General features: G+C 35.4%; 7 protein-coding genes and 2 non-coding genes across 10 annotated transcripts; all 9 read right to left on the reverse strand.

Annotated features, from left to right (window-relative positions):
• Positions 1-8,704: 8,704 nt before the first annotated feature.
• SCD1 (stomatal cytokinesis defective / SCD1 protein (SCD1)) lies at positions 8,705-23,490 on the reverse strand. Of its 2 annotated transcripts, none has more exons than XM_016333417.3 (31): positions 23,000-23,490; positions 22,767-22,860; positions 21,979-22,180; positions 21,634-21,775; positions 21,443-21,543; positions 20,941-21,004; positions 20,590-20,703; positions 19,211-19,431; positions 18,562-18,616; positions 18,366-18,449; positions 17,923-18,118; positions 17,684-17,813; positions 17,147-17,189; positions 17,003-17,047; positions 16,344-16,419; positions 16,133-16,206; positions 15,996-16,046; positions 14,983-15,140; positions 14,835-14,882; positions 13,443-13,500; positions 13,242-13,325; positions 11,958-12,210; positions 11,667-11,866; positions 11,490-11,554; positions 11,256-11,379; positions 10,962-11,143; positions 10,775-10,846; positions 10,265-10,425; positions 10,110-10,151; positions 9,603-9,811; positions 8,705-9,161 (listed from the first exon to the last, which is right to left on the reverse strand). In XM_016333417.3, exons 1-31 carry the CDS (start codon positions 23,171-23,173, stop codon positions 9,066-9,068), a joined length of 3,618 nt encoding a protein of 1,205 aa, XP_016188903.1. In that variant the 5' UTR covers positions 23,174-23,490; the 3' UTR covers positions 8,705-9,065. The 2 variants fall into 2 exon arrangements, with proteins under 2 accessions (XP_016188903.1, XP_016188904.1); XM_016333418.3 differs by having other exon boundaries at positions 21,979-22,190; positions 23,000-23,449.
• Positions 23,491-24,917: 1,427 nt separating this feature from the next.
• On the reverse strand, positions 24,918-26,229 carry LOC148570337 (uncharacterized). The gene is made up of 3 exons (XM_088506982.1): positions 25,872-26,229; positions 25,684-25,770; positions 24,918-25,471 (listed from the first exon to the last, which is right to left on the reverse strand). The coding sequence occupies exons 1-3, from the start codon at positions 26,227-26,229 to the stop codon at positions 24,918-24,920; spliced, it is 999 nt and encodes a 332-aa protein (XP_088363108.1).
• A 146-nt stretch (positions 26,230-26,375) lies between these two features.
• LOC107632957 (uncharacterized) lies at positions 26,376-27,824 on the reverse strand. Its single transcript, XM_016336599.1, has 3 exons — positions 27,493-27,824; positions 26,675-27,321; positions 26,376-26,566 (listed from the first exon to the last, which is right to left on the reverse strand). Exons 1-3 carry the CDS (start codon positions 27,822-27,824, stop codon positions 26,376-26,378), a joined length of 1,170 nt encoding a protein of 389 aa, XP_016192085.1.
• A 608-nt stretch (positions 27,825-28,432) lies between these two features.
• On the reverse strand, positions 28,433-29,189 carry LOC148570338 (uncharacterized). Its single transcript, XM_088506983.1, has 2 exons — positions 29,026-29,189; positions 28,433-28,895 (listed from the first exon to the last, which is right to left on the reverse strand). The coding sequence occupies exons 1-2, from the start codon at positions 29,187-29,189 to the stop codon at positions 28,433-28,435; spliced, it is 627 nt and encodes a 208-aa protein (XP_088363109.1).
• Positions 29,190-33,564: 4,375 nt separating this feature from the next.
• Positions 33,565-33,672, reverse strand: LOC148570339 (small nucleolar RNA R71). Its single transcript, XR_015908792.1, has one exon. It is a non-coding gene; the product is annotated as a small nucleolar RNA R71 (small nucleolar RNA).
• An 8,930-nt stretch (positions 33,673-42,602) lies between these two features.
• LOC107630322 (uncharacterized) lies at positions 42,603-43,544 on the reverse strand. Its single transcript, XM_088506984.1, has 4 exons — positions 43,389-43,544; positions 43,011-43,164; positions 42,804-42,900; positions 42,603-42,675 (listed from the first exon to the last, which is right to left on the reverse strand). The coding sequence occupies exons 1-4, from the start codon at positions 43,542-43,544 to the stop codon at positions 42,603-42,605; spliced, it is 480 nt and encodes a 159-aa protein (XP_088363110.1).
• Positions 43,545-47,159: 3,615 nt separating this feature from the next.
• Positions 47,160-47,968, reverse strand: LOC107632959 (uncharacterized). The gene is made up of 2 exons (XM_016336600.3): positions 47,519-47,968; positions 47,160-47,408 (listed from the first exon to the last, which is right to left on the reverse strand). The coding sequence occupies exons 1-2, from the start codon at positions 47,966-47,968 to the stop codon at positions 47,160-47,162; spliced, it is 699 nt and encodes a 232-aa protein (XP_016192086.1).
• Positions 47,969-47,983: 15 nt separating this feature from the next.
• On the reverse strand, positions 47,984-52,887 carry LOC148570340 (uncharacterized). Its single transcript, XM_088506985.1, has 2 exons — positions 52,561-52,887; positions 47,984-48,391 (listed from the first exon to the last, which is right to left on the reverse strand). The coding sequence occupies exons 1-2, from the start codon at positions 52,885-52,887 to the stop codon at positions 47,984-47,986; spliced, it is 735 nt and encodes a 244-aa protein (XP_088363111.1).
• Positions 52,888-57,356: 4,469 nt separating this feature from the next.
• Positions 57,357-57,464, reverse strand: LOC148570341 (small nucleolar RNA R71). The gene has a single exon (XR_015880248.1). It is a non-coding gene; the product is annotated as a small nucleolar RNA R71 (small nucleolar RNA).
• Between the last annotated feature and the right edge of the window lie 13,686 nt (positions 57,465-71,150).

A 71,150-nucleotide genomic window follows, 5' to 3' on the forward strand; every position in this document is an offset into this window, starting at 1 on the left:
TAAAACTGATTAAGTAAACCTAATTAAAACCTATAAAAATATTTTTCTTTTTTCCCACATTAATCTATTTACCTTCAATAACCACACACACATACCCCTCTTTCTCACCGTCAGACCCTCTCCGTCTCTGTCTTCACCTAAGACTCTGCAACTTCTCAAGCTGGAAGTGACGCAATAACGCCACGTGAAGGGACTGCCACTACAGCGTTGGTGCGGTCAATTCCCATCGTCGAAACCACGTGAATGCGCGGCCTTTCATGACAAACATCGCCACCGCGACCCACTCCTCTTCTGGAACCGCTCTGAGCAAGAACTGATCCAGACACTCAATCCAAGTCATCGCATCCTCAACGCGAAAAAATCAAGGTTCCAGTTTTCTCCACTGCGCCGGTGCGGTTCTACTCCCCTGTGAGCCACTGGCGGTCTGGTGCGACGCCGGAGAACTCCGTTTGTGACGGATCGGAGTGCCCTGCTCCATGAAATCCACTCGTGCATTGATCCTCTGCAGCATCTCCTGCAGCAAGCGACACAGGTCTTCGAATCGGTCAAATCGCGATTCCATCCTATCCAATCGGTCTCTACCTTGTACTTGGTTCAGCTTCAGGAATTGTTTAAGGAAGGAGTGGTGGAGCACGAATTGTTCTTGAACAATTAGAGAAATATAAAAAAAACATTTATTTAATATGAAAAAAAATCCTAATACTTAACAAAAGAAATATCCCGTTATATTTTGGCAAAAGTAATTAGATATCTATAAAATTTTAAAAAAATTATGAAATTTTTAAAGAAATAGAGACATTCACATTTGTAATATAAAAAAATTTAAAAAATATATAAAAGAATATTCATTTAGTATGAAAAAAAAAACATTTTGATACTTAGAAGAAGAAACATTCATGTATATTAACTTATTTTTATTAAGATGAATTTCGACTAGTCCATTAAAAAGTTGGCAGAAATTGGTTGAACCCCTTCTTGATTCCTAGCGGAATTGTAAATAAATATATATATATATATATATATATATATATATATATATATATATATATATATATATATATATATATATAAATATAAACTTTGTAAAGGTGCTCATATGCTCATAAATCAATAGTGTTCATGGTCAAAACCGTGGTTTATTTTTTTTTATAGGATTTTATTAGTAAGAACATTTTCTTGTTACTTGCATTAGTATAAACTTTACAATGTAATCTACATATATATAATGTACCTAGATCTCTTTAAAAATAATAAATAAATAAAAGAAATTACATCTAAGAAATCAATACAAGCTCAACGTGATGCTACCTGTTCAATCTAATAATTTAGTTTGGTACAAAATAAAACGAAATGAACGAAATAAATCAAACAATACAAGTGATGAAGGCATTTAGTATAGAAGGCAAAGTTAGTTGTCTGATCATTCTGCATATTGCAATTCTAGCGAGACATTCCCGGGGCAACCTGTGGAGGCACTACGTAGGTTGTCATCATGACTGGGTCTTGGCCTTCCCAACCTATGTTTGGATATAATCACATATATACAAGTTAAATTATTATTTATTTTGATATATGATGAATAATTAATAATAACCATAATTATAATTACCATTTCTGGGTTTCCATCCACGATGTTTAAGTTCTCTGTATTCTTGGCAAAGAGCACAATAACCACACCAGCAATGCACACAACAGTCCTTGCATGGTGTTTCTTTTAAACCGTACATGCCTCTTAGTTTGTTTCTGTATATGTGAGAATATAAGCACACACATCCAAGTTGTCCAATCACATAGAACAATATGCCTGAGACAAGGCAAGCTACAAAAAGGAAGCCATTGATAGTTACGATTTATATAATTAAGTAATATTAAAATGATAATGGATTATTAATTAATTAATTAAGGTTTCCTTACATGGTCTCCCTCTGTCTATGATTTCAGCATTCCAACCAAACGTGAAACATGGACAGCACAAGGTGAAACAGCCTTCATGACAAAATGGAAGGAAAAGAAATAATTAATGTCTAATGATGTGTGAGTATTAAGAGATGATGTGAAAAATTAAATGTGTGGATCTCTAGCTAATTAGTTCATTTAAGAAAAAAGAAGCAAAACGATAAATACAATATCATGGTGATGAGTAGATGATAGAAAGAGCTTACAAATTCCAGGTTCTTTACAACAATCGCATAAACCGGTAGACCATGCTCCAGGTGGTGGGGGTGGGGGTGCAAACATTCCAGGTTGATGCATTGTACTGACGGCTATGCACTGATGTCTTAATAATTTAATTAATTTTTGTATAGCTTATATCAAACAAAATTAAAGATAGAGAGTGTAGAAGTTACGAACAAATAACATATGATGTATCAATGTATCATACACTACTGCTAGATCGTGCGATTACTTTGTTCTTCTACAAAATATAGCAAATTCGTTGGAAAAGTAGAATAGTGATCCTTTTAATATGTTGAGAGTTTTTAAGATCAATATGCTAGCTAGATGTTGTTGTCCATTGGAAGTCCCTCTATCAAGCCAGAAAACAAGCAGTCATTCCCACGTTGGAGCCACTCATTGATTATTATTTTTGTGCCGTTCATAATTTGATTTTATTTGTGTCTCCGTAAAATAATTATGGATATTAGGGGAAAAAATATTTGACTAAATTAGTATTTCGACGTAGGGTGTGTGATGCACTCGTTAGTGCACCATGTTCCAGTTCAATCTTAGCCATTTGTTGATGTATATTGGATGATTGAGATTGTTTGATTTCATGACCACTGCGGGGGCGGCAACAAACAACAGCGTCACTACCGAAAATCACATAAGTTGGTGGATCAAGCCACCACCAAGCAGAAGGACTGTCAAAAGCCACGGTGGAGACATCATCTCTACCGGAGATGTTGGTGGAGAATGTATATAGACTCCCAATTGAGAAAATTTAGAGAATCAATATTTTTATTAAAATTTGGTCCGCACTTAATCAGTAAAAGATAAGTGAGTAATTCCATACTTTAGATGAAATCTTACACTATTAAAAATATTAATGATAACTAATTAATAGTTACAAATTACAAAATTTGCTGATTCCTAATACTCCTTCTCTCAATTTTTTAAATTATTTTGTGTGTAATCTTTTAAGGTATTCATGGTCTTCTTTCCCAAATTTTATTTTAGTATTGTTTAAAGAGTCTACGATGAAAAATCACATTTAAATAATTGAAAGAAAAAACAGAAAAAATCCAGTAATAAGTCAGACTTCGAGCTTCGAACATGGAGTTGGCATGGTGTGGACGCTCCCGATTTCGGCTTATGAAGAATGACCACAACCACCAATAGAAACACCAACATCGACAAGAATTGATGATCCATAAAAGGTATATATGATTTGATTTGACTTTCTCATTATCAACTCACAACTCATCACTGGATTATTAGAGTTGTCCTTTACTTCTGGAGCCCAACTACCAACAACCTACACCTCCAATGTGGAATAATGGTTGGTCTTACACTATTCAATGTTGCAGCTATCACTGGACTCTCACCTTCTGGGATCGATATCACTTCAGATATGAAACCATCGAAAAAGTACCAATTAAATTAGGATAGCTCAGCCTATGGAGAATTCATAAAGAACAATATGGGGTAAGGTGATGACCCCATCGCTGAAGAAGAACAAATAACGTTTCTTTGCTTTTGGTTGAATACAATAATTTTCTACTCACGTTGCTTAACTATGCAAAAGCTTTACCAACCCTTGGTCACTCTTATTCATGAAAGTGAATCCGGTTACTACCTATCGAAGCTTCTTCTAGAAAACTTATACGATGAATTAGGCCAGATAGTCAAGAGTCTTTGCAATCGAATGCCTTTAAGTGCAAGAGGCCCATTATGGCTTTTTCAATTATGGTTGATTGCTGTTTTTGAGAAATTCATGAGCATCGATGGAGCCCCACTTGCAACTAAGCAACGTATCGAAGGAATTAGGCTTGCAGCATTAAAACCTGCATTTTCAGGCCCAAAGATAGGTGATTCATGAAACCCTAACCCTTCTCTCTCTCTTTCTTTGTGTGTGCGCACGCGCGCGTGCATGCATGTGTGTCTTCCTCTTTCTTCGATGAACCAGCAATGGCAATTTCTGTCCCTTTCGTGGCACCCTGTGTTTCGTCACATCGCAAGCACTTCGTGACAGTCTCAGAGCTTCCCCTTCTCGGCGTCTGCAGAAGGACTTTGTGAAGTTAGTGGTGGAGGTGTTTTATGGCAACGAATCTCCCATCGCCGATCTTACGCTAGGGGTCGAATCCATTCGTGGAGGACTCAAACTCCTCGTAGGTGAATACCAGAGGGAAAAGGTTGCAATTATTGCGCATATGTTCCTTGTGCTCGTCGCGCCGCTTCTATTTCCTGTGCTCACCGCACTGCCTTCCGCGTCGCCATGCCGCCTTTATGCCCCACTATTCTTCTCTTTTCTATTCTGATTTTGACATATGTTTATGAGATTGTTTTTGGTATTACTGTTGTTGTTGGTAGAATTTCGTATGATGTTATGAGATTGTTATTGTTGTTGAATTTGATTTATGCAATACTGTTGTTGACTTGTTGTTGGTGGCAAAGTTGCGGTAGTGGGATGAGAGGTGGGGGTGGGGTTGGGTTAGGATTCAAGAAAAGGCTTGGAATACTAAATTTTGAATAAGGGGATTTCAAGAACAAAATGTTATTAAAATTTTAATTTTAGAGCAGTGCTAGGGAGCCAATGACCTAAGCGTACAATGTGTAACTCTAATAATCATATCTCTAATACTTTTTAAACTTTCATTGTACACATTGTACGCTTAGGTCATTGGCTCCCTATACTTTCTCTTAATTTTAATCTCCCAAAATTTTAGTACTATCTGTTCCTATTTTTTAAAAATATTGAAGGAATTAAAAGTTTGTGTCCCAGATTAAAATTTTAGTTTTAGTCTTGACCACCAAACATAATATTAAGTCCTAATCTTCCAGTCTCAGTTATCAAACGCTACTTTAACGGCAATGGTTAAAAGGGTTGATGGAAGGACAAACACAATTAATTCTAAATCTTTTAAGCATTATTTGATTAAAAAAAATTATTTGGAGACAAAATTGATGAACGACTAATTTTTTAGACACTAATTTGACTATTAACTCTAATTTTTAAATTGGTTCTTGAAAGATTAAATTTGAAACACAAAATATAAGTCAAGTTGGTCCTTTCGTTAGTTAGATGATGACGTGTCAGGTAAGTGATACATGGCGTGCCATATATTATTTGATATGTTGTAAATTATTTAGAATCAAATTAATCCTTGAAAATACACAATTAAGTCATTTTCATCCCTAAAATTTTAAAAATTAATCAAATTAGTCCTTATATTAATTTTTCTTATTTTTTTCATAATATTAAATTTTTAATATTTTTAATACTAATAATTTTAATATTACTTTTTTAGACCTTAATAAAAAAATTCTATTTACATAAAATAATAGAAATAATTAAATTATTATAAAATTATTTTATCATTTGTATTTTAAAATTTTACATTTTCAAATTTTAGCTTTTTTAGTGAAATTTTTTTATTTGGATAATTTTATCAAACTATTATTAATTATATATTTAAAAATTTAATTTTTGGACCTCACTAAATAAATATAGTAGTTATTTTAAAATTTAAATCGTTTAGTTTTTTTAATTATTAATTTTGTTATTGTTTAATTTATGTGGTAGAACTCAATAATTAAAAAATTGATTTATGAAATCACTCTTTGAATCTTAATATCTTAATGTAATTTTTTAATATTATTACTACTTAGTTATTGTCATTTCTCTGTGTCTTTTCAATTGTCCATTTTTTTTTAAAGTTAATTTGTTAAAAAGAATTTTGAACTAAAACAAATATAAAAAGATGAAATAAAAAACTACTAATAGATTGAACTAAATTTTGGTTGAGATCCAAAAAATTAAAATTTTAAAATAATTACTATATTTATTTAGTGAGATCCAAAAGATTAAAATTTTAGTATATAATTAATAATAATTTGATAAAATTATTTATATTAAAAATTTCACTACAAAAAAAATTATAATTTTAAAATATAAAATCTAAAAATATAAATGAGAAAATCACTTTGTAATAATTTGATTATTTTTTATTTTTCTAAAAAAAATTTATTTATTAAGGTGTAAAAAATAAGAGTAAAACTAATAGAATTAAAAAATATTAAAATTTAATAAAAAATATTTATATAAGGACTAGTTTGATCATTTTTTAAAATTTTAGGGATTAAAATGATCTACACATATTTTCAGAGGCTAATTTGACTCTAAAATAAATTTATGATATGCCAAATAATACATGGTATGCCATGACACGACAACCAATTATCTTATAATACGTGACATTAATTTATCACGTCATCATACCACGTAACATAATACGTCATCATCTAACTAATAAAAGAATTAATTTGACTAATATTTTATCTTTTAAAAATTAATATAATTAATTTAATTCTTTAAAAATTAATTTATAGAATGAGTGATCTTTTAGCAACGAATTTAATTGTTAATTCAGTAAAATAATAAAAAGATAACCTTAGGAAAGCCTTTACCCTTAACAAAACAATTGAGTCACGCCAAATTAATCTAATTCTTAATATATAGGGTAAACCATCAAAATGCATTCGAATAATTTGTTGTTAATAAAATATATTTGAATTTTGTTATCAATAAAAATAGTCTCAAATAACGCTCAAATAAAAAATATATCCAAATAATTTTATCAATAAAAAATGTACCCAAATTTTATTATCAACAAAAATACCCTCAAATAATTTAAAAACGCGACAAGAATATTCAAAAGAATATTATTTTTTTGTAGGTGTCAAATAACTTTTGTATTTGAAAAATCGTTTATGCATTTAATCTAAAATTTTATAAGAATGTTTAGATAAATATTTAAAGAAAATATGCATAAAGAATGGGATAAAAATTTGATCCTTATATTTTATTTTATTTTTTAAAAGTATTATTGGTTGTTGACAAAAAATTACAAAAAAATATATACTTAACGAAAAATCACTAAATTTTAAGGTTAAAAATATCTCATTTTTTTAATTATGATTGCAAAAAATAGCATCAAAATTCAATCTCGGGTAAACCACCAAAAATGCACCCGAATAATTTTTTTGCTGACAAAAATGCATTTGAATTTATCGACAAAAATACCCTCAAATAATTTAAAAATGCGACAAAAATACCCAACATTAAATATGTATTCTCAAAAAATGCTTTAGAGAATGAATTTTAATGCAATTTTTTACAAGCATGATTAGAAAAATGAGATATTTTTATCCTTAAAATTTGATGATTTTTCACTAAATATATATTTTTTTTGTAATTTTTAGTCAACAACAAATAATACTTTTAAAAAGTAAAATAAAAATATAGAGATCAAAATTTTATCCCATTTTTTGTGTGTACTTTTTAAACAATTATCTAAATATTCCTATAAAATTTTGGATCAAATACATAAGCGGTTTATCAAATACAAAAGTCGTTTGTCACTTACAAAAAAAATATTTTTGAAATATTTTTATCGCGTTTTTAAATTATTTGAAAGTATTTTTGCCAATAATAAAATTCGGGTATATTTTTATCAACGTTAAAATTATTTAAATATATTTTTTGTAATTTATCCTTTTTAATAACAAAAAAAATAAATAATTGAACGTTCGGGTTTGATATATCACCTTGATAATCCCAAATTGAAATATTGGTTGGGCTAATAAATTAAACAACTCTTTTGACCCATATTAACCCAATAGTTGGATTCAAAATGGGCTAATTTTCTATAAAATTTTGGATCAAATACATATAAGGAGTTTATCAAATACAAAAGTCGTTTGTTATTTATAAAAAAGTAATATTTTTTGAATATTTTTATCGCGTTTTTATATTGTTTAAGAATTTTTTTGTCAATAATAAAATTTAAATACATTTTCATCAACAAAATTATTTAAGTACATTTTTAGTAGTTTATCCTTCTTGATAACGAGAAAAATAAATAATTAAATGTTCGAATTTAATATATTACCTTGATAATCCCAAATAGAAATATTGGTTGGGCTAATAAATTAAACCATTCTTTTGACCTATATTAACCTAATAGATTTAAAATGGGCTAAGTTGATAGCTTAAATACAATTTTTTTTTTAATTAATAATGACTAAAAAATTGAATTACCGAAAAAAAATGACTAAAAAAATAGCTAACTTAAGTTAATCGAGTAGTTAACTCATTTATTCGCTTAAACAAGTGTCTAGAATTTAAATTTTACCTTGTGCATATAACAGTCCATTGATCAGTAGCAGACCCTTAAAACTCAGATCCGCGACGAATTAGTTCTTAATCTGCATAACTAGAAGATACCGTGGGCAATAATAGCGACTAAAAAATTACCAAAAAAATGACTTAAAAGTAAAAAATGGCCAGATAAAAAACGAGAATAAAAAGGGGCCACGCTTTGCCAGTTTCTTACTCATCTACGTATGAAAATTGAAAAATATTCAGTATTTCATTATTTACGACCACTAGCATGATAGACCAACCAGAATCCGGCAACAACGGTAAAGTCAGACTCTAGCAATGGAAACCCAGGTAGCGGCCAATTTCCAAAGCTTGGATGTGTTTAATAGGTAATTTTCTTTAAATATTTTCCAAATTTATGAATCTTGCTATGTGGGTAAACAATGTTCCTATGCAAAATCAATTGCAGCTAGATTCTATACAACTTAACTAAATTTATCCACACTAATATTTTTTTTTTTGTACAATCATGATACAGGCAATCAGGCATAAAGCAACCTACCTCTAAACACAGATAACAGACAACCAAACTTGGTTCCTCTTTTGGACTCATCGGGTATTACCTTGTACATTATATACTCGTTAAGCAAGCAAAAATATTGGGGGTCCCCGTGTTTACGAAGTACCATGTTTCTCACCTATTTAATTTTCATAAACGTGAATATGCTTTTATCAACCAAGCTCAAATATTAATGGTTGCATCCCACAGCCTTAGAAGCCCATTACGGCCACCACTGCATATCCTTTTCCTCTCCAGATCTGAAGCAATACATCTTACCTGGATGTCACAGTAAGGCCAAAATCAACCCATGTAAACAACGACGAATAAAGAGTGTTGAACATGAATAACATAATACTCTTTAACCACATATATTGCCCTGCTAAATGGCAAAAATATGCACCCTAAAGTATAGCTGAGGCAAATCAAAATAACAGCAATCAATGAGCCATAGTTCTAAAGTAAACATCACCACAAAACAATTTCACAAAGAAAAGAACATCAATATATTTTTTCCTACTTCAGTGCTAGTAACTATCTAAGGAATGCACTTCCTTAGGTAGTTTCCCCCAAAGCAATTATTTGTCTCAAAAGATCAATAAAATTGGCACTGGATTGTAGTTACATGTTAAAAAAGTTTGCGAGCACATCATAATGTTCACTGATCACATTATACCAGAGCCGGACCATATCAAGTGAAAAATCCAAAAGAGAACATACCATAGCAACTGTTTTTTGAGGTGTTCTGTAAACCTGCCAGCCAGCCATTTTGGACCCAGTACCAGAAAAACCACCAAGTCTCTCTTGAGGCCGATGGAAAAGTGACATCGAATTGTCCGCTGCTCCAATGCCTAACCAGTGCTCCCCAGCATTGATAGATAATATGGCAGCATTGTGAATTGTAACATTTTTTGCACACCTTATACCCCCTGTACAGTCAATGAGTAAAAAATTATCAGATGATCTCTATTCTCTACCTTCTAATTTTGTACAGAATAAATACACAGGCACAACACTAGTTCATTCTGTTGTATTATTGCTTCTTAAAATTGCATGTTACAATTTGTTGCAAGATTAAGACACCATTTTGGTGGAGTATAAATAGCATGATAGTATTTTACAGTGAGACACTTTGAAGTTTTAAACTTTAAACAGTCTGCATATTTCACAAATCAAACAAGCTAAACATCAACGAGGAAAATTTCATGGATAAAGAGATTGCCATACCCTCATCATTTTCCCAAAACCGTAGCAGGCCGTCAGTTGACCCTGGAATTGAATTTAACATTTAGCAAGCAATGGAAATAAAAGCACACAGCCAGTGTCTTAATGAAACCCACACACACACACACAGAGCATTGCCAAATTCGGAGATGATGCACCTGTTATAATTCCTCTGTCTAAAGCAGAATATTCGACACATAATATTGGCCCGGCATGGCATGCTAAGACAGCATCGCATATTCCTCGGGAAACAGACCACAATCTTGCTGTCCAATCATCACTACCAGTAATTACAGTATCACCAACCATTCTTATGGACCTGCATTTACCATACTCAATTATATATTTTATTTACTATCGATACAATAGACATAGATAAAGGGTCCCCTCTTGGTGTCCAATTTCTACAATAAATTTTACCCCAAGAAGGGGAAAAAAATATCATCCACTTCTTAAAAATAACCGACAGTAACCACTAATCCAACTATTTCTTCTTACTTCATATCTTTATCATCATGAAAAACTCATCAAACTCACTCCTCACAATAAAGTTTTCTTGTTTCATGCTTCCCATTGTATAAATACCAAAAAATTTAAAAAGATAACTCATGCTTGTTAAACCGCAAGTACGAATAACATAGTAGAGTAGAAATACATGTTCTCTTAACCTTATCCATTGTGTATGTCCTGAAAGTTTATGCATCTGTCTACTAGCACGAATGTCCCATATGCTCGCAACCCTGTAATGCCAGAAACAATCAATGCATGACAAATAGCTGAATTGCACACAGAAAAATCAACATAGAATTTGCATGTGCCCGCGCACACACACACATCTACATTCTTTTAACTTACACATCTCTTCCAGCAGCAGCCAAGAGTCCCACATTGTCATCATATTCCATGCATAAAACAGCACTAGAGCAACGACCAACAGTTGCAACACATCTATCAGTTCTAACATCCCACATCTTCACAGTACCATCATACGATGAAGTTAGGACACGTTCACCGGAGAGCATGCGCACACAGCTGACCTACAAGGTTTGCATTATATTAAGTTTCAACTTTCCAACCTTTATATTTTTCATCACTTATTTACCTACATCTGTTTACTGTAGATCAGCCAGAAATATTTTAGAGTAATACCGGTCCATCATGGCCTTTAAGCTCTTCCAGAAGTTGAGTTGTTTGCTTATCCCACACCAAAACAGACTGATCATCAGATCCTGACACCACTTTCCCCCTATCTGAATTTATGGCACGGATAGTTCTACATTTGAATCCAGAAGCAAGGTTGCCCATAAATGTATATCCAGAGATGTTAAGAACAAAAGATATATATATATATATATATATATAGGGGAGAGAGAGACAGAGAACCTCGTATGCCCTTTTAGAGTTGCCCTGAGTTCAGAACCACGCAGACTAGGATCCCAGATCTTAACCTGCATGTTTGGAGAAAAGTTATATTCATAACACATTAATTAATTCCTAACATCTTAAGGCAAAAAATGCAACCTGAGCTGCATAATGCCATCCATAGACATTGAAACTTACTGAGCAGTCTGTGCTTCCGCTAATAAAGAAACCAGCATCTTCACGGTCACCCACCAAATCCCACACCTCTCTCTTTGTAACACAATGGAGAGCAGTAATGGCACCATTATGACCCCTAAGTATGCGGACATTTGTTTGAAGCTTTTTCTGCCCACCAGTTGATAGATCATGTTTCCGAGGAGTGCCATTCTCTTGTGCAGCTAAATTTGTAACAATAGAACAAAGTGATACCCTTAGTTTACTCAAGAATCAATACATAGTTGCACTAGCAGATAATGTATTAATTAATACCTGAATTGCCCCCATCAGACGTCCATTTACGACTAAAGCTGGATCTAGATGAAGTATTTCGGGTGAACATACTTTGCACCCAGCTTCTACCAACACCAGTTCCCTCGGCAGGTTGCTGGCCATCATCTTTGGAATCTTTTGAATGTGGGGATGGTAATGCAAGGGATGACATAGACTGTGCCTTAAATGATGTGACTCCCCAATATCCATTGCGTAGTTGCTGGATATGAGACAAGAACCCTCTGATTTTTATCTGCATCAATAACATGGAAAACAATTCAGCAATAATCCATCACATGACATGAGCCAAAATTTTCAGTAGTATTATTTCAAGAGAAATAGATAAAGTAAAGTCAACATTCAAAAGAAAGAGAAACACTGACGTATACCATGAAAGCATAACACAATGGACAACATTACTAGTATGCAAAAAACGATAAGATACAAAACCAATGGTACTAAGAGAAACATTGATGCAGAATCTGTACTTCTTTAGGGTATGGCATTTCAAGTTTACATGGTCAACATTTTGTGATCTTGATTATTAGTTGCATTTATTGTTATTTCAGGTGCCTTAGTTATATAGTTTATTAAGTTTTATGAATGGTGAATTCTATGATGCCTATGGTATGGTGCCTAACTTTTGCCTAATTTACTTGATATGGTAAGTTTTGAATATTTAATAATTTTTTATTTTATACTTTTAAAATTAAATATTGATTTTTAACCTTTTTAAGAAGTTAGGCAAACATTTGTAGGCACCATAGCAATCACCTTTATGAATACTATTGTATTACGTATGCACTTTTGGTTATTAATCCCACATTAGATCATTATGTTTTGAGACCAAGTCTCTAATTGAAGATCAAGGATTCAAATACGCTGAGCATCTAGGTACTGAAAGCTATAGTGCCATAGTTTAATAATTTTGTTCTGTTCTACTTGTGTTGGTTCTTCATCAATTTCTGCAGGACATAAACTACAGTTTATTGTCTTTCCTCATTTTTCTTTCCTTCCAATACTTCTTTGACTCTATATTATATAAGCTGGTAGGCTTCTTTTATTGGTTAGAAAAAGTCCTTTTTCTTTTCTCTCTCTCTCTCCCTTGGGATTAGAAAAAGAATTTTTATTAGAGCAGTAAAGAAGAGTACAAAAGAGGACAACACATCCTCACAAAGATACAAAATAACAACCATATCGTATAAGGATAAACCATGCAACAAAGCAACATATAATACTCACTTGAAAAGCAATTTATGCATTGCTAAAAAGAAATTAACTTACAAATTGCTTGGATCCAATGCTGTTCCTCTCTGCAATTGTTTCAATCATGTACCAAGCATCATTATCAGGAAGTCCCAGCCCAGCCTTCATTACGGCAAAGAAGGCTCAGTATACAAAAGTATAACATGATACAATTTGACTTCAACAGAACTACAGAAGTTAACAGAAGAATTTAAGCACATGAAATAGCCTAGACAATACCATGTGTGATGCCAACACCACAAGCTGTGCTGTCACAAGAGATGCATAGTTTGCTGATCTGGCAAAGAAAAAATTGAAGCTTTATAAACATCTATGGAAAAAAATAGAAGTATCGGTGCATTTAAGTCCAAATTCAATTAAATCTACAATGCTTGGATGGTTGGTTAAGAGGTCAGAAAGAATACACATACATTCACAAATAGTTAGGTTGAAGGTCATAGAACAATAGGATTTATTTTAGTAGTGTTTGTTTGTGCTTGTGAAAACAAGCTGAAGTAGAAAATAATCAGTGTTTTTTTATTATAAAAAAAAACTATAAGCATACAAGGAGCTGCTTCTCCCAAAATAGAGAGAGAGAGAGAGAGAGAGAGTAATCCCTGTACAAAACCACATTCTACATTCTTCTAAAAGAACTAGGAATAGCAGTAACTTCCATCTACTAGCTAGGATGAGAGAGAGAGAGTAATCCCCGTACAAAACAACATTCTACATTCTTTTAAAAGAACTAGGAATAGCAGTAACTACCATCTACTAGCTAGGATGACGGCTGTACTAGCTATAACTAACTTATCAGTGAAAGATCCTAACTCCTAACTACCCTTAGGGTAGCTTCCCCCACAAGCTACCATTCTCTTGTATATAAACAGAGAAGTCACCCAATTGAGGATCTCAGATTCATGATACACAATTCAGACATTTCTCTTCTCGCTTTCTCTCTCTACTTCTCTGTTTCAGTTTTCTATTATCAATGTTGTTTGTTTGTGATTTTCAAAGCAAGCCAAAGTAGAAAATAACAAGTCTTTCTCGAGTTATTTTAACTAGTGTATCAATAGACACTAATTCACTCTTTTATTTATTAAATGTATGTAAAAATAGTGAAAATAGAATTAGTTGAGATGGTGAGTTTATAATTTAACCAAAAAGTCTTGGGCTCAAGTCTTTGATATAACAAAAAAATATACTTTTTATAAATTATATATAACGAATGGTGTTTAAAGAAAAAAAAGTTGGACACCAACCGTTCTCATATTCTCATTATATATAGTATAGATATAGAAGTATAGATATAGAAGTACAGATATAGAAGATATATAATATAGATAAGCATACAAGGAGCTACTTCTCCCAAAATCAAAAGCATGAGAGCATAGCTTTGACAAATTTTAGCAAAAACATACATTCATAGTTAGCAAAACCAAAGTAATTAGAAATTTTTTGTTTTGATACAAGGTACTTTTACAATTACATAGAAATGCAACATAATTTTCTGATTCTGCTTCTACAACTAAAGAATTACTTCTTGTGGAATCTTAACCAAACCAGCCCATTATTTGTATTCAAAACAAAGATGAAGAAACAGAAGACAATCAAAGAAAAATTTTAAATCCTTACTTGTTTGAAGATTGCTCCATTAAATAGTCAAAATATCCTTCCCAAAACCTGCAAGGAAGGTGCATGAACTGTGTCAACACTTAGTTCAAGATAAGACCACTAAAACATCGTGTGAAAACATGAAAAAATAGTTATGGGAAATACAGACCGCAGCTCATCCCAAATAGAAAGAGAAATAAGATGTCGTTGCACATAGTCTGGCACATTGTTATTGTCTTTCTTATACATATCAGATGAAACTTCAAGAGCATCTCTAATGGTTGGCAAGTCATTCCGTGCGGTTGCACGATTTATAGCTGTTTTGAGCTGAAAATGAGCAGATTTGATAGGAACGAGAATTAGACATGAACTCAGTTAGAAGTTAAGGGAGGGGGGAAGGTATATTCTTTTTGCCAACACTTGTGGCAATACTGAAATGAAGTAATTTAGACAAAACTATACTCAGTCCCTCTAGTGTTAAAATGAATTTAGTTTGGTTTCCTTAAACTGCAATTACAACAATCTTTTCCTTCAAAATTTTAATACATTTCGCACTGTTTTTCTGACTGGAACTATGAAGGAGGATGTGTCTCTGATAAGATCCCTCTTTTACAAGCACCTCAATGGAGTCATATCAAAGAGATGGTGGTGTCTCATTATTTACTTGTATTTGATATTAAATGATTGGACTTGTATAAAGCCAGAGGGGCAGACATTGAAATGTTATATCAAGATTAAAACCTCAAATTAGTCCTCAAAAGTGTCATTGCACCAATTTGGCCTCAAGATTTGCAATTTAAACTTCGAAGTATTAAAGTTCATTTCATGTTAGACTAAAGGAATAAAATATCTTACAATAACTTGAAATAAAGAGATGGTGGTGTCTCATTATTTACTTGTATTTGATATTAAATGATTGGACTTGTATAAAGCCAGAGGGGCAGACATTGAAATGTTATATCAAGATTAAAACCTCAAATTAGTCCTCAAAAGTGTCATTGCACCAATTTGGCCTCAAGATTTGCAATTTAAACTTCGAAGTATTAAAGTTCATTTCATGTTAGACTAAAGGAATAAAATATCTTACAATAACTTGAAATGAATTTCATTTTTGGAGACTTAAATTTGTTGAACACATATGAAGGACTGACAAGTTAAACAAAAGGCATAGCATTTGTTTACCAATTCTTTCACTGCAATAAATTGTTCTTCAGTGAGCTGACAGCTCCAACCCTGATAGAAAGAGCTAGCATAAGCTTCATTGCGACAGGGAAAATAACAAAGAAATTAATTATCAGTGTTAGCTAAATAAGAGTAACTGAATGTATATGCTCGCTTATGCATTCAACAAATCCACTACCACCAATCCCCTCTGCATCAGATTCAATCAAAGCTGCAAGGCCAACCACAAAATAACTTATTAGAAAACTCCGCACTCCACTTCTAACATAAATTAATTTTTTAACCTGACAACAAACTGGAAAATTCACATTCCACTAGTATCAAAAAGAAAATTGAGATCAATGATACCAAGTATTGTTCCATATTCAAAGGAGGCGAGAGGATCATCTGTTGCTCCCAATTTGAGAAGCCGCAGCCATAAACCCTGTGTTATGAAGAAAAAAAAGCAATGTAAAAAAGTGATACTGTACCAATTTCAACATATAGTAGTAGTCATTATAGAGAGTAATACAGTCAAATGTATCAGAATCCAGCAACCATGTCAACATCAAAGATTGATCTAAACAAGTGTTTTTCAGTTTTTTTTTTTTTTTATACTGGATGTTTTTGGAGCAGCAATAGGATTCAAAATTAAGTAAGATCCTGGAGGCCTTTATATTAAAGCAAGAGAGATGTGATTCATGATGTAATTTTGTAGGAGAATGGGCATGGGAAATGGCAATGCATGAGAGAAAATGAAGAGAAAGAAGGGAATTTACAAAGAAGAGCGGGTAACTTATTTTAGACAACTAAAGTTGCTGTGGGTCTTCAATGAAACCAAAGAATAAGAACTAGCAGCAGCAGTAAACTAACTTCTACAGTTCTACTACACAATAAACAAGCATCATAAATTTCCAGATTTATATTGAAAATAAGGGGAAAAAAAGTTCACGCAAAATGGATACACCCATGCATGCACACACAAACATACATAGAGGAATGTATAGAGAAAAGACCGATAAACGTACCTGCAGCTTAACCTTAATATCCAGCACCATCCTGTCCCTTTCAGCCTGAAACCACAAAAAGAATAATGTGAGGGACCAACTGCAAAATAAATAGATCAATACACAAGCAGCACTAACAAAATAATCCTGGCCATGTTAACTTACCGCCCTCTCAAGTGGACTGAGACCATCTGCTAACAGATCCTTACTGAAAGAACACAGAAGAACAGTAAGATAGAAAAACAAGAAAAAGGTGGAAAAACAATGGAAGTTAAAATGTAGAAACAACCATGACAATCAGTTTATTCAATAGATAGAACAAGGCAGAATGTACTGCTCACAACAGAAGACATTCTGTTCAGGATACCCAATACAAACAGTTAATGCCTAGAAACTGAAAGCAGCATAGATCAACAGCAACAACGATAACGAATCCTAATTCAAAATTGCTTCCTCTTTGAGTGACAACAATTAGTATTCATGCAAACCATACACTTGAACTTTTAGACTTTTCCTATAAATAGAATTTACTCATATTTGTACCAATGTACAGAATAACATTTCGCACATTGGGAGAGATTCCTTTTAATCAAGAACTGTAATTAAATAACTGAAAAGGACATGTGGGCCAGCTTTTCCAGGCATCAGTATGACAACAAAAGAGTGTCCTGATGTTAGGCATTGGCGCATTGCTTGCATTACCTTGGAGTATGTCTTCCTGAGTACTCATAGGCATTACTAACTGCTGAAAGAATATCCCTCCTATTTTCTTCTTCCTCTTCTGTTCTGCTGATTGCAGGAAATCTATCATAGGTATAATTGGCACCAGATCCTGAAAGGAAAAAAAAGTAGAAAAAGGTAAAAAAATATGCATTCAATTTAGTTTATATTTGCAAGTAATCAATTTAGACACAAAATTGGCTAGAAGTCATGCATTTCACCTGACATTCCAGCATCAAAATCTGATATTGTTAAGATCTCAGGCTCTACCAAAGGTGAAGGAAGAATTGACATAGGGTTTTGACCCCTTCCAATTGCATCCTGTAGCTTATCAAGCAGGTTATTGTTGTTTTCATCAGAACCTACCCCTCTCTCCAAATAATCCAAGAAACCATGAGAATCAAGGAACTGAGCTATCTGTAAAATTCAAATTTGGCATCGGATGAAAGACAAATTATACAGCAATAATAAGAATGGAATTAGCATTTCTTTGATAAAACATTATTTAAACCCAGCCAATGTAATTATCATTAGTACATCCATGAGACTTCTAACCATCATAATCAACAATGAAAATCTAATCATTAGTAGGATCAATTTAGTCATTGGAATTTCCATCGCTGCTAATTGGAGAACACCCCCCATGTTATGAGTAAAAAATTACCATTGGCTCTGGTGGTTGGTTAGTAGCTCGAGACCGTTTCTTCAAGAAAGCTTGAGTATTGAAGACCTGAGTGGAACTATTTTCCTGATGCCAAAATAGGAAAAAAGAAGAAAATGAACAATGAAAGGTCATACCAAAGTTTTCTCATGGAAGATTGAAAACTAAATTCTTGAAACAAGAAATAGAATATTCATACTAGGAAATTCCGATAGCCGCTTAAAAGTGTTGCAAAGAACTTTAAGAATATCATCCTGCACAAGAAACATGGTGACAAATAAGACACATCAGACTGGACACCATTTGTTGTACTACCAACATGTCTGGTTTTTAACATCTGAAACCGATGGATAAGAGAAGGGGGGGGGGGGGGAATATTGAATGACTCAAATGTTCAATAATAGTTTTAAAATAGACGGCACAAGTAAATCATCAAATAAAAATTCCATGGATTGGTGGTCATAAAAGTTCTACCACTTTCTAAAATGGCAAAAAAGTTAAACAATAAATTGGACTGTCCACAAGGAACCAAAACAATAAATTGGACGGTCCACAAGGAACCAAGAAACAACATAAATTAGAACTACAATGAGCAAAGCACAAATCATTCTTGGTATAACGGGCAGGCATCAAGTTCATCTATGTGAGAAAATTTCAATATTTTATTACAAATATCAATCAGCAATGTTTAGAATAAAGTGTATCATAATATTTTCCAAGGAACTAAATTAAGAATTCATAAAAATGTTCATCAATCTAGCATCTCATTCACTTTCATATGATTTATTGAGAGACGGTGAACCTAAAAAGAATGGAAAACAATGAATAATCTACCATCGAAGGATCACCTTAACTGAAGGTCATGATCCGCTCCCCATTGCTTAGCCGCAAATTTAGTATAATGCTCAGATACACTATATATTCCAGCCTTCAATTCATCAATTCCAATTACATTGGGGTATAATAACTTGATTATCTCACCACGCAAGAAGCTGTATTCTGGCTCGGGAATAGGTGGAATTTCCTCTGATGTAGTGATACGATTATAATCAAGGTCAACCACCACCACCTACAATAGATTAAAGGATATCAATTAAAATAAATGAAAGCAAAACCTCATTCAAAACAAATAGAACTGCCTCACATGCATGCCAACCTGTAAATCAAGAAAAGCAAACATGATTTTTTTTTTGGGTGGGTTGGGGGGGGGGTGTTTCTGGGTGAAGCTTAGAGCTGATATTGATAACTAGTTCAAGAATGCAGAAAAGAATACAATAAATACACACACAGAACTTTACCAGTCCTAAAAACAGCTGTTGCCACAGGTAAAGAAGCAAGGAACAGGACTAGAACAAGTTCATGAATACATTACTTCTACAGTTTTCTTGTTAAAGATACTTGAAAGGTTAAAAACTATGAAGCACGGACACTTTGCTGAATTGCCGTGTCTGCGTGTCGGACACATTTCGGACACGACACTCACCGACACTCGTCCGACACGCGTGTCTGCTGTGTCCAAATCGTGTCTCAATAAAAAATAAAAAGATTCTTCTCCGGACACACTTGGACACACCTAAATACCATTACGTATCAGTGTGTCCAGTCTTATTCTTAATATATATTCTTAAAATAAATTTAGATATAGTATATATTATTATTTATTAAAATAAAAAATATTTTAAATAATTGATATAATTAAAATAAGACATTAAAAATAATTTAAAAATATAATTTATATTTTAAAATCAATAAAATATTAAAATATCATTACGGTTTATCTAAAAAATACTTTATATTTTATATATATGCGTGTCCCCGTGTCATGTAAGATTCTAAAATTCACGTGTCGGCGTGTCCCGTGTCGTGTCGTGTCCCGTGTCCGTGTCAGTGTCTGTGCATCATAGGTTAAAAATAAGTTTTTTTTTTTTTACTTTTTACATGCATCTCATTTCACCAGCCCATTTTCCAACTCAATTTGACTCAAACAATACACAGCCTTAAGGATAGATGACCTTGAGGCTTAAACTGAGAAGTTCCCCTACCTATGTACAGTAAATCATTAGCTATAACATTATAACTTCAATCAAACTAATTAATGATAAAAGTGCAGCAAAACTAGTAGCCAGCAATTAATCAAATAATGCAAGAATATAGATAAATTAAACACCAAGGGAATGGAATTTCTTTAAATAAGCAGTGGTGTTAAGGAACAAGAGTACTGACTTACACCATCCATGACCTGTGCAGAGGTATCAACACACGAATGGAGGCCCATCATATATGGTGTAGGAGCATCAATATAATCTACTCCTTTGAAGAATAGTGACGGAATGTATACATGCTAAAGAAAGAAAGAAAAAACATCAAGAGAAAAATATTAAAAGCGAGTTAACAAAAGGTACCAACATTTTAGGAATGAGCATCATGAGTTATTATCAAATATGATATACACAACTTTTCAGAGAGACAACCCCAGAAATCAGCCATAACAACAAAAATGATGCTGCCAATCGAGAACAAAAAACACTGGTGTACACAAATAAAGGAAAGACTCGAGATAAAGATTTTCAAATCTAACCTGCCATCGGAATGGGTAGATTAAGTGACAAATGGCCTCAGATGCAAGAGTTAGAAGTGAATACCTGCCAAAAGAAAGTATAGAATAAACATAGATTTAACAAATGAATTAACTAATACTCTAAATGACAAACTTTTAAACAACTAACATAAGTACAACATATCTGCATATATTGGATGAACCCCATGTTCAAATTTCACACAGCAATCAAATGTAACTATCATATCTGCTTTCGTTGAAGTATATATCAAGGGGAATCCAAATCAACGCCAAACAGAAACAGTATTATCAGGACAAGCTAGTACAGTACAAACACAAATACAATTGGGAAACTGTGCAACTTAAAGTCTACTATTTAGCTTTAAAATTTCATCGGTAATCAACATGAAATTTTATGATAGTGTAGATGATAGTTAAAGAACCAGACTGTGGACACTGGAGAGGTCATTGATGAACCAAAATATAACTAGGAACTATGGCCGTAAGGTCTTAAGAAGTATACTTGTTAGCTCGAAGCAAAATCCTCCTTTCAAGCAACACGGCTGTAAAAAGTTGTATTAAGTTGTCAACATCCAAGCACTGCACCAGAGGCTGAAATGATATCTGCTCCAGAAAACCATGGATGGTTGTTAACAAATGAACTAGATGAAAACAGCTAATCAAGTCTAGAAGCCAAGTTTCAGGAGACTGTACATCAGCATGGGGAAGCCCATCAGTTGGTGGAGCCTCGGCAGAAAGCAGACAATTCTCAATAGCAAACAGCACTCGCTCCTTTCCAGGAGTTGGCAAAGGCACATTGGACACCATATGTGCTATGACATCCCATAGTGGCTTACTGAAATTGTTACACAGTGGGAATGGTAAGAGAAACAGAAACAAAAAACCACAGATATTTCATATTTAATCTAAGACAACTTGTGGTCACATTTATAAAGCATAAATAAAAAGAAACTCGTAGTTATGTTCTGATTTTGAAAAAGATGGTCAAACAATCTCAACAGCTAAAAAGCAAAGATTTTGCCACCATTGTAGACTTACCTAGTTCCATTCGGAGAAAAACACAGTGCAAATATCTCCTCCAGAGCACTCCGAAGTAGACGGAAACTTGGCAAGCGTGAAACTAGACAGATGCATTTGTCAGCATATGAATTTGCCTGTATACGGTAAGCCTCTGCGATATCCTCACAAACTGGATCTCGGAAAGAAATGCAGCTAACATAGATTTTAGAACCATCACCCTCTGCATCAAACTTTTAAGTCAATATGATATCAGATATGAAGAAACAAAACCATAAACGCTGAAAGTAATATCAACTGAAAAACCTATTGCAAATCATGGTGAGACGATGAGAGTATCATCATTCATCAGGGAGGATAAATGGGAAAATGCAAATATGAAAGTTAAAAGTATTTAGCAAGGACTCGACATAAAATAGTCACCCCCCAAATCAGAATGTAGAAAGAAAGAATGATTACTTTATTCTGAGGTAGCAATAACAGCAAGAAACTATCAGTGAAAATCACTTATAATCTTCTCTGTTGTGCTCTAATACTTCTATCCCCAATAAAAATTCGATAGTTTCTATCAAACATATCTCTCTATATAAATATGCGCCCAACATGCACCACGGTCCTGATTTGAGTATCGCCATGGCCCGGTGCAATATATGTTCAATCCCTAATCATGTATCAACAGTTCAGCATATCTAAGTAAACTTCCTAAATCAATATCCAACTTCCTAAGCTACTTCCAAGTCCCACCAAATAAAAGCAAGTAAAAGCTAGCTAAGGTAAACTGGAGAAACCATGCTTGCACAAAAACATACCAGTCAAAACCATCGGATAGCTCCTCGGAAACGTGGAAGGATCGTTGGAATCAAATCCTGATGCATGGAACGCAACACCAGCAGGTAGAACACACTGAAAAGGAACAACGTTCACTGGCATCAGATAAAATTAACACAATAAGGAAATTTAGTAAACGCAACGACGAACACGAACACTTCAGAAAAACGGGAATGCATATGAAAAAGAGGTTCGTTGTGGAAGAAGCAGTTACAGTGGGAAGCTGAGGAGGCGGAGGAGGATAGAGAGTGTGAGTCGGAGGAGGATACTGGTCGAGGAGTGAAGGAGTATACATGCAGCCAGGGCCATGGTAACCTTTGATTCCATCAATGTTTCGAATCTCCGGTCCGATCCCACACACAACGAAGTACTCAAAGATTGGAGGCATTGCCTTTTCTTCTTTAGGAGATTCGTCAATGGCGGAATTGGAGATCTCTTCTCCCCCGTTTCTCCCCTCAGGAACCGGGAGAGAAGAAGAGTGCTCCGAGATCTGGTGTTCTATCTCTTGTTTTTGACGATGATGGAGTTGAGTTAGTCGATAGATCAATTCAGGAGCTTAAGCAATAATCAGTCGTCAGGTGTGAAACTGCATCGGAGTTTCTTTTCTGCGGAGAGGTTGATTCAGGACGGAGAAACGAGAAAAGGAAAACCGTCACTCAGAAACAAAAAATTAAAAAACGAAAAAAAGAAAAAAAAATATAATACAAGGAAGTGAAAAAAATAAATTAAGTAATTAACCATCTATTCTTAAAAAAAAGTTTATTTATTTAATTCATTTTTAAAAAATTTTATCAATAAAATTATTTTTTAAAAATTAGAACTAATTTAATTAATAAAATTTTTTAGAAACAAATTTAAAAAATATTCTATACAAATTTTAAAAATTCAAAAAAATTATCTATTATAAAATAAAAAATTGTTAGAATTTTTATTTAAATTAATTAAATATATTATTTATCAATTTTATGTATTTATTGATATACACGACCTATCATATCGGGTGTTATAACCCAAATTTAATTAAACTCATATTTTAGTACCTGAATGTTTAACATATGATACGATAAAAGTTGAATATATCCGGGACGCATTAAAGATATGACACGTAATTAAAAACGACTACTCAGTACTCGAGATACAGTTGTATTTTAAATGGGATTACAATACTTGAGATTTGAAGATTATATATAGAGGAGTGCTAGAGGACCAGCATTTTTATTAAATTCTGGCCAGTACTTAACCATCAAAAGAAAATTAAATGATTTTACACCATTAGATGTAATCTCACACCATTAAAAACATCATTAATGACTAATTGATGACTAAAAACTATAAAATCTACTAGCCCCTAGAGTTTCTCTTATATATATTCGTTGAATCGAGATATTCCATCATTTATAATATTTTTTAACATTTGATAGCTTTTAAACTTTCAAATCTAGTACTTAAAGTATAAATAGCTCCCCAACAATATGTGTATGATAGAGTAATTAATCAGCTAAATATGATATGGCTCGTAAAGACGTAACTGAATTATTGGATTTCAAAATCAGTTTTTGTCTCTTTTAATTTGTGAAATTAATTAGTTTATATATTTAGAATTTATTAATTAGTTTATATGTTAGAACTTAAGAGAGTATTTTGAATTAATTAATTAAAAGATATATGAGAGTATATTATATTTATTTATGTAATTTATTCAACATGTCAGAATAATTAGATATAAGTAGTTAAATTAAATATTAAGATATTGACATGTAAGATTAGATTTTTTGCTTCAATTACATCAGTACGTGCCATATATTTAATTTTTATCATGTCATATAGAATATTTGTTTAATTAAATTTGGGTCATAGTACTAAAAAATATAACAAGTTGTGTATATTAATAAATATATTGTGTTTTATGTATTTTGATAAATAATTTGTTTAATTAATTTAAATAAAAATTTGAAATTATTATAGATTTGCTAGTGCATTCCGTCGTGCCACGAGTATGCCACCAAGGAATGAAATTATGTTATATATGATATAGAAATACGAACACAATGTTATTAACTTTGAGTTCAGAGTACTTAGAATACAATTGGAATACAATGAGGCTATAGAGACTATATACTGCACTGACATGGTCATGAAATATTTTGGAATACTTTTCTATACACAACATTTATTGTCGAGTTTGACGACAATGATCCAGTATTCTGAATTACCACACGCAAGTCACTCTTTGACGTTATTCTTGATAATGCAACGTATAGTTGACCATGTGTAAATATCAGTCTAGGTAAATACAATCCAACTGTGCTTAAGGTCTGTCCTTGAGATTTGTTAATGGTCATAGCAAATGAGACAATGATCGGGAACTGTCTGCGTTGGAATCTAAATGGCAAAGCTTGGTTATTGGGAATCATATTCATTCGTGGTATCAGAACGACTTGGCCTATTTTGCCTCCTGTTAGCGTCATGCATTCAATTACATGGTTACCTAATCTCTTTACCTGTAATCTTGTTCCGTTACATAACCCGTTCGACTGATCAATGTTACGCAGTAGCATGACCGGAAGACCCACTTTCAGAGTCAATTCATAAGGCGGCAAAACAGAGCAATTAATTGCATTAAGGACATCTGGTGTAAGTGTATCCAATTCAGATTCTATGTTTCCTTCTTCGAGACACAAAGTATCTGAGTTTAAATAATTTTCACATCGGCATCCACACGTTGCATTATAAATGAGTTAACATCGTTGACAACTTCTAGCATTGGGGCCAAGATTGAATGATCTTTGAAGAATGATGTGTTGTTAATATTAACCAACAGGTTGGGATAAACAAAGTCAACCAATTGGTCGAAATCTTGAATTATAATTTCATCGGACATTACCACAATAGACTCACCATCAGTGGAATCTCCAGCAATAGCATCACCTATGTCCAGCAGCCATGAAGCAAATTGAGAAACATCAATGAGTGATGTATAAGTTGCTATAATAGTTAAACGCATGTTAATTGTTAGTCTTAATACATTACAGTGTTGCCATAGGTAAGATGAGTTTATGGCTGCTTGGACAATATCTTGGCGAGACCCATTAGAATTACAGGTAGAATTTGCTTGAAGTCACCATCTAAAACCACAACCTTTCCTCCAAATGGTAGTTCTGGATTATAGTAAGGCTCAAACCTAACAATGTCCCTTAGACATCTGTTGACAGCTTCATAGCATAGCTTATTCAAGATCGGTGCCTCATCCCATATAATACATTTTGCTCTGCAAACTAGTTTAGACAATGAGGTTCCTTGCTTAATGCAACAAGCCGAGTCTTCATTCAAGTCCAAGGGTATCTTAAACCTTGAATGTGCAGTGCGTCCATTTGAAAGAAATAAAGAATCAATACAGCTAGATGCAACATTCAGAACAATTTCCCCTTTGCTCCTTAGAGCCATTGAGAGAGTGTTGTCAAGAAATGTATTACTGGTTCTACCATACCCATAGACGAAAAAAAGCCACCTTGGTTTCCATTTACAGCATTGATAATCACATCGAATGCTTTCCTTTGATCTACATTCATGTTTGTTAAGTTTGTATCCAACTAATTGCGCAGAACATTGACGTCAAAGTTTAGTTCATCCATGATTAACTGATCATCTAACTCTTCAATAGTGCTAAAGCTTGGAAAAGGCATCCCATCAAACTCTCTTAGTGATCTACCATTAGCCTGTAGTTTTTCCTCTATCTTTAAAAGAGTCATATTCATTATCTGGTCTTTGGATAGTTGCAGGTCTATCAAGGATACACAACGACGCACATATTGATTAGATATGAATTACTTGAATTTAATATAAATTAGCACCAGGAACAAAGATGTAATAATTCAATTTACCTACAGACTGCATGGATTTTCTTTGAAAGTAAAGAATGTCTTCAGACAAAACATCATAACATTGCTGACACACATTTTCAGTCTACCCATATTATTTGACAATAAGAGCACCACGAAAAGGTCACGGATGTAGTTTGCAGAAGTCCAGTAACCTGCTTCCAAGATGGTATCAACAAATTCTTTGTCATCTTGCAGAAGGCCCAATGCATAACATGCTTCTTTGAACGTGCTATACATAATGCCTGCAATTGTACATATGTCAACAAAACTTACACACCCCTTTTGAATGTTGAGCAGAAGTCTTAGGTAATATTCTTCACCACTTCCTCGTGGAACATGAGTAAGTCTGCCGATTGAGAAGCCTTGTTTCCTTGGCATCCACAAAGAAATGTCTTCTTTCCACACGAACTTATTTGAAAACTGGCTATATGTAAGAGTACGACCAAATGGAAATAACCTATTTGCAAGCATCCAAGCTAGCATCTTTGTAGGCTTGCCGTCCATCCTGTTAATGACGTCAACTATATTTTCATAGTCTCTAAAAACCACCGGATGTTCGTCTGGCAAGTGAAAAGGTAATCTAATTACTGAAGATTTTTTTTGTTGTATGTCGTACCCAAATATTTTCCAAACAGCTTTGCAGGCTAATATGTACCTACAATCATAATAATTCCTGATCTTATCAATAACCTTTTCAAGTTGCCCTTCTTCGTTGCTCTGCTAGAAAGAAGCAATGACATGATCATTTCCTTTGTGAACATATTTTAAAAAATATTTTATTGCCAATATTTGACATGTATGCTCAACGTTGATGTGGCAACAATACTTTAGCAACAACGATCGGTTGTATGGGACAATGTATGAGTTATCGAGAACTATGTTTTTCTTCATGATTGTTCTGCCATTGTCTCTTCTTTTATACTTGGGGAAGCCTACCTCATCAATTACAGTCCTTAATCTAAATTGTTTTGGAAAAAATTTGGAGCAACGACCATTGGACATGCATGGGCTGGTATTGTTATGCCTGCCACATGGACCATGGATCATGAACTTCTCAACTGCTGCATATAGTTTAGGCCTGCTATGCTTGTCAGGGATCTCTGCTAATATATGTTTGTCTATATTCTCAAGTGTTTTCAGTTTAAATAGAGGATGCATGAACAATAGTATATGAGCGTGTGGTAAACTCCACTTATGGAATTTAACTGTGCACACGTCTACAAATAAGACGAGCAATTAAAAAAATGAGGCAACATGTAATTAAACATAACATTATCTATACTTACAGCAAGATATTTTGCCAAAGAACTTTCCTTGCTTGAAGTATGCAATCAATTGACTCAGCTTGATATTAAAAATCCTTGAAACTATGTTAGGCCAGTCTTCTGCTTTGAATCCTATATCTTTCAAAAGACGCTTAATCTCATCCCACTCAGGGTTGCATGTTATAGTGATAAAGTAACTTAGGTAACCCGCATACTTGCAAATTACAAAGGCATCTTTACAAAGGCATCTTTACAATTATTAAACATGTATTTAGGTCCTCTAATGAAGTTGCTAGGAAGGATTATCCTCTACCCAGTTGACACAGCATTTGCCTCTCCCCGAACCAAAGACTTATGTAGTGCATTATACTTTTCAACCCTTAGTTTTGGTTGATTATGTCTAATGAAGCTAAGTCGTTCTGCCTTGATCATAGTATATGCATCAACTAAGAATTGCTGAAATAATCTCCTTGATTGTAAAAGTATTGGTGATTCATTGCATCAAATTTGTATTCGGTATGCAAAAAGCTCCCTCATGCTGATAGTCTTCCTTTTCTTATTAGCATCAAGTCCATAATGAATGGATGTCTTGATGCCAACCCTAAAACCATCTTCTCCGTAAGGGAATAATAACGGATATTGAAGAGCCAAGTACAACGGATGTAGAACATCAATCCTTTGCAACCTGTTTGACATGAATTGTACTATAATATCCCTCTCAAAAATTGAGTCATCAATGTCCCCTACAACTAAAATTGCAACCTCAGACATAGTTGGTGAGTTATATACTCTTCCATCCTTATTCCACTTTCTGATTAGCTTTAATTTGATTTTTGGGTTTGAACCCTCTGCAAATCTATCTCTAGCAAACCGAAAGGTCTTTGCAAGAGGATTGTGCACATCTAACATCTCTTTAAGAGTAGTCACAATCTGATAGTTAACAATATTTGATGCTTCTGTAGAGCTAAAATTAGAACAAACATATTGTACAATGTATTACGTACACGTAGAGATGAACAATTATAGTGCATTTTTAAGTTATGTGGATAATAAATTATTTTAGATGTAGATTTATAACAATAAACAGGAATTACCTCACGGTAGTTACCCTGTTTTGCACTTCATTCTTAGTGTCATATATATATAGTTGAGCAAACATTGGCCTATTATTGTCAGAAGGAATTAAGCTTCCAATGGAATGGTAGTTTTGACCACTCAATAAAAAAATTTTGGGGTGCTGACCCGTTATTGATAGCATGATTAACTTTTCCAGCCATTGATGTAAATGAAAACATGGAGTTAAATTTTCTTATATTTTTTTGGAAGTACTTGGCTTTGTCATTATCTATACTGTGTAGGTCCTGCAGGGTGATGAACGGATAATTTATACGCTTTTTGACATTATTTTTAGTATGTTTTTAGTAGGATCTAGTTACTTTTAGGGATGTTTTCATTAGTTTTTATGTTAAATTCACATTTCTGGACTTTACTATGAGTTTGTGTGTTTTTCTGTGATTTCATGTATTTTCTGGCTGAAATTGAGGGACTTGAGCAGAAATCAGACTCAGAGGTTGAAGAGGGACTGCTGATGCTGTTGGATTCTGACCTCCCTGCACTCAAAGTGGATTTTCTGGAGCTACAGAACTCGAAATGGCGCGCTTCTAATTGCGTTGGAAAGTAGACATACAGGGCTTTCCAGCAATATATAATAGTCCATACTTTGGCCAAGAATTGACGACGTAAACTGGCGTTCAACGCCAGCCTTCTGCCCAAATCTGGCGTCCAGCGCCAGAAAAGGATCCAAAACCAGAGTTGAACGCCCAAACTGGCACAGAAACTGGCGTTCAACTCCACAAATGGCCTCTGCACGTGCTACACTTAAGCTCAGCCCAAACGCACACCAAGTGGGCCCAGGAAGTGGATTTATGCATCAATTACTTACTCATGTAAACCCTAGTAGCTAGTTTATTATAAATAGGACCTTTTACTAGTCTTTTTGACCATCTTTGGTCTCAGTTTTAATCTTTTGATCATCTTAGGATCTTAGGATCATCTTTGAACGCATTGTTCTTAGACCATAGGGGCTGGCCACACGGCCATGCCTGGACCTTTCACTTATGTATTTTCAACGGTAGAGCTTCTACACTCCATAGATTAAGGTGTGGAGCTCTGCTGTTCCTCAAAGATTAATGCAAAGTACTACTATTTTCTATTCAATTCTTCTTATTTCGCTTCTAAGATATCCATTCGCACCCAAGAACGTGATGAAGGTGATGATTATGTGTGACGCTCATCACCATTCTCCCCTATGAACGCGTGCCTGACAAACACTTCTGTTCTACATGAATTAAGCTAGAATGAGTATCTCTTAGATCTCCTAACCAGAATCTTTGTGGCGTAAGCTAGAATGATGGCGGCATTCAAGAGAATCCGGAAGGTCTAAACCTTGTCTGTGGTATTCTGAGTAGGATTCAATGATTGAATGACTGTGACGAGCTTCAAACTCGCGATTGTTGGGCGTTAGTGACAGACGCAAAAGGAGGGTGAATCCTATTCCAGCATGATCGAGAACCGATAGATGAATAGCCGTGCCGTGACAGGGTGCGTGAGCATATTATTCACTGAGAGGAGGGGATGTAGCCACTGACAACGGTGATGCCCTTGCATAAAGCCAGCCATGGAAAGGAGTAAGAATGATTGGATGAAGGTAGCAGGAAAGCAGAGGTTCAGAGGAACGAAAAGCATCTCCATTCGCTTATCTGAAATTCCTACCAATGATTTACATAAGTATCTCTATCCCTATTTCATTATATAATATTCGAAAACACCATTATCACTTTATATCTGCCAGACTGAGATTTACAAGGTGACCATAGCTTGCTTCATACCAACAATCTCCGTGGGATTCGACCCTTACTCACGTAAGGTATTACTTGGACGACCCAGTGCACTTGCTGGTTAGTTGTATCGAAGTTGTGACAATTATGAATTAAGATCAAAGCACCAAGCTTTGGAGCCATTACCAGGGATTGTTCGAGCCTGGACATCACAATTTCGTGCACCAAGTTTTTGGCGCCGTTGCCGGGGATTGTTTGAGTTTTCGGCAAGCTTTTGGTCCGGTAACATCAGTGCCAGATTCCCTTTTGATCCGGCAACAGCACCGAGTTGCTCACGTTGCCAGGGATTGTTTGAGCCTGGACATCACAATTTCGTGCACCAAGTTTTTGGCGCCGTTGCCGGGGATTGTTCGAGTTTGGACAACTGACGGTTCATCTTGTTGCTCAGATTAGGTAATTTTCTTTTTGTTTTCTTTTCAAAAATTTTTCAAAAATATTTTCAAAAATCTCTCATCTGTTTTCGAAAAAAAAATAATAAAAATGTTTTCAAAAATTTGATTCAAAATTTTTAAGAATGAATTCTAGTGTTTCATGAAGCATGTGAAGCCTGGCTGGCTGTAAAGCCATGTCTATTCCTTTGGGAATGAGTATGTCAGGCATGTCATATCTAAATTACATGCTGAAGCTTGGCTGGCCATTGGCCATGTCTAGTGTTTTGGACCGGAGCTTTCATTGAAAGCTTGGCTGGCTAGTGAGCCATGTCTAATTCCTGGACTGAAGCTTTAGACTAAGAATGCAAGATTCCTGGAATTCATATTAAAAATTTTGGAATCCTTATTTTCCTTTTTCAATTAATTTTCGAAAATTCAAAAAAAAATTAGAAAATCATAAAAATCAAAAATATTTTTGTGTTTCTTGTTTGAGTCTTGAGTCATATCATAAGTTTGGTGTCACTTGCATATGCATCTTGCATTTTTCGAAAGTATCATGCATTCATAGTGTTCTTCATGATCTTCAAGTTGTTCTTAGTAAGTCTTCTTGTATGATCTTGATAATTTTTTGTTTTGTGTCTTTTCATGTTTATCATATGCATTCTTGAATTCTTAGTGCCTAAGCATTAAAGAATTCTAAGTTTGGTGTCTTGCATGTTTTCTTTGCATTAAAAATTTTTCAAAAATATATTCTTGATGTTCATCATGACATTCAAAGTGTTCTTGGTGTTCATCTTGACATTCATAGCATTCTTGCATGCATCACATGTTTTGATCTAAAAAGTTCAGGCATTGCATAATTTTCATGTTTTTCATAAAAATTTCAAAAATCAAAAAAATATCTTTCCCTTTTTCTCTCCTCAAATTCGAAAATTTGGATTGACTTTTTCAAAAATATTTAAAATCAAGTTGTTTCTTATGAGTCAAATCAAATTTTCAATTTGAAAATCTTATCTTTTTCAAAATCCTTTTTCAAAAATCAAATCTTTTTCAAAATTCTTAGTTATTTTCAAAAATTCCAAAAATATTTTTTAAAAATCTTTTTCTTATTTTTATACCAAATTTTCGAAAATAACATAATCAATTAATGTTTTGATTCAAAAATTTGAAGTTTGTTACTTGCTTGTTAAGAAAGATTCAAACTTTAAGTTCTAGAATCATATCTTGTGATTTTTTTATGAATCAAGTCATTAATTGAGATTTAAAAAAAAAATCAAATCTTTTTCAAAAACTAATTTCTATCATATCTTTTTCAAAAATATCTTCTCATCTTATCTTTTTCAAAAATATCTTTTCTAACTTCCTAACTTCTTATCTTTTCAAATTTGTTTCAACTAACTAACTAACTTTTTGGTTGTCTCTTAACTTTTTTCAAAACTACCTAACTAACTCTCTCTCTCTCTAATTTTCGAAAATATCTTCCCTCTTTTTCAAAAATTTCTTTTTTATTAACTAATTATTTTTATTTTTTTAAATTTTAAAAATTTTTCGAAAATTTCTAACATTTTTCAAAAACCATTTTTCAAAAATCACTAACTCTTTTTCAAAATATTTTTCGAAAATTATACCTCCCCCATCCTATTCTATTTATTCATTCATATCCTAACATCTCATCTCACATCTCTTCCATCCGTACAGTTGTGTTTCTTCCTTTACATCACATTTTTTGTCTCCTCCTCTTTTCTTCCACTCACAAAGGGATCCCTATACTGTGGTATAAAGAATCTCTATTATTATTATTATTATTTTTCTGTGCCTTCTTCTTTGTCATATGAGCAAGAGCAAGGATAAGAACATTCTTGGGGAAGCAGACCCAGAACCTGAAAGGACTCTGAAGAGAAAATTAAGAGAAGCTAAAATACAACAATCCAAAGATAACCTTTCAGAAATTTTCGAACAGGAAGAGGAGATGGCAGCCGAAAATAATAATAATGTAAGGAAGATGCTTGGTGACTTTACTGCACCTAATTCCAATTTACATGGAAGAAGCATCTCCATTCCTGCCATTGGAGCAAACAACTTTGAGCTGAAACCTCAGTTAGTTTCTCTGATGCAGCAGAACTGCAAGTTTCATGGACTTCCATCTGAAGATCCTTTTCAGTTCTTAACTGAATGCTTGCAGATATGTGATACTGTTAAGACTAATGGAGTAGATCCTGAAGTCTACAGGCTCATGCTTTTCCCTTTTGCTGTAAGAGACAGAGCTAGATTATGGTTGGATTCTCAACCCAAAGACAGCCTGAACTCTTGGGATAAGCTGGTCACGGCTTTCTTAGCCAAGTACTTTCCTCCTCAAAAGCTGAGCAAGCTTAGAGCTGATGTTCAAACCTTCAGACAGAAAGAAGGTGAATCTCTCTATGAAGCTTGGGAAAGATACAAACAGTTGACCAAAAAGTGTCCTTCTGACATGCTTTCAGAATGGACCATCCTGGATATATTCTATGATGGTTTATCTGAGCTATCAAAGATGTCACTGGACACTTCTGCAGGTGGATCCATTCACCTAAAGAAAACGCCTGCAGAAGCTCAAGAACTCATTGACATGGTTGCTAATAACCAGTTCATGTACACTTCTGAAAGGAATCCTGTAAGCAATGGGACGCCTATGAAGAAGGGAGTTCTTGAAGTTGATACTCTGAATGCCATATTGGCTCAAAATAAAATATTGACTCAGCAAGTCAATATGATCTCTCAGAGTCTGCATGGAATGCAAGCTGCATCCAACAGTACTCAAGAGGCTTCTCCTGAAGAAGAAGCTTATGATCCTGAGAACCCTACAATAGCAGAGGTAAATTACTTAGGTGAACCTTATGGAAACACCTATAACTCAACATGGAGAAATCATCCAAATTTCTCATGGAAGGATCAAAAGCCCCAACAAGGCTTTAATAATGGTGGAAGAAACAGGTTTAGCAATAGCAAGCCTTTTCCATCATCAACTCAGCAACAGACAGAGAACTCTGAACAAAATGCTTCTAATTTAGCAAATCTAGTCTCTGATCTATCTAAGGCCACTGTAAGTTTCATGAATGAAACAAGGTCTTCCATTAGAAATCTGGAAGCACAAGTGGGCCAGCTGAGTAAAAGGATCACTGGAATCCCTCCTAGTACTCTCCCAAGCAATACAGAAGAGAACCCAAAAGGAGAGTGCAAGGCCATTGACATAAGCGCCATGGCCGAACCTGTGAGGAGAGGAGAGGACGTGAATCCCAAGGAGGAAGACCCCCTGGGACGTCCAGTGGTCAATAAGGAGCTTCCCTCTGAGGAACCAAAGGAATATGAGACTCTTCTAGAGACCATAGAGATTCCATTGAACCTCCTTATGCCCTTCATGAGCTCTGATGAGTATTCCTCTTCTGAAGAGAATGAGGATGTTACTGAAGAGCAAACTGCCAAGTTTCTTGGTGCAATCATGAAGCTGAATGCCAAATTATTTGGCATTGATACTTGGGAAGTTGAACCTCCCTTGTTCATCAATGAACTAAGTGATCTGGATCAACTGACATTGCCTCAGAAGAGACAGGATCCTGGAAAGTTCATATTACCTTGTACCATAGGCACCATGATCTTTAAAGCTCTGTGTGACCTTGGTTCAGGTATAAACCTCATGCCCCTCTCTGTAATAGAGAAACTGGGAATCTATGGGGTGCAAGCTGCTAAAATCTCACTAGAGATGGCAGACAGCTCAAGAAGACAGGCTTATGGACAAGTAGAAGATGTATTAGTAAAGGTTGAGGGCCTTTACATACCTACTGATTTCATAGTCCTGGATACTGGAAAGGAAGAGGATGAATCTATCATCCTAGGAAGACCTTTCCTGGCCACAGCAAGAGCTGTGATTGATGTTGACAGAGGTGAAATAGTCCTTCAATGGAATGAGGACTCCCTTGTGTTTAAAACTCAAGGATCTCCCTCTACAACTATGGAGAGGAAGCAGAAAAAGCTTCTCTCCAAGCAGAGTCAACCAGAGCCCCCACAGTCAAACTCTAAGTTTGGTGTTGGGAGGCCACAACCAAACTCTAAGTTTGGTATTGAACTCCCATATCCAAACTCTAAGTTTGGTGTTGGAGAGTTTCAACAAAGCTCTGCACATCTGTGAGGCTCCATGAGAGCCCACTGTCAAGCTATTGACATTAAAGAAGCGCTTGTTGGGAGGCAACCCAATGTTTATCGAATTCTTATTTTTATTGTTTTTCATGTTTTCTTAGGTTCATGATCATGTGGAGTCACAAAATAAATAGAAAAATTGAAAACGGAATCAAAAACAGCAGAAGAAAAATCACACCCTGGAGGAGCATCTGTCTGGCGTTCAGCGCCAGAACAGAGCATGGTTCTGGCGCTGAACGCCCAAAATGGGCAGCTTCTGGGCGCTGAACGCCAGAACAGGCATGGTTCTGGCGTTCAACGCCAGAAATGGCACACAAATGGGCGTTGAACGCCCAAAATGGCCACCAACCTGGCGCTGAACGCCCAGAGTTGTGTACAAAGGCATTTTTACATGCCTAATGGGTGCAGGGATGTAAATCCTTGAACACCTCAGGATCTGTGGACCCCACAGGATCCACTCAGGATCTGTGGACCCCACAGGATCCCCACCTACCTCCACTCACTTCTTCTCACCCCTCTTTCACACAACCCCATAAACACTCTTCCCCAAAAACCCTTCACCAATCACCTCAATCTCTCTTCTCCATCACCTCTTCACCACTCATATCCATCCACTCTTCCCCATAAACCTACCTCATAAACTCCACCTACCTTCAAAAATTCAAAACCAATTTCCCACCCAAACCCACCCATATGGCCGAACCTTAACCCCCCTCCCTTCCCTATATAAAGACCTCCATTCTTCATCAAATTCACACAACACACCCCTCTACACTCTCCTTGGCCGAAACCACATCTCCCTCTCCCTCTCCATATTTCTTCTTCTTCTTCTATTCTTTTGTTTATTGCTCGAGGGCGAGCAATATTCTAAGTTTGGTGTGGTAAAAGCATAGCTTTTTTGTTTTTCCATTACCATTGATGGCACCCAAGACCGGAGAATCCTCTAGAAGAGGGAAAGGGAAGACAAAAGCTTCCACATCCGAGTCATGGGAGATGGAAAGATTCATCTCCAAAGCCCATCAAGACCACTTCTATGATGTTGTGGCCAAGAAGAAGGTGATCCCTGAGGTCCCTTTTAAACTCAAAAGAAATGAGTATCCGGAGATCCGACATGAAATTCAAAGAAGAGGTTGGGAAGTTCTAACAAATCCCATCCAACAAGTCGGCATCCTAATGGTTCAAGAGTTCTATGCCAATGCATGGATCACCAAGAACCATGATCAAAGTAAGAACCCGGATCCAAAGAACTATGTTACAATGGTTCGGGGGAAATACTTAGATTTTAGTCCGGAGAATGTGAGGTTGGCGTTCAACTTGCCATACATGGAAGAGAATGCACGCCCCTACACAAGGAGAGTCAACTTTGATCAAAGGTTGGACCAAGTCCTTATGGACATATGTGTAGAAGGAGCTCAATGGAAGATTGACTCCAAAGGCAAGCCGGTTCAACTAAGAAGATTGGACCTCAAGCCTATAGCTAGAGGATGGTTGGAGTTTATTCAATGCTCAATCATTCCCACTAGCAACCGGTCTGAAGTCACTATAGACCGGGCCATCATGATCCATAGCATCATGATTGGAGAAGAGGTGGAAGTTCATGAGATTATACCTCAAGAACTCTACAAGGTGGCTGACAAGTCCTCCACTATGGCAAGGTTAGCCTTTCCTCACCTCATTTGCCACCTATGCAATTCAGCTGGGATTGACATAGAGGGAGATATCCTCATCAAAGAGGACAAGCCCATCACTAAGAAAAAGATGGAGCAAGCAAGAGAGCCCAATCATGGAGCTCAAGAGGCGCAAGAAGCTCATCACCATGAGATTCGGGAAATGCCTCAAATGCACTTTCCTCCACAAAACTATTGGGAGCACATCAACACCTCCCTAGAAGAATTGAGTTCCAATATGGGACAACTAAGGGTGGAACATCAAGAGCACTCCATCATGCTTCATGAAATAAGAGAAGATCAAAAAGCAATGAGGGAGGAGCAACAAAGACAAGGAAGAGACATAGAAGAGCTCAAGGACATCATTGGTTCCTCAAGAAGGAAACGCCACCATCACTAAGGTGGATTCATTCCTTGTTCTTATTTCTTCTGTTTTTCATTTTCTATGTTATGTGCTTATCTATGTTTGTGTCTTCATTACATGATCATTAGTAGTTAGTAACTTTGCCTTAAAGTTATGAATGTCCTATGAATCCATCACCTCTCTTAAATGAAAAATGTTTTAATTCAAAAGAACAAGAAGTACATGAGTTTCGAATTTATCCTTGAACTTAGCTTAATTATATTGAAGTGGTGGCAATGCTTCTTGTTTTCTGAATGAATGCCTGAACAGTGCATATGTCTTTTGAAGTTGTTGTTTAAGAATGTTAAATATGTTGGCTCTTGAAAGAATGATGACTAGGAGACATGTTATTTGATAATCTGAAAAATCATAAAAATGATTCTTGAAGCAAGAAAAAGCAGCAAAGAACAAAGCTTGCAGAAAAAAAAAAAGAAGAAAAAAAAATAGGCGAAAAAAAAAATTAGAAAGAAAAAGGAAAAAAGCAAGCAGAAAAAGCCAATAACCCTTAAAACCAAAAGGCAAGGGCAAATAAAAAGGATCCCAAGGCTTTGAGCATCAGTGGATAGGAGGGCCTAAAGGAATAAAATCCTGGTCTAAGCGGCTAAACCAAGCTGTCCCTAACCATGTGCTTGTGGCGTGTAGGTGTCAAGTGAAAACTTGAGACTGAGCGGTTAAAGTCAAGGTCCAAAGCAAAAACAAAGAGTGTGCTTAAGAACCCTGGACACCTCTAATTGGGGACTTTAGCAAAGCTGAGTCACAATCTGAAAAGGTTCACCCAATTATGTGTCTGTGGCATTTATGTATCCGGTGGTAATACTGGAAAACAAAGTGCTTAGGGCCACGGCCAAGACTCATAAAGAAGCTGTGTTCAAGAATCATCATACTGAACTAGGAGAGTCAATAACACTATTCGAAATCTGAAGTTCCTATAGGTGCCAATCATTCTGAACCTCAATAGATAAAGTGAGATGCCAAAACTATTCAAGAGGCAAAAAGCTATAAGTCCCGCTCATATGATTGAAGCTCTGCTTCATTGATAGTTTGGAATTTATAGTATATTCTCTTCTTTTTATCCTATTTGATTTTCAGTTGCTTGGGGACAAGCAACAATTTAAGTTTGGTGTTGTGATGAGCGGATAATTTATACGCTTTTTGACATTGTTTTTAGTATGTTTTTAGTAGGATCTAGTTACTTTTAGGGATGTTTTCATTAGTTTTTATGTTAAATTCACATTTTTGGACTTTACTATGAGTTTGTATATTTTTCTGTGATTTCATGTATTTTCTGGCTGAAATTGAGGGACTTGAGCAGAAATCAGATTCAGAGGTTGAAGAGGGACTGCTGATGCTGTTGGGTTCTGACCTCCCTGCACTCAAAGTGGATTTTCTGGAGCTACAAAACTCGAAATGGCGCGCTTCCAATTGCGTTGGAAAGTAGACATCCAGGGCTTTCCAGCAATATATAATAGTTCATACTTTGGCCAAGAATTGATGACGTAAACTGGCGTTCAACGCCAGCCTTCTGCCCAAATCTGGCGTCCAGCGCCAGAAAAGGATCCAAAACCAGAGTTGAACGCCCAAACTGGCACAGAAACTGGCGTTCAACTCCACAAATGGCCTCTGCACGTGCTACACTTAAGCTCAGCCCAAACGCACACCAAGTGGGCCCAGGAAGTGGATTTATGCATCAATTACTTACTCATGTAAACCCTAGTAGCTAGTTTATTATAAATAGGACATTTGACTAATCTTTTTGACCATCTTTGGTCTCAGTTTTAATCTTTTGATCATCTTAGGATCTTAGGATCATCTTTGAACGCATTGTTCTTAGACCATAGGGGCTGGCCACACGGCCATGCCTGGACCTTTCACTTATGTATTTTCAACGGTAGAGCTTCTACACTCCATAGATTAAGGTGTGGAGCTCTGCTGTTCCTCAAAGATTAATGCAAAGTACTACTATTTTCTATTCAATTCTTCTTATTTCGCTTCTAAGATATCCATTCGCACCCAAGAACGTGATGAAGGTGATGATTATGTGTGACGCTCATCACCATTCTCCCCTATGAACGCGTGCATGACAAACACTTCTGTTCTACATGAATTAAGCTAGAATGAGTATCTCTTAGATCTCCTAACCAGAATCTTCGTGGCGTAAGCTAGAATGATGGCGGCATTCAAGAGAATCCGGAAGGTCTAAACCTTGTCTGTGGTATTCTGAGTAGGATTCAATGATTGAATGACTGTGACGAGCTTCAAACTCGCGATTGTTGGGCGTTAGTGACAGACGCAAAAGGAGGGTGAATCCTATTCCAGCATGACCGAGAACCGACAGATGAATAGCCGTGCCGTGACAGGGTGCGTGAGCATATTATTCACTGAGAGGAGGGGATGTAGCCACTGACAACGGTGATGCCCTTGCATAAAGCCAGCCATGGAAAGGAGTAAGAATGATTGGATGAAGATAGCAGGAAAGCAGAGGTTCAGAGGAACGAAAAGCATCTCCATTCGCTTATCTGAAATTCCTACCAATGATTTACATAAGTATCTCTATCCCTATTTCATTATATAATATTCGAAAACACCATTATCACTTTATATCTGCCTGACTGAGATTTACAAGGTGACCATAGCTTGCTTCATACCAACAATCTCCGTGGGATTCGACCCTTACTCACGTAAGGTATTACTTGGACGACCCAGTGCACTTGCTGGTTAGTTGTATCGAAGTTGTGACAATTATGAATTAAGATCAAAGCACCAAGCTTTGGAGCCATTACCAGGGATTGTTCGAGCCTGGACATCACAATTTCGTGCACCAAGTTTTTGGCGCCGTTGCCGGGGATTGTTTGAGTTTTCGGCAAGCTTTTGGTCCGGTAACATCAGTGCCAGATTCCCTTTTGATCCGGCAACAGCACCGAGTTGCTCACGTTGCCAGGGATTGTTTGAGCCTGGACATCACAATTTCGTGCACCACAGGGTTTGTGATACTATTTTAGTATTGGTAGTTCTACTTTACCATCCATGCAACATAGTCCAAATTTCGGTACAATATTTTTCCTAGTTTTCGATAGTCTCTTGCCTTCCTACATTGATGCATTACAGTACAAACAACGGTGCACTAGATCACCTGCATCCCAAGCATCTGAAATTTAAAATGGCATGTCACATGATGATGAATTCCATATCTAAGTTTCATGTGTCAATATAAGCAAATTATACACTAATACCTCAGGTGAGTGAAGGTCGAATCCCACAGAGATTGTTGGATTGAGCAACCAATGGCTATCTTGTAGATCTTAGTCAGGCGATTAGAAAAGATGGTTGTTTGGTTAAAAGTATAAACAAAATAATAAAGAATGAAATACCAGCTTGGTGTAAGAATAGTGATAGAGATTCAGTTAAGGCTTCGGAGATGCGTATTCTTTCCGGATTAACTTTTCTTACTGTTTACTTCAATAACGAATGATTCATTCAATGACAGCCGTAATTGACTAACTCATGTAGCATCCTCATCAAGTTAGCCTCTTCTAAACCATAGCAGTCCACCATATCCAAGCAACTCATGTCCTCTCATCAAGTCAACTCATGGCTTCCCACTATAGCCGAAGGTGAAGACCTAAGCAATCCACTCCCCTTCGCAATCCTACTCAAAATGCCACAGACAAGGTCGAATTTTTCAGATCAGGAAATGCTACTTCTCTGACTCTAGCCTTAACGCCACAGAGACCTCAGTAACCCACAGTCAACGGAATTTTATGTCACTTATCCAAAGTCACCCAAGCACTCTCTTAGAATCTGCAATGCATTCTCTAGCTGTGATTCAATGCTATCCGGGTCAGGACTCACACAGAACCCATGTAGAACGAGGATGAATGTCACAGTTCATCCTTAATTCATGAGATGAAGACCAAAAATGCACAAGAGAATAGAATCAAACGTGTATTGAAATAGAAACAGTAATATTTTTAATCCATGAGAATCAGTAGAGCTCCTAACTATAACTTAGGAGGTTTAGTAGCTCATAGCTTACAGAAAGTAATGTGAATTCGAAAGTGGTGGAAGAAGATCCTAAACAAGAGTGATATTCTCCTATATATAATAACCTAATAACTAAGAAGTACAAAAGTATGATAGACTATACTAAATGTGTGAAAGTCCATTCTTGGGCCTACTTTGGTTGAGTACTTGGGCTAAGCTTGGCGTCCAACCTGAGGGATGGGCGTTGAACGCACATCAGGGGGTTGATCCACGCTGTCTTGTGCTTCTTGGTGGGTGTTGAACGCCCTAAAGGGGGTGATTGGGCGTTCAACGTTGGCTTGGGCTCCTTTGAGGGCGTTGAACGCTAGAAAAGGGGTAGTCCTTGGCGTTCAACGCCCAATATGGGCAGGCCCCTTCGAAGAAAAGTATAGATTATTATATATTTCTGGAAAGCTCTAGAAGTTAGCTTTCCAACACCGTTGAGAACGCATCATGTGAACCTCTGTAGCTCCAGAAATGCTCGTTTGAGTGCAGGGAGGTCAAAATCTGACAACATCTGCTACACTTTCCTTACCTCTGAATCGGACTTTGCCAAAACTCTTCAATTTCAGCTAGAAATTACTTGAAATTATTAGAAAATATAACTCAAAGTAGAATCCAAAAATATGAATTTTGTACTAAAACCTATGAAAATGTAATGAAACTTAAACAAAACATAACCAAAACAATACAAAAATGATGCCAAAAAGCGTATAAAATATCCGCTCATCACTCTGCAGCAATTTGGGATAGTTGGTTTACACGTGGAACCCTGGCCATGATGACGCTTAAATTTTTTACATTGTACATGAATTTCGTTAATCTGTTTTAGTGTATGAGTCTTAAATTGATTCAAACGACATGGTTAGATGTATTACCTCTTGCAAAATCCTAAACCTCTTGGAAGTCTGTATTGATGTAGAGAATTGAATTATGATTGGTATTTGATATGCCCATTACACTTGTGCCAATTAAGGTATATAGAAATAACTACACAATGACAGAATCAAAGCATGCTCATTGTCCAATTTTCAAAGCAATTATATGAAGTGCAAATGTCCTACACTACTAAGAGCAACTGAATTGCAAACCTTTAAAGAGGTTGAACTTAGCGAACTGTACAATGGGGATGTACTCTGATGTTGGCTACTCTTCAATGCGCTTGACCAACTTAGTTGCAAAATCCTCCCAAAGTGTACACCTAATCTTGCCTTTTCCCCTGTTTTAAAAGTATGAAGGGAGGATACGTAAAACACACATGAATAAAACAAATCCCACATGAGATGCACTTAGCCCGTGAGTAATGATGTGAGTAACAATTTTACTAAGAAAATATATAACACTAACTGCATCTCATCAAGCTTGAGAACAATGTAGTTGCACTTCTTGCCATTCTTAGTAAATTCAATTATGTCACCTTTGGCAGTAAGTAGACCAATAATATCTGAAACAAAATAATATATAATGACTAATCACTAAGTAATAAACATTGATGGATATATGATTCAGCTTTGATTAAGCTAAATGGAAGGTTGGGACTGATTTTCGTCATACCTATAAGATGCGATTGAGCATTTGTGTGGTTTAGTATTAGATCATTAAGAATAAAACGAAACACATTTTCTGGAAATGATGGATCATGTACCATCTGAAGTTGAGTATCCCTCTTGAAGTATATCCTACATGCATGATTAGTGGCCTTGTATTTCTGGTCATTCAAGGAGGTTGAGAAGTTACATACGATATAGATTTATCCCTCCGATAACTCATCTTCAAAGAGCCTCCTCTGAGCATTCCTAATAGTGCACTGGATTCGATTGCCCTGGAAACAAAGCTTGGTATTAAATTGGTATCAAACTCATATAGGAAAAAAATTATATGCCTAACAAACTGATCAGGAAAATTAATGCTAGCTCATAGTTGTTAGCTTACCACGTGATCCATGACCACCAACTCTAAAGTTGGCTTCACGTATTTTTGCTCAGCAGGAGACAATAACCATATTTTCACGACCCTCACCTTAATCCTCAATATTAAGTGGTTAGAAGATGCCTCAATATCCTTGAGGTGGTTGTACGTGGTTGCCATTTGTAACCAATATATGTGGAGCTACAAAGAATTTTTACTTGAACTCTCACTGAAGTGATGCTGGAGTATTCCTATGGGTGATGAATTTATAGCAACATGTAGCCCAATGTGGTGGTGGGAAGTGCCTGATGTTGTAGATACTAGTGATATGGTGGTTGTTCATGTATAGCGAAATAGTAACCTTTCAAAAAGTAACTACATTGACCACAATGCATGAGGCCACGAACAACAGTACAATCTCCTCAGTTATATTTTCAGAACACCATTTTGTTGGCCCGAAACATATAGGACACATGATATGGTTCAGACTTAAGGAAATTATAAACAGTGTTATTAACTATTAATTTCAAAAATTGTGAATATAAAATCAATAGTTGCACCAAGATATATACGTGATTGTCGTTGCTATAAACAAATAAACAAATATACTAAATACATATCATGTATATTGTATATATTGTATATAGTGTATATAACTAATTTAATATAAATCTAAATCTATATCTAATATCTACATTATATAATATCAGTAGTTGCAGTAAATTAGCTCCTTTGTAATTATAGACATAATTATGAAAATCCTAATTACTATTATAATTATATTTATTATGGTAATATTGTACATTATATATAATTGAGCTAATTTAATCTAAATGTATACAATATCAGTAGTTATAGTAAATTATCTCTATTGTAATTATATATATAGTAATATAGTACAATATAATATATAATATATAATATAATAATTAAAATCCTAATTATTATTATAATTGTAATTATTATCATAATATAGTAATAGTAAGGGTTAAGTATTTTTTTGTCTTTAAGGTCTGAGACCAAAATCAAAATCATCTCCAACATTTTTTTGTTATTAAAATCATCCTCAACATTACAAAACGTTATAAAATTATCTTTTTGTCCATAAACAATATTTTTTGGACAATTTTACCCTTAAACAAAAATAATAAAAAAATCTCCACACCCTCATCATTAACTTCACATCATTATCATTGCTTCGCATCTCCTCCCTCTCCCTTTTCTCACCACCATCACCACTGCCACCATAACCATGACCACTGCCATCATAACCAACAAACCTTCTTTATCTCTATTACCCGTTCATCATTCTAAATTATTACACCCACTCATTACTCCCAACACTTTTCTTTCAACAACAACAACAGTCCCAAAATAAATCAACAGCAACATCCACAAAATAAATCAACAAAAATTTTAGATTAAACAATAATTCAATAATCGTCAACAATAATTTCAAATCCAAAATCAGCAACAACAAAAATTAAAAAATTAAAAAGAAAAAGATGATGTTTATGTTCTTCAAAAATTAAAAAAAAAAATAAAAAGAAAGGAAGAACGAAGATAGAAATAGAGAACTCAAAAGAGGGGTGGTGTTGCTGTCATCTGTTGTCGTCGCAGTTGAGGGAAAGAGGAGGAACAATGTGTGGGAAGCTACTACTACTGGCACTGTCGCAGCTGTGGCTAAGGAAAGAAACGACAGTGATGGAGAACGACGTGATGGCAGCGGCCAGAGCTGGAACCACTGGAGTAAGAAACCCAAATCGGTGGCCAAAGCTGAAACGATGCCGTTGAGGTCGATGCCAATATGGTTGTCGTTGGTGGGTGGCTGAGGAAGGTGAGGCCAATACCAATGGAGGAAGGGTTGATGTTGGTGATGGACAGGAAGAAGAAGGTGGAGAAGGAGGCAAGGGCGGAGATAGTAGGGCAGCAGAAAGGGAGATAAGAAGAATTGGGGTTGGGATTGGGGTTTGGGGGTTTCGAATATAGGGGTATGAGGAAGGGGATGGGGAGAGAAGAAAGGGAAGAGATATGGGAGTGGGGGTGCAGGTGGGGGGTTTGTTTTTATTTTTTAATATTATTTTTATTATTTATATTAATTATTAAGAGTAATTTGGTAAAAAAATAAAATTAAATTAGAAAATGACGATTTTATAACATTTTGTAATGCTGAGGATGATTTTAATAATAAAAAAAAGTCAGGAACGATTTTGATTTTGGCCTCAGACCTTAGGGACGAAAAAAGTACTTCACCCTAATAGTAACTACGTATATCTACATCTATCGACATCTAGATGTACATGTATATAATAATATAATCTATAGGTTTAATTACTCTATTGATCCCTATAGTTTCGTGAAATTTTCAATTAAGTCCTTATACTTTTTTTCCTTTTAATTGGGTCCCTGAACTAATTTTTTTTTAATTAGGTCCCTCTTGGTAGTAATTGGTTTAATTGTATAAGGACCCAATTAAAAAAATTGATGCAGTGACTCAAATAAAAGGAAGAAAAAGTGTAGAGACTCAATTAAAAAAATTTGGTGCAAGGACTTAATTAAAAGGAAAAAAAAAGTATATGGACCTAATTAAAAATTTCGTGAAACTATAGAGACCAATAGAATAATTAAACATAATCTATATAATATAATAGCAGTATTGGCGGTAACTGAACCACATTACTACTGCCAATATAATAATAATAATCAAATAATAATTCAATAATGACAGAAACAGTTCAGAAAATGCAGCAGAGCATCCACACCCAAAATTTGCCTAATATCAATTCATCAATTAATAATAATAATCAAATAATCAAATAATAATTCAATAAGAACACAAAACATTCAATACTCATTGAATAATTTCTGAACAGAGCATAAAAAAACTAAAAAAAACTGAGCACCTGTGTAACGGAGAATTATGGGCAAAGTATAAAACTGAGAGGGTTAAGCGCGCAGACGATGGGGACCAAACGGCAGCGGAGGTCATGAAGGCTAGCTGGGGTTTTGACTCCATTCCAAAGGAAAAAAGAGAAAGGGGCTGTGAGAACATGGAATGAAGGAATGTGATTGCTTTTTTGGATTTTTTTTTATACAAACATAAAACTACAACGTTGGCTCCAAAGGGGCCCGGGTCGGGTTTCCGGTTATAATCTATTAATATAATCGTTGTAGTTTTAATAATGAAGCAAAGAGAATGTGAAAGCAGGGTTACCTTTATATTTATAACCACATATCATCAATAGCATCGTTACACTCGGCATTAACAACGATGACAACAGAACACACAATCACGTCTGATAGACATTAATAACTGAGCCATAACTGAGCTATTAAGAGTTGGTATGCTAGAGATCATGTGCTTTTTATTGTTCTTGCAAATATAAGCCATAGATAAGCATTATCATTGTTCAAGTTTTAACTTACATTTTATGTTTTGGAACTATTTGTAACACAAATAACTACATTCATTTTAGTTGCTGGTGAGGTGTTTAATAAAATTAAAATACTAATTATATTTTCTTAATAATAATTGGTATATTAAAGGTGTATGAATGTCTTATAGCGGATAATTTAACAGTTCTAATTGGTTAGATTGGCCCTTGTCTCAATTGGCTCAAACATAAACTAATCATAAGTCGAGCCAAAAAAATTCTAATTCATTTAAGTTATAGATAGATGGAACTTGGTACAACTAATGATATTAATACCACATTACACATGGTTGAGACACTGCAATACTGCATGCCCCTGCAGAGGCATTGCTAAAATAAAAAACATTACCAATTAAACATCTTAGATATGTAATATAGAAACAAATATAGTAGTTTCATCATTAATGGGGATGCAGAAACAAACTACACTTCCACACTTTAGGCCATGGTCGACTGAAAATTTTCTCCTACCCCTGGTAAGAAAGGCTTCTGATGACATGAGGCTCCTCCATCGAAGCTTCACGATGATTGGTGGCTTGTGTAACTCTCTAACGCGAATGAAATCAGGCCTCGAAAGAAACGCAAGCAAAGAGAAAGCAGATGGAAGTAGCTGCCAAATGAAAGTGGCATAAAATGGTGGGCTATTAGATATTTAGATACGAGAAAATTGACTTCATTCAATATAAGCAAGCATAATATTTATGAATTGCAGAGACATACCATAGAATAGTATTTTGACTGGTACTCAAATATCACCCTGACAATCGAATAAAAGCCTTGCATGATGGGGGAACGCGGTGGTGAAAGGCCATTGTTAGGATTCGGTGGTGGAGGGCTCTGACCATTTGAAAATCCTGCATTCTCAGTTGAAACAAACTCAGTACTAATGTTACAATTATCACCTGTTTTCTTGGCCACTGCAGAGGATATATTTTTCGTCTGTAGGACATCTAAAAATGGAGATGCCGGAAATGTAGGAAGTGAAATTAATGGTCTTGTTGGATCCAATTGGTCATGTTGATCCTCGTTGTTGACACTGGATTCCAGCTTATTAAAGTAAGGTTCAAGACCATAATATGTGGAAGGGTCAATGCAGGTTAACAGATTCAACACAGATTCTGGAAGATGCTGGAGTTGGTCAGTGGCATCATCCCACTTGGAATTATCCATAGCTGCATCAGGTTGTTAGTATACTATATGTGAAACTTGGACAGATTCAGAAGTTTCAATCGGCAGACTTGCATTAGTATCATTGTCAGATAGTTCTATGATTCCCAAAACAGGAATTGATGGTTTGATGTCCATACTCAGCTTCAATGGTGGGTAGCATAGCTCTTTGGTTCTCATGTTGTGGTCCTTCACTTCAAAAATGAGGAATCTATCTCGGCCAACGTAACAGACACTTAACCAACCTCCATCTTTGAGGCCATAAATCACGGCAAGGTTATTGTAGCTGGTAACAATTTTAGCAGTTCGATGACACTTCTCAATGACCACATCAACTTCATTGCCAACTGAATCATAAAATGTCATCAAGTTTGGTAGTGCATCCTTAAATCTCCTATAGAATGTTGAAGAAATTTCACCCATCTCCTTCAATAGAGAAGGTATCAAGCGTTAAATGTATGATACAATATGATGCTAGTCAAAATAAGCTTGATATAGAAAATAAAAATTTTGTCTATTCACTGAGGTAGCTACATACTAAGTTGGAGTTGACCTCCATATAAAAGTATCATCCTTGATAGTAAGAGTTGAGGCTATCCATGTTGCCTGAAACTCAATGTATGGTATGGTCAACAAATAAAATTCAAATAACTGATTGGTTGTCACCACAATAAAAGAAGAGTTTAAAATCAAAAGAACATTAAATATAAATTAGCTTAAAAGAATATAAGAAATGTTTGAAAAAAAGTTATATTATCATCAATGTTAATAATTACCTGGAAAAGAAAGACCAGAGAAGGAAACCTTATTAGAAGGAAGCCAATCCAAAAAGAAAGTCCTTCGGAGTGATATTTCAGAAGTGAGATGGATATCGAAATATTCACAAACTTGGGTGATCTCTTATCTCTTTTATGTTGTATATGTAGCTACTTATAGCTACTTGCGATATATAGTACGATGATATCATGATGAATTGTACTGATGGTGATGCTACGATGAAAGGTTACATGGCCAAGCTTTATATAAATGAATAGTAATCAATATTAATAAGTTTGTATCTTAAAGTACTGATAACTTGTTATTTTTATTTTTTTTACATAACTTTCATTGCATACACTAACACAAATCGAACTTTTAATTAGAAACTTGAGAAGCCTAATTACATACCAACTCTATGCTAGGTTTAGATAAGAACTTTAGTAATTAGTTCTGATCTAGTTTCTTAATCTTATCCCTACCAAATTATTAAATTCCACCTATATAACTTAAATAATGGGACAAAATTAACACTTGAATTAGGCTCAAATTCTGTCTAATAAGCTAATAAGCTAATGGGTCAACATAAGCATAGAATTAATCATTATTATTGTGCATTTGGTTTCACATCATCATCATCATTTGTATATTATTATTATTATTATTATTATTATTATTATTATTATTATTATTATGATAAAGACTCACCGATTTTCGAATTTGAAATGACCACACGTAGATTACAATGAGTATGTCAGAAGATTGTTTGTCTCGATATATATGTGTGATAGCAAGTCAAACAATATGCACTAATGTGTGTACATGTAATATAAGGTAAGCTGAAAAAAGGATGATAAGAAAGTGACTAGTGAGATACAACAGGGATGTTCTTGTAATAAGGCACACATGAAAAATTTGGATGAGCCTAAGAGCTATCACATGGAAAATCCACTACTGAATGAACCTTCTTTTAAAGGATTGTTATATGATAGTTGATTTTTTTACGTACTTACGTACACTAACCCAACTATTGTTGGGAATCAATCCTGGATGTGAATTTTTACGAGGCAAAAATCCAAAAACAAAAGAATATGTTGAGCTAAATAAAAAAAAGTCGAAAAGTGTAATTATGTATCCTTGAACTTGTGTAAATTCAATTATGACTTACGAGCCCATTCTTTAAAGAGTTTAATTTTTATACACTGATAGGATAAAGTATTTTACACAGTCGTATAATTACATTCATTTTTTTGAATGACTATACACACGATTAATGTAAAAAATAATTATTTTTACTAATGTGGCATTATATAATTAGATACACATGTAAAATTATTTTACACTGACAATACATCAAAATTAAATTCTTTAATCCTAAACCTTTTATAAATACTTAGTATCCAAGTCTAAAAAAAAAATACTTAGCATCTACTTTAAGCAATTATGCCCAATAAATATGCCACGTTGAGAAATGTTAAAACACCATCAAAATTTATTACTTTTTATTATTATTTAGCCATCAACTTTTAAAAGTATGAGATAAAGTGTGTTGTTGAATTACTAAACTAAAAAAACTAGACTAAAAGAATTTAATTAATAACTAAGTAATGACCGAAAACAATAAATTCTTACTACTCCCTAACATTTTTCATGTCACGTTTGTTGGAATAAATTATTTTATTAATCCAGATCATCCATATTGAATCACAAAAAATATATCATAATGCGGAAGCATACCTTTACTCATAGAAATTAAAAATTAGAAATTAGAAATTGATGAAAGGGTTGTCTCAGTCTTCCTCAACCAAAACCTTCTATATCCCTAATAGGGTAGCTGAATTGCAACTTCTCTGATGGAGAAAGAGTTGCTGAGGCGGCTTTGGTATATTGGGGATCAAAACCCTGAAGAACTATTTATATTTGAGTATGGCACCCATTAAATCCTAAAATCTAAATAAAAATAGTATCTAAAGTCCAAAAGATAATATATCTAAAATCCAAAAAATAATATATCCAAAGTCCAAAAGATAATATCTGGTTTTATTCTCATTTAATTCCAAATCAAAAGTAATTATGACTTATTCAATTTAGCATTTATAACAATAAATGAGATCACCATTATATAAGTCATTTAATTTGAAATAGCATAATTTGTGATTATAATTAATATATGTATTGCCCACAAACAAATTAGGAAATTAAATAATTTCCTAACAATCTCCCACTTGGGCTATACATATATTCTTTCTTGACATAATCACATCTTATAAACTTTATGCGTGCATTTGAATGCTATTTCCCTTATTAATTTAATAATCTGATTCATCTCATATATTAGATATGGAATCACCGCATCTTTTAACACACATTAATGTCGTGACTGAACCACAACAATCACCATCGTAATATACTTAACGACATAGATTAAATTTAGATGAGTAATATGAAAATTACATGCCAAGTGATCTCATGCAGGTCTATTTCCAACTGGTTCAACTTTAAAACTTTATTGAGATCAAACACAAAACAGATATTGCAAAATGAATATTTCACCATTACAAGAAATAAACCATCAACTTAATTCTGCAGAAAATAATTCAATATTTGTCATAGGACATATAGCAATATAGCATAAAATAAACTCCCACTAAACTAAGGCATCACAAATATTGACACCCATTCGAGCAGTGTACTCATGAAAGACTTTAGGGATCAATTCATTGGTTAATGGGTTTGCTAGCATATACTCTATTCCTATATGTTCTATGAAAATTTATTTTTCTTGAATTTTCTCCTTGACAACTAAGAACTTGATGTCTATATGCTTCGATTTTGTCAAAATCTTATTGTTGTTAGAGTATAATACTACTGACTTGTTGTCATGGAATATCTTCAATGGATTTTTAATGTCATCTAATATACGAAACTCAGTGACAAAGTTTCGCAACCATATCCATGTTTGGATGCCTCAAAGCAAGCAACATATTCTGCCTCCATTATTGAGGAAGCTATAAGAGTCTGTTTGTTAGACTTCCATGCAATAGCTGCTCCAGCCAAAATGAATATACAACTTGAAGTAGAGCGTTTACTATCTTGGCATCCCGCAAAATCGGAATCAGAGTATCCAATGATCTCCAAATTTTTTGATCTCCGATAAGTAAGCATGTAATCCTTTGTTCTCTTCAAATAACGCATTACACGTTTGACAACTATCTAATGATCCATGCCCGAATTGCTCAAGTATCAACCAAATACTCCCACTATGAATGATATATCGGGACGTGTGCAAACTTGAGCATATATTAAACTCTCTAGTGTTGATGCATAAGGTTTATCATACATTGCTGTCCTTTCAAGATCATTTTTGGGGCATTGCTTGAGACTGAACTTGTCTCCTTTAGCTACAGGTGTGTCCATTGGTCTACAACTTTTCATGCCATATCTACTTAAAATCTTTTCGATATGGTTATTTTGTGATAATCCAAAAATACCTTGAGAGTAATCTCTCAGTATCTCAGTTTCTAATACAAAAGAGGCATCATCAACATCTTTCATTTCGAATTTGTTCGATAGAAATTTCTTAGTTTCATGCAACAAGTATTTATCATTACTGGCAAGTAGAATGTCATCAACAAATAAGACCAAAATGATGCATTTACTCCTATTGAACTTGTGGTATACACAATCATCTATGATATTTACCTCAAAACCATATGAGGTAATGACTTGATGAAACTTGTGATACCATTGACGGAAGCTTATTTGAGACCATAGATGAATTTCTTTAACTTACAAACCATAAATTTTGAATCGCCTGATACAAAATTTTCTAGTTGTACCATATACATTGTTTTATCAATATCACCATTGAGAAACGCTGTCTTTACATCCATCTGATGTAGCTCCAAGTCAACATTAGCTACTAGTGCCATTATGGTTCTAAAAGAGTCTTTTGATGATATTGGAGAGAAAGTCTCTTTATAGTCTATGCCTTTCTTTTTTGTAAAGCCTTTAGCGACTAGACGAGCTTTATATCTCTTTACATTACCCTTAGAATCCCTTTTGGTTTTAAATATCCATTTACAACCAATTGGTTTCACACCTTCAGGTAATTCTATGAGATCCAAAACATCTTTGTCTTTCATAGACTTCATCTCTTCTTTCATGGCATCGATCCACTTTTCAGAGTTAGAACTTTGCACGGCTTGAAGAAAATTGATTGAGTCATTTTTTGTCAAACCAATGTCATCCTCATGTTCTTGGAGATAGACTACATATTCATTTGAAATTGCACTTCTCCTTTCTCTGTTGGATCTCCTTAATGGCACTTCTTGAGGTTGTTAAACTTGCTGTATGGGTTGGGATTGAAGAGGATTCTTATTATTTTCCTATGCTATAGCAGTATTTTGAGCAACTACGATATTTTCATTGTTCTCTTGTACTGTAACTGGATCTACAATAGGATTCTTATTGTGCTTTTGTACTATAATTGTATCTTGAAAAATAATAGGTACAAAGACCTGATCATTATCAGTTACAGAATCCTCATCAAAAGAAACATTCCTAATATTTCCTTTCCCTTGATGAGCGGATAATTTATACGCTTTTTGGCATTGTTTTTACATAGTTTTTAGTATGATTGATGAGCGGATAATTTATACGCTTTTGGCATTATTTTTAGTATGTTTTTAGTAGAATCTAGTTACTTTTAGGGATGTTTTCATTAGTTTTTATGTTAAATTCACATTTCTGGACTTTACTATGAGTTTGTGTGTTTTTCTGTGATTTCAGGTATTTTCTGGCTGAAATTGAGGGACTTGAGCAAAAATCAGATTCAGAGGTAGAAGAAGGACTGCTGATGCTGTTGGATTCTGACCTCTCTGCACTCAAAGTAGATTTTCTGGAGCTACAAAACTCAACATGGCACGCTTTCAATTGCGTTGGAAAGTAGACATCTAGAGCTTTCCAGAAATGTATAATAGTCCATACTTTGACCGAGTTTAGACGATTTAAAAGGGCGCTGAACGCCAGTTCTACGCTGTTGTCTAGAGTTAAACGCCAGAAACAAGTCACAAACCAGAGTTGAACGCCAGAAATACGTTACAACCTGGCGTTCAACTCCAGAAAGAGCCTCTACATGTGTAACATTCAAGCTCAGCCCAAGCACACACCAAGTGGGCCCCGAAAGTGGATTTATGCATCAATCACTTACTTCTGTAAACCCTAGTAGCTAGTTTATTATAAATAGGACTTTTTACTATTGTATTAGACATCTTTGGACGCCTAGTTCTTAGATCATGGGGGCTGGCCATTCGGCCATGCCTGGACCTTTCACTTATGTATTTTCATACGGTAGAGTTTCTGCACTCCATAGATTAAGGTGTGGAGCTCTGCTGTTCCTCAAAGATTAATGCAAAGTACTACTGTTTTTCTATTCAATTCAACTTATTCCGCTTCTAAGATATTCATTCGCACTTCAACATGAATGTGATGAACGTGACAATCATCATCATTCCCTATGAACGCGTGCCTGACAACCACTTCCGTTCTACCTTCGATTGAATGATTATCTCTTGGATCTCTTAATTAGAATTTTCGTGGTATAAGCTAGATTGATGGCGGCATTCATGAGAGTCCGAAAAGTCTAAACCTTGTCTGTGGTATTCCGAGTAGGACTCTGAGATTGAATGACTGTGACGAACTTCAAACTCGCGAGTGTTGGGCGTAGTGACAGACGCAAAAGGAGGGTGAATCCTATTCCAGTATGATGAGAACCTCAGATGATTAGCCGTGCTGTGACAGAGCATTTGGACCATTTTCACAAGAGGATAGGATGCAGCCATTGACAAGGGTGATGCCTCCAGACGATTAGCCATGCAGTGACAGCGCATTGGACCATTTTCCAGAGAGGATTAAAAGTAGCCATTGACAACGGTGATGTCCTTACATAAAGCCAGCCATGGAAAGGAGTAAGATTGATTGGATGAAGACAGTAGGAAAGCAGAGGTTCAGAGGAACGAATGCATCTCTATACGCTTATCTGAAATTCTCACCAATGAATTACATAAGTATTTCTATCCTTATTTTCTATCTATTTATTATTAATTTTCGAAAACTCCATACCCTTTTGATATCCGCCTGACTGAGATTTACAAGGTGACCATAGCTTGCTTCATACCAACAATCTCCGTGGGATCGACCCTTACTCACGTAAGGTTTATTACTTGGACGACCCAGTGCACTTGCTGGTTAGTTGTATCGAAGTTGTGAATGAAAAACGATTTATTAAGACGTGCGTATAGAATTTCTAGCGCCGTTGCCTGAGATCACAATTTCGTGCACCAAGTTTTTGGCGCCGTTGCCGGGGATTGTTCGAGTTTGGACAACTGACGGTTTATCTTGTTGCTCAGATTACGTAATTTTCTTTTTGTTTTATTTTCAAAAATTTTAAAAAAAAAAATCTTTCAAAAATTTCTCCTTTGTTTTCGAAAAAAATTTTAAAATAAAAATGTTTTCAAAAAAATATTTTTCTTCAGAATTTTTAAGAATGAATTCTAGTGTTTCATGAAGCATGTTGAAGCCTGGCTGGCTGTAAAGCCATGTCCAATTCTTCTGGATAGGGAATGTCAGGCGTGTCATGTCTGAGTTACATACTAAAGGTTGGCTGGCTATTAAGCCATGCTTGACCCTTTGATTGAAGCTTTAGACTAAAGAGCATAAAATTCCTGGAATTCATATTAAAAATTTTGGAATCCTTATTTTTCTTTTTCAAAATGATTTTCGAAATTTTTTTTTAAAGAAAATACAAAAAAATTATAAAATCATAAAAAAAATATTTCATGTTTCTTGTTTGAGTCTTGAGTCAAGTTGAAAGTTTGGTGTCAATTGCATATTCATCTTGCATTTTTCGAAAAATTCATGCATTCATAGTGTTCTTCATGATGTTCAAGTTGTTCTTGGTAAGTCTTCTTGTTTGATCTTGATGTTTTCATGATTTGTGTCTTTTCTTGTTTTTCATATGCATTCTTACATCCATAGTGTCTATACATGAAAAATTTTTAAGTTTGGTGTCTTGCATGTTTTCTTTGCATATAAAATTTTCAAAAATATGTTCTTGATGTTCATCATGATCTTCATAGTGTTCTTGGTGTTCATCTTGACATTTATAGCATTCTTGCATGCATTCATTGTTTTGATCCAAAATTTTCATGCATTGCATTATTTTCATGTTTTTCCCTCACATCATTAAAAATTCAAAAATAAAAAAAAATTTTCCCTTTTTCTCTCATCAAATTTGAAAATTTGAGTTGACTTTTTCAAAAAATTTTAAAATTCAGTTGTTTTTATGAGTCAAATCAAATTTTCAATTTAAAAATCTTATCTTTTTCAAAATCTTTTTCAAAAATCAAATCTTTTTTATTTTTCTTATTTATTTTCGAAAATTATAAAAATATTTTTCAAAAATCTTTTTCTTAATTTTATCTCCTAATTTTCGAAAATAACATCATCAATTAATGTTTTGATTCAAAAAATTTCAAATTTGTTACTTACTTGTTAAGAAAGATTCAAACTTTAAGTTCTAGAATCATATCTTGTGATTTCTTGTGAATCAAGTCATTAATTGTGATTTTAAAAATCAAATCTTTTTCAAAACTAATTTCAATCATATCTTTTCAAAAATATCTTCTTATCTTATCTTTTTCAAAAATTTGATTTTAAAATATCTTTTCTAACTTCCTATCTTCTTATCTTTTCAAAATTGATTTTCAAATTTGTTTCAACTAACTAACTAACTTTTTGTTTGTTTCTTATCTTTTTCAAAAACTACCTAACTAACTCTCCCTATCTAATTTTCAAAAATATCTTCCCCCTTTTTCAAAAAAAAAATTCTTTTTAATTAACTAATTATTTTAATTTTTGATTTTCGAAAATCACTAACTCTTTTTCAAAAAAATTATTTTTGAAAATCCTCTTTCTCTCTCATCTCATTCTATTTAATTATTCATCTACTAACATCTCTTCCTCACTCACCTAAGGAAACCTCTATGCTTGGGCAAAAAGGATCTCTATTATTATTATTTTTCTGTCCCCTCTTTTTCATATGAGCAGGAGCAAGGACAAGAATATTCTTGTTGAAGCAGATCCAGAACCTGAAAAGACTCTAAAAAGGAAACTAAGAGAAGCTAAATTACAATTATCCAGCAAGCACCTGTCAGAAATTTTCGAACAGGAAGAGGAGATGGCAGCCGAAAATAATAATAATGCAAGGAGGATGCTTGGTGACTTTACTGCACCTAATTCCAATTTACATGGAAGAAGCATCTCCATCCCTACCATTGGAGCAAACAATTTTGAGCTGAAACCTCAGCTAGTTTCTCTGATGCAGCAGAACTGCAAGTTTCATGGACTTCCATCTGAAGATCCTTTTCAGTTCTTAACTGAATTCTTGCAAATATGTGATACTGTTAAGACTAATGGAGTAGATCCTGAAGTCTACAGGCTCATGCTTTTCCCTTTTGCTGTAAGAGACAGAGCTAGAGTATGGTTGGACTCTCAACCTAAGGATAGCCTGAACTCTTGGGATAAGCTGGTCAAGGCTTTCTTAGCCAAGTTCTTTCCTCCTCAAAAGCTGAGCAAGCTTAGAGTGGATGTTCAAACCTTCAGACAGAAAGAAGGTGAATCCCTCTATGAAGCTTGGGAGAGATACAAAGGACTGACCAAAAAGTGTCCTTCTAACATGCTTTCAGAATGGACCATCCTGGATATATTCTATGATGGTCTGTCTGAGTTATCTAAGATGTCATTAGATACTTCTGTAGGTGGATCCATTCACCTAAAGAAAATGCCTGCAAAAGCTCAAGAACTCATTGACATGGTTGCTAATAATCAGTTCATGTACACTTCTGAGAGGAATCCTGTGAGTAATGGGACACCTCAGAAGAAGGGAGTTCTTGAAATTGATACTCTGAATGCCATATTGGCTCAGAATAAAATATTGACTCAGCAAGTCAATATGATTTCTCAGAGTCTGAATGGAATGCAAGCTGCATCCAACAGTACTCAAGAGGCGCCTTCTGAAGAAGAGGCCTATGATCCTGAGAACCCTGCAATAGCAGAGGTAAATTACTTAGGTGAACCTTATGGAAACACCTATAACTCATCATGGAGAAATCATCCAAATTTCTCATGGAAAGATCAACAAAAGCCTCAACAAGGCTTTAATAATGGTGGAAGAAATAGGTTTAACAACAGTAAACCTTTTCCATCATCCACTCAGCAACAGACAGAGAATTCTGAACAAAATACATCTAATTTAGCAAACTTAGTCTCTGATATGTCCAAGGCCACTATGAGTTTCATGAATGAAACAAGGTCCTCCATTAGAAATTTGGAAGCACAAGTGGGCCAGCTGAGTAAAAGGATCACTGAAATCCCTCCTAGTACTCTCCCAAGCAATACAGAAGAAAATCCAAAAGGAGAGTGCAAGGCCATTGAATTGATCACCATGGCTAAACCTGTAAGGGAAGGAGAGGACGTGAATCCCAATGAGGAAGACCTCCTGGGACGTCCAGTGATCAATAAGGAGTTTTCCTCTGAGGAACCAAAGGAATCTGAGGCTCATTTAGAGACCATAGAGATTCCATTAAACCTCCTTATGCCATTCATGAGCTCTGATGAGTATTCCTCTTCTGAAGAGAATGAGGATGTTACTGAAGAGCAAGTTACCAAGTACCTTGGTGCAATCATGAAGCTGAATGCTAAATTATTTGGTATTGAGACTTGGGAAGATGAACCTCCCTTGTTCACCAATGAACTAAGTGATCTGGATCAACTGACATTGCCTAAGAAGAAACAGGATCCTGGAAAGTTCGTAATACCTTGTACCATAGGCAACATGATCTTTGAAAAGGCTCTGTGTGACCTTGGTTCAGGGATAAACCTCATGCCCCTCTCTGTAATAGAGAAACTGGGAATCTATGGGGTGCAAGCTGCTAAAATCTCATTAGAGATGGCAGACAATTCAAGAAAACAGACTTATAGATAAGTAGAGGACGTGTTAGTAAAGGTTGAAGGCCTTTACATCCCTGCTGATTTCATAGTCCTGGATACTGGGAGGGATGAGGATGAATCCATCATCCTTGGAAGACCCTTCCTAACCATAGCAAGAGCTGTGATTGATGTTGACAGAGGTGAACTAGTCCTTCAATTGAATGAGGACTCCCTTGTGTTTACAACTCAAGGTTACCCTTCTGTAAACATGGAGAGGAAGCATAAAGAGCTTCTCTCAAAACAGAGTCAACCAGAGCCCCCACAGTCAAACTCTAAGTTTGGTGTTGGGAGGCCACAACCAAACTCTAAGTTTGGTGTTAAACTCCCATATCCAAACTCTAAGTTTGGTGTTGGGAAGTCTCAACAATGCTCTGAACATCTGTGAGGCTCCATGAGAGCTCACTGTCAAGCTATTGACATTAAAGAAGCGCTTGTTGGGAGACAACCCAATTTTTATCTAATTTTTATTTTCATTGTTTTTCATGTTTTATTAGGTTCATGATCATGTGGAGTCACAAAATAAATATAAAAGTTGAAAACGGAATCAAAAACAGCAGAAGAAAAATCACACCCTGGAGGAAGACCTTACTGGCGTTTAAACGCCAGTAAGAAGCATCTGGCTGGCGTTCAACGCCAGAACAGAGCATGGTTCTGGCACTGAACGCCCAAAATGGGCAGCATCTGGGCGTTTGAACGCCAGAATTGCACCCTGGAGAAGAGCTGGCGCTGAACGCCCAGAACAAGCATGGTTCTGGCGTTCAACGCCAGAAATGGGCAACAAATGGGCGTTCAACGCCCAGAACAAGCACCAATCTGGCACTGAACGCCCAGATTTGTGTGCAAGGGCATTTTGCATGTCCAATTTGGTGCAAGGTTGTAAATCCTTGAACACCTCAGGATCTGTGGACCCCACAGGATCACCTCAGGATCTGTGGACCCCACAGAATCCCCACCTACCTCCACTCACTTCTTCTCACCCCTCTTTCACATAATCCCATAAACACTCTTCCCCAAAACTCTTCACCAATCACCTCAATCTCTCTTCCCTATCACCACTTTACCACTCACATCCATCCACTCTTCCCCATAAACCTACTTCATAAACTCCACCTACCTTCAAAATTCAAAATCAATTTCCCACCCAAACCCACCCTATATGGCCGAACCTTACCCCCTCCTTTCCCTATATATAGCCCTCTATTCTTCCTCATTTTCACACAACACAACCCTCTCTTCCCCTCCTTGGCCGAAACACATCTCTCTCTCCCTCTTCTCTATTTTCTTCTTCTTCTTCATCTATTCTTTCTTCTCTTGCTCGAGGGCGAGCAAAATTCTAAGTTTGGTGTGGTAAAAGCATAAGCTTTTTGTTTTTCCATTACCATTGATGGCACCTAAGACCGGAGAATCCTCTAGAAAAGGGAAAGGGAAGACAAAAGCTTCCACCTCCGAGTCATGGGAGATGGAAAGATTCATCTTCAAAGCTCATCAAGACCACTTCTATGATGTTGTGGCCAAGAAGAAGGTGATCCCGGAGGTCTCTTTTAAACTCAAGAGAAATGAGTATCCGGAGATCCGACATGAAATCCAAAGAAGAGGTTGGGAAGTTCTAACAAACCCCATCCAACAAGTCGGCATCCTAATGGTTCAAGAGTTCTATGCCAATGCATGGATCACTAGGAACCATGATCAAAGTAAGAACCCAAACCCAAAGAATTATATTACAATGGTTCGGGGGAAATACTTAGATTTTAGTCCGGAAAATGTGAGGTTGGCATTTAACTTGCCTATGATGCAAGGAGATGCACGCCCCTACACTAGAAGGGTCAACTTTAATCAAAGGTTGGACCAAGTCCTCATGGACATATGTGTGGAAAGAGCTCAATGGAAGATTGACTCCAAAGGCAAGCCGGTTCAATTAAGAAGACTGGACCTCAAGCCTGTGGCTAGAGGATGGTTGGAGTTCATCCAACGCTCCATCATCCCCACTAGCAACCGATCTGAAGTTACTGTGGATCGGGCCATCATGATTCATAGCATCATGATTAGAGAGGAAGTAGAAGTTCATGAAGTCATCTCCCTTGAACTCTACAAAATAGCCGAAAAGTCCTCCCCCATGGCAAGGCTAGCTTTTCCTCATCTTATTTGCCATCTATGTTACTCAGCTGGAGCTTTCATAGAAGGAGACATTTCCATTGAGGAAGAGAAGCCCATCACTAAGAAAAGGATGGAGCAAGCAAGAGAGCCCATTCATGGATCTCAAGAGACGCATGAAGCTCATCACCATGAGATCCCGGAGATGCCTCATATGCATTTTCCTCCACAAAACTATTGGGAGCAAATCAACACCTCCCTAGGAGAATTAAGTTCCAACATGGGACAATTAAGGGTGGAACATCAAGAGCACTCCATCATCCTTCATGAAATAAGAGAAGATCAAAAAGCAATGAGGGAGGAGCAACAAAGACAAGGAAGAGACATAGAAGAGCTCAAGGACATCATTGGTTCCTCAAGAAGGAAATGCCACCATTACTAAGGTGGACTCATTCCTTGTTCTTACATTCTCTGTTTTGCGTTTTCTCTATGTTAAGTGCTTATCTATGTTTGTGTCTCATTACATGATCATTAGTAGTTAGTAACATTGTCTTAAAGTTATGAATGTCCTATGAATCCATCACCTCTCTTAAATGAAAAATGTTTTAATTCAAAAGAACAAGAAGTACACGAGTTTCGAATTTATCCTTGAACTTAGTTTAATTATATTAATGTGGTGACAATGCTTCTTGTTTTCTGAATGAATGCTTGAACAGTGCATATGTCTTTTGAAGTTGTTGTTTAAGAATGTTAAATATGTTGGCTCTTGAAAGAATGATGACTAGGAGACATGTTATTTGATAATATAAAAAATCATAAAAATAATTCTTGAAGCAAGAAAAAGCAGCAAAGAACAAAGCTTGCAGAAAAAAATAGGCAAAAAAAAATAGAAAAAGAAAAAGCAAGCAGAAAAAGCCAAAAGCTCTTAAAACCAAGAGGCAAGAGCAAAAAGCCAGTAACCCTTAAAACCAAAAGGCAAGGGTAAATAAAAAGGATCCCAAGGCTTTGAGCATCAGTGGATAGGAGGGCCTAAAGGAATAAAATCCTGGCCTAAGCGGCTAAACCAAGCTGTCCCTAACCATGTGCTTGTGGCGTGAAGGTGTCAAGTGAAAACTTGAGACTGGGCGGTTAAAGTCAAGGTCCAAAGCAAAAAAAGAGTGTGCTTAAGAACCCTGGACACCTCTAATTGGGGACTTTAGCAAAGCTGAGTCACAATCTGAAAATGTTCACCCAGTTATGTGTCTGTGGCATTTATGTATCCGGTGGTAATACTGGAAAACAAAGTGCTTAGGGCCACGGCCAAGACTCATAAAGTAGTTGTGTTCAAGAATCAACATACTGAACTAGGAGAATCAATAACCTTATCTGAACTCTGAGTTCCTATAGATGCCAATCATTCTGAACCTCAATGGATAAAGTGAGATGCCAAAACTATTCAAGAGGCAAAAAGCTACAAGTCCCGCTCATCTGATTGGAGCTATGTTTCATTGATAGTTTGGAATTTATAGTATATTCTCTTATTTTTATCCTATTTGATTTTCAGTTGCTTGGGGACAAGCAACAATTTAAGTTTGGTGTTGTGATGAGCGGATAATTTATACGCTTTTTGGCATTATTTTTAGTATATTTTTAGTAGAATCTAGTTACTTTTAGGGATGTTTTCATTAGTTTTTATGTTAAATTCACATTTCTGAACTTTACTATAAGTTTGTGTATTTTTCTGTGATTTCAGGTATTTTCTGGCTGAAATTGAGGGACTTGAGCAAAAATCAGATTCAGAGGTAGAAGAAGGACTGCTGATGCTGTTGGATTCTGACCTCCCTGCACTCAAAGTAGATTTTCTGGAGCTACAGAACTCAAAATGGCGCGCTTCCAATTGTGTTGGAAAGTAGACATCCAGAGCTTTCCAGAAATGTATAATAGTCCATACTTTGACCGAGTTTAGTCGATGTAAAAGGGGGTTGAACGCCAGTTCTACGCTGCTGTCTGGAGTTAAACGCCAGAAACAAGTCACAAACCAGAGTTGAAAGCCAGAAATACGTTACAACCTGGCGTTCAACTCCAGAAAGAGCCTCTACATGTGTAACATTCAAGCTCAGCCCAAGCACACACCAAGTGGGCCCCGAAAGTGGATTTATGCATCAATCACTTACTTCTGTAAACCCTAGTAGCTAGTTTATTATAAATAGGACTTTTTACTATTGTATTAGACATCTTTGGACGCCTAGTTCTTAGATCATGGGGCCTGGCCATTCGGCCATGCCTGGACCTTTCACTTATGTATTTTCATACGGTAGAGTTTCTGCACTCCATAGATTAAGGTGTGGAGCTCTGCTGTTCCTCAAAGATTAATGCAAAGTACTACTGTTTTTCTATTCAATTCAACTTATTCCGCTTCTAAGATATTCATTCGCACTTCAACATGAATGTGATGAACGTGACAATCATCATCATTCCCTATGAACGCGTGCCTGACAACCACTTCCGTTCTACCTTCGATTGAATGATTATCTCTTGGATCTCTTAATCAGAATCTTCGTGGTATAAGCTAGATTGATGGCGGTATTCATGAGAGTCCGGAAAGTCTAAACCTTGTCTGTGGTATTCCGAGTAGGACTCTGGGTTTGAATGACTGTGACGAACTTCAAACTCGCGAGTGCTGGGCGTAGTGACAGACGCAAAAGGAGGGTGAATCCTATTCCAGTATGATCGAGAACCTCAGATGATTAGCCGTGCTGTGACAGAGCATTTGGACCATTTTCACAAGAGGATAGGATGCAGTCATTGACAAGGGTGATGCCTCCAGACGATTATCTATGCAGTGACAGCGCATCGGACCATTTTCCAGAGAGGATTAAAAGTAGCCATTGACAACGGTGATGTCCTTACATAAAGCCAGCCATGGAAAGGAGTAAGATTGATTGGATGAAGACAGTAGGAAAGCAGAGGTTCAGAGGAACGAATGCATCTCTATACGCTTATCTGAAATTCTCACCAATGAATTACATAAGTATTTCTATCCTTATTTTCTATCTATTTATTATTAATTTTCGAAAACTCCATACCCTTTTGATATCCACCTGACTGAGATTTACAAGGTGGCCATAGCTTGCTTCATACCAACAATCTCTGTGGGATCGACCCTTACTCACGTAAGGTTTATTACGTGGACGACCCAGTGCACTTGCTGGTTAGTTGTATCGAAGTTGTGAATGAAAAACGATTTATTAAGATGTGCGTACAGAGTTTCTAGCGCCGTTGCCCGAGATCACAATTTCGTGCACCAATGATTTAGTTAGTTTTTAGTATACTTTTATTAGTTTTTAAATAAAAATCACATTTCTGGACTTCACTATGAGTTTGTGTATTTTTTTGTGATTTCAGGTAATTTTTGGCTGAAATTGAGGGACTTGAGCAAAAATCTGATTCAGAGGCTGAAGAAGGACTGCAGATATTGTTCGATTCTGACCTCCCTGCACTCGAAATAGATTTTCTGGAGCTACAAAAACCCAATTGGTGCGCTCTCAATTGCGTTGGAAAGTAGACATCCAGAGCTTTCCAGAAATATATAATAGTTCATACTTTGATCGAGTTTTGATGATGCAAACTGGCGTTCAAACGCCAACTTCCTACCCTATTCTGGAGTTAAATGCCAGAAACAGGTTGCAAATCAGAGTTAAACGCCAAAAACAGGCTACAACCTAGCGTTTAACTCCAAAAGAGTCTCTACACATGAATTCTCAATGCTCAGCCCAAGCACACACCAAGTGGGCCCGGAAGTAGATTTCTACATCATTTACTTATCTTATGTAACCCTAGCTACTAGTTTAGTATAAAAACTACTTTTAGTGATTTATTTCACATCTTTTGGATAGTTTTATGTTCAGAGATCACGTTTAGGGGGCTGGCCATTCGGCCATGCCTGGACCACTTTCACTTATATATTTTTTAACGGTGGAGTTTCTACACCCCAAAGATTAAGGTGTGGAGCTCTGCTGTTCCTCATGAATTAATGCAAAGTACTATTGTTTTTCTATTCAATTCAAGCTTATTCTTATTCCAAGATATTCACTCGTACTTCAACCTGATGAATGTGATGATCCGTGACACTCATCATCATTCTAGCCTATGAACGCGTGCCTGACAACCACTTCCGTTTTATCTGCAATAGCTTGAGCGTTTATCTCTTGGGCTCCTGGTTCAGATCAGAGTCTTCGTGGTATAAGCTAGAATTATTGGCAATTATTCTTGAGATCCGGAAAGTCTAAACCTTGTCTGTGGTATTCCGAGTAGGATCCAGAATGGGATGACTGTGACAAGCGTCAAACTCACGAGTGCTGGGCGTAGTGACAGACGCAAAGGATCAACGGATCCTATTCCAACATGAGTGAGAATCGACAGATGATTAGCCGTGCGGTGACAGCGCAGTTGGACCATTTTCACTGAGAGGATGGGAGGTAGCCATTGACGACGGTGATGCCCAACATACAGCTTGCCATGGAAACACTACAAGAAAACAGCTCTATTGCCACGCTCTTAAAGTGTGGCGAAAAGCTGAAAAAAGCGTGGCGATAGTTTTTCGCCACGCTTTTTGAGCTACCCCATGCTTTTGAAAGGGTGGCCTCTACAAGCGTGGCGGTTGCTCTATCGTCACGCTTTTGGTAACCTATCACCACGTTTTTCTTTTGCCATGCTTTTTACAAATGGCAACCCGTTAAAGCGTGGCCGTATGTGGGAGATATGGCCACGCTTTTGAAGCGTGGCGATAGAGAGAAATATGGCCACGCTTTTGAAGCGTGGCGATAGCGAGATACAGCCACACTTTAAAAGTGTGGCAATAGCCTTATAAAATTAAAAAAAAAAATCATTTTTCTGATTTTTACCTTCATCAATACAAAATATAAATTTTTCAGTTCTTTTTTGTTACCAAACTTATAAATATAGTATACAATTTTTAATACAAGACAAATCAAATAATAATTAGTGACATATAATTTTGCTATAATTGTTTTATACATTAAAAAACTAATACTCAAATACAAAATAAATCTAGAGTTCAAATTCCAAAACTAAAAACTAAAGAAAAATACAAAAACAATACAACTTAAATCCTAAGTCCTTTGCTGTTTCTCCTTCCTCTAGCCCTCTCAAACTTCCTTCCCTTAGATCATACATAATTGTTTCGGAAATATTTGTGAACTTTTTTACCTGCAAAAGATGGAAAAAATAGATACAAATGTTTAAGTTAGTTAAGTTTGTTATAAGCTACCATCTCTCCTATGTTCTCTATTATTTTTATATATGGCTTCAACAGGTGTAGGTTCAGAATTATCAATCAATAAGACAAAGTATATATCAATTGGACAGTGTCTAATTAGTACAAACTAAGCATGCAGAACAGTTCGACAAATACTTTAACCCAAAGGCCAATTCTATGATGTCTATTACTTGGTGCCTAATTAGTGCCTAGCTTACCTTTTATGGCAAACTTTAAATATTTAGAAATTATTTACTTTTATACTTTTTAAATTAAATATTGATTTTTAACTTATTTTGGCAAGTTAGGCATTACCTTTTAGGCACCATAGCAATCACCTAATCCAAAACTATCAAAGTGAGTAAGTGCATAAATGTTCCAGTTGCTCAAACCTGTTAATTTGACACTAAGCACAAGTTTCTTTCAGCAAATTATCATATAGAACGTTTTTAACCTAAATAGCCTTGGAACAATATTTTTTAGTATTATTACCACTTGTAAAGATAAAAAAGCTAATAAAAGTTTAGAAGAGCTTATATTAGGTCCAACAAAGTATTAGCCTAAATCAATAGATTAAGATATCATTTTTTAATTTCTTCAGACTGCTTTACCAGAAAAATGGATGCAGCTTGCCACTATATATCTTATGTAACCCTAGCTACTAGTTTAGTATAAAAACTATTTTTAGTGATTTATTTCACATCTTTTGGATAATTTTATGTTCAGAGATCACGTTTAGGGGGCTGGCCATTCGGCCATGCCTGGACCACTTTCACTTATGTATTTTTCAACGGTGGAGTTTCTACACCCTATAGATTAAGGTGTGGAGCTCTGCTGTTCCTCATGAATTAATGCAAAGTACTATTGTTTTTCTATTTAATTCAAGCTTATTCTTATTCCAAGATATTCACTCGTACTTCAACCTAATGAATGTGATGATCCGTGACACTCATCATCATTCTCACCTATGAACACGTGCCTGACAACCACTTCCGTTCTATCTGCAATAGCTTGAGCGTTTATCTCTTGGGCTCCTGGTTCAGATCAGAGTCTTCGTGGTATAAGCTAGAATTATTGGAAGTCATTCTTGAGATCCGGAAAGTCTAAACCTTGTCTGTGGTATTCTGAGTAGGATCCGGGATGGGATGACTGTGACGAGCTTCAAACTCATGAGTGCTGGGCGTAGTGACACACGCAAAAGGATCAACGGATCCTATTCCAACATGAGTGAGAACCGACAGATGATTAGCCGTGCGGTGACAGCGCATTTGGACCATTTTCACTGAGAGGACGGGAGGTAGCCATTGACGACGGTGATGCCCAACATACAGCTTGCCATGGAAAGGAGTGTGAATGATTGGATGAAGACAATAGGAAAGCAGAAGTTTAGGAGGAACAAAGCATCTCCATACGCTTATCTGAAATTCCTACCAATGAATTGCATAAGTATCTCTATCCTATTTTATATTTTATTTATATTTTAATTATCAAAATCCCATAACCATTTGAATCCGCCTGACTGAGATTTACAAGGATGACCATAGCTTGCTTCAAACCGACAATCTCCGTGGGATCGACCCTTACTCACGTAAGGTTTATTACTTGGACGACCCAGTGCACTTGCTGGTTAGTTGTGCAAAGTTGTGAAAAAGAATTGAGATTATGAACGTGCGTACCAAGTTGTTGGCGCCGTTGCCGGGGAACAAACAATCCCCGCGCAACCAAGTTTTTGGCGCCGTTGCCGGGGATTGTTCGAGTTTGGACAACTGACGGTTCATCTTGTTGCTCAAATTAGGTAATTTTATTTTATTTTAATTTTAAGCTTTTTGTTTTTATTATTTTTATTTTTGAAAACAAATTTTCAAAATAAAAATAAATTATTCTATGGCTTCAGAATTTTTAAGAATGAATTCTAGAGTTTCATGATGATCTGTTGAAGTCTGGCTGGCTGTGAAGCCATGTTTAATCTTTTGGACCGAGGTTTCAACTCATCATCACAAGAGCTTTTTGATTCTCATCAATTCAGCTTTTGTATGCCTGATTTGTATGCTAAAGCTTGGCTGGCCATTGGCCATGTCTAGTGTTTTGGACCGAAGCTTTCACTGAAAGCTTGGCTGGCTAGTAAGTCATGTCTAATTCTTGGACCAGAGTTTTAAGCTAACATTGCATGATTCCTGGAATTCTTATTAAAAATTTTGAAATCCTTATTTTCTTTTTTTCCAATTAATTTTCGAAAAACACCCAAAAAAAGAAAAAAATTTAATTTAATAAAATCATAAAAACCAAAAATTTGATGTTTCTTGTTTGAGTCTAGTGTCAAATTGTAAGTTTGGTGTCAATTGCATCTTTTTAACTTTTCTTTAAATTTTCGAAGAACACCTGCATGAAACTGTTCTTCATGATCTTCAAGTTGTTCTTGACGATCTTCTTTGTTTGATATTTGCAATTTTATGTTTTGTGTCTTTCCTTGTTTTTCATATGCATTTTCAATTTATTAGTGTCTCAACATTAAAAATTTCTAAGTTTAGTATCTTGCATGTCTTTCTTTTCTTAAAAATTTTTAAAAATAAGTTCTTGGCGTTCATCTTGACATTCAAAGTGTTCTTGGTGTTCATCTTGACATTCAAAGTGTTCTTACATACATTTTTTTATTTTGATCTTAAATTCTCATGTTTTGCATCATTTTTATGTTTTTCTCTCTCCTTATTAAAAATTCAAAAATAAAAAATATCTTTTCCTTTTTTTTTCACTCATAAATTTCAAAAAATTGAGTTGACTTAGTCAAAAATTTTTAAAATTTAATTGTTTCTTATGAATCAAGTCAAATTTTCAATTTCAAAATTCTATCTTTTCAAAACTTTTTCAAAAATCAAATCTTTTTCAATTTTCTTCTTAATATTTTCGAAATTTTCAAAATGATTTTCAAAATCTTTTTTCTTATCTTTTTTCAAATTCTTTACTAACAATTAATGAGATTGATTCAAAAATTTTAAAGTTTGTTACTTGCCTATTAAGAAAGGTTCAATCTTTAAATTTTAGAATCATATCTTTTAGTTTCTTGTTAGTCAAGTAATCAACTTTAATTTTTCAAAACTCAAATCTTTTTAATTTCCTTTTCAAATCTTTTTTTTCAAATTTCAAATCACATCTTTTTCAAAATCAACTTAAAAATCTTTTCTAACTTTTTATCTTTTCAAAATTGATTTTCAAATCTTTTTCAACTAATCTCATCTTTTTGTTTGATTCTTATCTTTTTCAAAACTACCTAACTAATTTTCTCTCTCTGATTTTCAAAAACTCCTCATCCTTTTTTTTCAAAATTCTTTTTAATTAACTAATTGTTTTAATTTTTAATTTTAATTTTATTTCTCCTTTTAAATTTCGAATTATAACTAATATTTGAAATAAAAACAAAAATATTTTCCTTTTATTTTAAATTAAATTTGAATTCTCTTCCCCTCTCACATCTCCTTCTATTTATTTATCTACTAACACTTCTCTCCCACTCAAAATTCGAATCCTATCTTCTTCTCTGTGTTCGAATTTTTCTCTTCTCCTTCTTCTATTCTTCTCTTCTTATACTCACATAAGGAATCTCTATACTGTGACATAGAGGATTCCATATTTTCTTTACTGTTCTCTTCTTTTTCATATGAGCAGGAACAAGGATAAGAATATTCTTGTTGAAGTTGATCCTGAACCTGAAAGGACTCTGAAAAGGAAGCTAAGGGAAGCTAAAGCGCAACTCTCTGGAGAAAACCTGACAGAAATTTTCGAAAAAGATGGAGACATGGCCGAACCTAATAACAATGGTGGAGATGCAAGGAAGATGCTTGGTGACTTTATTGCACCATCTTCTAACTTCTATGGAAGAAGCATCTCACTTCCTGCAATTGGAGCAAATAATTTTGAGCTTAAGCCTCAATTGGTTTCTCTAATGCAGCAGAATTGCAAGTTTCATGGACTTCCAATGGAGGATCCTCATCAGTTTTTAGCTGAATTCTTGCAAATCTGTGACACTGTCAAGACCAATGGAGTTGATTCCGAGGTCTACAGGCTTATGCTTTTCCCTTTTGCTGTAAGAGACAGAGCTAGAACATGGTTGGATTCACAACCTAAGGATAGCCTAAACTCTTGGGATAAGTTGGTCAGTGCTTTTCTGGCCAAATTCTTTCCACCTCAAAAGATGAGCAAGCTTAGAGTGAAAATCCAAACCTTCAGACAGAAGGAAGGAGAATCCCTCTATGAAGCTTGGGAAAGATATAAGCAACTGATCAAAAGGTGTCCTACTGACATGCTTCCAGAATGGAGCATCATAAGTATATTCTATGATGGTCTGTCTGAGTTGTCAAAAATGTCATTGGACCATTCTGCAGGAGGATCTCTTCATCTGAAAACCCCTGCAGAAGCTCAGGAACTCATTGAAATGGTTGCAAATAACCAGTTTATGTACACCTCTGAGAGGAATCCTATGAACAATGGGACACCTCAGAAGAAGGGAGATCTTGAAATTGATACTCTGAATGCCATATTGGCTCAGAACAAAATATTGACTCAGCAAGTCAATATGATTTCTCAGAGTCTGAATGGATTGCAAGCTGCATCCAACAGTACTAAAGAAGCATCTTCTGAAGAAGAAACTTATGATCCTGAGAATCCTGCAATGGCAGAGGTAAATTACATGGGAGAACCCTATGGAAACACCTATAATCCTTCATGGAGAAATCATCCAAATTTCTCAAGGAAGGACCAACAGAAGCCTCAACAAGGCTTCAATAATAATGGTGGAAGAAATAGGTTTAGCAATAGCGAGCCTTTTCCATCATCTTCTCAGCAACAGACAGAGAATTCTGAACAGAGCCATTCTGGCCTGACAACCATAGTCTCTGATCTATCCAAGACCACACTAAGTTTCATGAATGAAACAAGGTCCTCCATTAGAAATTTGGAGGCACATGTGGGTTACCTGAGTAAGAATATTACTGAAACTCTTCCCAATACTCTCCCAAGCAATACAGAAGAAAACCCCAA

Source organism: Arachis ipaensis, chromosome B3, assembly GCF_059453495.1.
Source record: "Arachis ipaensis isolate K30076 ecotype BB chromosome B3, ASM5945349v1, whole genome shotgun sequence".
NCBI lineage: Eukaryota > Viridiplantae > Streptophyta > Magnoliopsida > Fabales > Fabaceae > Arachis > Arachis ipaensis.

Excerpts from the sequence above, each read along its gene's own strand:
- SCD1 (XM_016333417.3), bottom strand. The coding sequence starts at position 23,173 with ATGCCTCCAATCTTTGAGTACTTCGTTGTGTGTGGGATCGGACCGGAG. Across the intron at positions 16,420-17,002 it reads ATATTAAGGTTAAGCTGCAG|GGTTTATGGCTGCGGCTTCT; the intron begins GTACGTTTATCG and ends TTCATAACACAG. Across the intron at positions 11,144-11,255 it reads TTAAAGGCCATGATGGACCG|GTCAGCTGTGTGCGCATGCT; the intron begins GTATTACTCTAA and ends CAAACCTTGTAG.
- LOC148570337 (XM_088506982.1), bottom strand. The coding sequence starts at position 26,229 with ATGGCTCTAAGGAGCAAAGGGGAAATTGTTCTGAATGTTGCATCTAGC. Across the intron at positions 25,771-25,871 it reads TCTACCTGTAATTCTAATGG|CAACTTATACATCACTCATT; the intron begins GTCTCGCCAAGA and ends TAACTATTATAG. Across the intron at positions 25,472-25,683 it reads TGCTGGAGATTCCACTGATG|ATACTTTGTGTCTCGAAGAA; the intron begins GTGAGTCTATTG and ends ATTTAAACTCAG.
- LOC107632957 (XM_016336599.1), bottom strand. The coding sequence starts at position 27,824 with ATGCATCCTCTATTTAAACTGAAAACACTTGAGAATATAGACAAACAT. Across the intron at positions 27,322-27,492 it reads AACCGATCGTTGTTGCTAAA|GTACATATTAGCCTGCAAAG; the intron begins GTATTGTTGCCA and ends TTATGATTGTAG. Across the intron at positions 26,567-26,674 it reads TTTCAAAGAAAATCCATGCA|ACCTGCAACTATCCAAAGAC; the intron begins GTCTGTAGGTAA and ends TATCCTTGATAG.
- LOC148570338 (XM_088506983.1), bottom strand. The coding sequence starts at position 29,189 with ATGCTATCAATAACGGGTCAGCACCCCAAAATTTTTTTATTGAGTGGT. Across the intron at positions 28,896-29,025 it reads AACAGGGTAACTACCGTGAG|CTCTACAGAAGCATCAAATA; the intron begins GTAATTCCTGTT and ends TTCTAATTTTAG.
- LOC107630322 (XM_088506984.1), bottom strand. The coding sequence starts at position 43,544 with ATGGCAACCACGTACAACCACCTCAAGGATATTGAGGCATCTTCTAAC. Across the intron at positions 43,165-43,388 it reads TGGTGGTCATGGATCACGTG|AAATACAAGGCCACTAATCA; the intron begins GTAAGCTAACAA and ends TTGAATGACCAG. Across the intron at positions 42,676-42,803 it reads CTCAAGCTTGATGAGATGCA|GGGAAAAGGCAAGATTAGGT; the intron begins GTTAGTGTTATA and ends CTTTTAAAACAG.
- LOC107632959 (XM_016336600.3), bottom strand. The coding sequence starts at position 47,968 with ATGGATAATTCCAAGTGGGATGATGCCACTGACCAACTCCAGCATCTT. Across the intron at positions 47,409-47,518 it reads AGTCAAAATACTATTCTATG|CTACTTCCATCTGCTTTCTC; the intron begins GTATGTCTCTGC and ends TTCATTTGGCAG.
- LOC148570340 (XM_088506985.1), bottom strand. The coding sequence starts at position 52,887 with ATGAAAGAAGAGATGAAGTCTATGAAAGACAAAGATGTTTTGGATCTC. Across the intron at positions 48,392-52,560 it reads TTGATAAAACAATGTATATG|GAGATGGGTGAAATTTCTTC; the intron begins GTACAACTAGAA and ends TCTCTATTGAAG.